The sequence below is a fragment of the Balaenoptera ricei genome, chromosome 5, assembly GCF_028023285.1.
Source record: "Balaenoptera ricei isolate mBalRic1 chromosome 5, mBalRic1.hap2, whole genome shotgun sequence".
Taxonomy (NCBI): Eukaryota; Metazoa; Chordata; class Mammalia; order Artiodactyla; family Balaenopteridae; genus Balaenoptera; species Balaenoptera ricei.
Genome location: NC_082643.1, coordinates 133,120,185 through 133,192,273, shown reverse-complemented (window position 1 = coordinate 133,192,273; position 72,089 = coordinate 133,120,185). Strand labels below are relative to the sequence as shown.

Here is a 72,089-nt window from a genome sequence, read left to right as displayed (position 1 = left end):
GATGTCCCTCATGGCCCAGCTCTGCGGTGTTTTGAGGAATGGTTGTGAACGTGGTGAACGTGTATATTAACACATGCATGTTAAGAATGCTTTAGACGCCAAGAGAAAACCCCCAGAGCCCACAGTGGTAATGCCTGAACCTGGGAAAGCAAAGGCATCAATGCAAGGTGAAAAACACGTGGGGATAGTGCAGAACTGAGCTTCAGCGACAATCATAGAAGACCAAAGAGTCCAGAATATCCAGTAGGGTGTGATGTATGAACCATCTGCAGCAGAACTGCCATCAGAATCAGAACCCTGGAGGAAGGGCCTGAGAAGTTTTAACAAGAACTCCAAATAAATCTTCTGCATACTGGGGTTTCAAACCATTGAATTAGGTTTCCCTGCTCCCTTTATACTTGAGCCAGAAGGGTTTAGGCAAATAGAAAGAAAGGAGCCTTAAGAGAAAGCACACTGTACTCCCTGCAATTAAGATTAATGGGGGGTGGGGGGGGGCTTCCCTGGTGGCGCAGTGGTTGAGAATCTGCCTGCTAATGCAGGGGACACGGGTTCGAGCCCTGGTCTGGGAAGATCCCACATGCCGCGGAGCAACTACGCCCGTGAGCCACAACTACTGAGCCTGTGCTTCTGGAGCCTGTGCCCCGCAACAAGAGAGGCCACGACAGTGAAGAGGCCCGCGCACCGCGATGAAGAGTGGCCCCCACTTGCCGCAACTAGAGAAAGCCCTCGCACAGAAACGAAGACCCAACACAGCCATAAATAAATAAATAAATAAAATTAAAAAAAAAAAAAGATTAATGGGTAGACACACATCTGTTGCTTGGAAAATAAAAGTTGACACTCTATATGCTCAACTGTATGGAGTAAATCTATACAGTTCATATTCATTTATTATCAAGAACGTCTTCTCCACTGCTCCGCAGAGCTGCCATTTAAAGCACTATTTAAACTTGTTTGCAGTGAGAGGTGTTACAACTAAATGTTTATATTGGGTTGGCCAAAAAGTTTGCTCAGGTTTTTCCATAAGATGTTACGGAAACAAACTTTTTGGCCAATGCGATGTATAGCTATATCTATCTATCTATATGTATGTTTTATACAGATTTAGATCCTGTCTCTCAAGATGCAACCTAATGTCAACTCCTCCATGAAGCTGCCAACTCGTTTTCCTCCTTCTGAACTCCAATATCATATTACCTAGACCTTTCATGTGATTTCATCAGCTGTTCCAGAATTGATCCATCAAAATACATTCTGAAAATAAGCAGGACCCAACCGAAAAAAAGCAATATAAGGAAGCTGGACAAAGGTTTGGACACACATGGAACTCCTTTTCTGGTCATTGTTGACAGGTTATATTAGCCTAACAGGAGTGAAATAACCAAAGGTTAGGCAGACATAATTACCTGAGTGAGAGGTATCAGCTTCTAATCAAGGACCTAGAGGAGACAAACTGGAGAGGATGGTGTACAACCACAGTTCACGCCAGTTCTGCCCCAGTCTGGGAAAGGATGGGCCAAAACTAGAAGAATGTTAAAATAAACGTATCTCAAGCGTGTTGAATGGTGAAGAGAGACAAGCAATAATAACTTGTCTCTCTTTACCATTCATTACTGGATATAGGACCAGAATTTCCATAAGCCAGAGATGCAAGGGAGAAGCTCCTGAGAAATAAGCCATGGTGAGTCAGTTTATCAAGATTATAACTTTTGGGCTATTAAGTCGTATAACATTTTCACATTCTTGACTTGAGAAACATGGCATTAGTAATTTCTTTCTAAGTAATTCTTTCTAATTGAGAATACCTCAAAGCTAGATTTCAGTGTTTCAAGACCAAAACTCAAGAGACTTCAGACAAGACAATTTACTCTCTAGAATTTGTTGAGAGGTAAGGACTTAACACTTTTTGTCTCCTCTCATTTACTGTTATGTAAGTCTAACCCTTAAAATTACTATTTAATTATGATTGAACCTCCTTTAGACTATTTCCAAGGTTATTACTGCTCTGCATTTTAGAAAGGACTCAACTATATTTTAAATTAATAATTGAAAAACAATGTTTTATGAAATTAAGCTCTTCAAAAATTCTCTCAGTTATACTGAAACCGAGTCAGAGACGATGAAACAAAGACTCATATACTATTCCTTATAATGCCATATTCAGAATACAAATATAAAAAAAAATGTTTTTTGCAGAAAATATCATGACTATTGAATATATAATTCTATATAAAGATATATATATACATTTATATGTATATGGATATTGAGATCCTTCCATTTCAGAACACTTGAATTAATTTTTAATTTAATACATTGCAATATGGTTCTTTATGACCATTTTATTGGTTTTCTATAAAAGTTATTACCTGTTTTACTATTAATTAAACGTCCAATAAACACTAATAGTATAAATTCAACTATACCTGAACAAATTTGTAAAATTATCTCCATGAGCATGCAGGGGGAGGGAAATTTGATGATTCTATTTGAATGGTAGGCACCCTTTGATAGTTCAGCTGGTAGAGCAGAGGACCGTAGAGTGGACACGTGTGAATGTTAGGAATATATCTCTCCACCCCATTCCCATCCGGGTGACATTTTTCCCAGCAGCAATAGTAACAGATGCATGTATTGTGTTAAACACTTCTGGTCACCAGTAACATATTATCTCTCTTATTTTCAGAACAAAAATTGTTCCTTGCATTTCTACACATACCTGCAAAAGAAAGGATGTCTTTGTGTCAAGCTCTGCTCCATGTTTTGCAAGAAAATATTAGTTGACAATAATTTCTAACTAATTACAACCCCTCAGAAGGCAGGAATAATGATGGCTGTGTGAACCCTGACTAAAAATAGAGTGCCCATCATATTGCCTAGCACAGACTAGATACTCAAAAAGTTGTGATGAATGCATACATGCTTACTTCGATTACTAAGTAATTGAATAAAAAGAGTAGGGGAAGAACTACAATCCTATGTTCCTTTCGATACAAAGTTGACTATTGTTAAATCAGAAATTTATTGACTAGTTTCCTTAAGTCAGTACTTTTGCCAAGTGCCTTTTATGGCTGGATAAAATGGACCACAGAGACAAAGCTGCATCCATTAGCAAACAAAAAATAAAGTCATAAATATTTTCCAAAAGGATGCTGCATGTTGAGTGTCATCTCCTTTGACATATTTGTTACCTTCCTGATTCGATATGTGTTGTGTGTGTTTCATTGAGTTTCAAGGCTTATTAGTGCTTCAAATATGCCTAACAATGGAGAGAAAGATTCCCATGTGTTTTCTAACCGGCTACACTTTGCATACCCATCTTATAAAAGCACACAGATAGTGTTTCATTTTAGATTGAAGGACTGCCATAATGGACACTGCAGCATGCTTCTGAATCAGCAGTAACAGGAACAGTGTTGCCATTAGTGTGACAAGGGCTAAAGCAATTAGATTTAAACTTGATGAAATAGCTGCACCTTCCATTTACTAGATCATGTTGAAACATTTCCTCGTCCCTTTATGTGTTTGTAATGGCAGGTACCCTGTGTGTTAGCCCTAGTGTTCTTCTCTGGGGCCCTGACTTGTAACCATGCATACAAAGAATGCATTGTAGTCTTGAGAGACTGATTATCTCTACTGTCACATCTCTCCATGGTATCATATAATTGTTTCAGCTGCAAGTAAATTCCTGAAATGCTTAGTATTGCACACTGGATGAATGTCTGTTCAACCTTCCAAAACGTTAGTGATTATCCAATGGGAAAAGGAGGTCTCTTTAGAGGCATTACGGTTGCAGTGTGTTCTTTATGCGCTGACCTGAGAAAACACAGATGTTGCCAAAAATAACAAGTCAAATGGTAGCTACTGAAGAATTCATAGGGACTATATAGCAAAGAAAATCTCTCTTCAGTGATTTGGACTGTATATTGTAAAGGAGTAATTGCATATGCCATAAATACATTTTGGTCTGAATAGATAAAAATAAACATTACTTTGACATTTTGGCTGTTGGATATTTAGATGCCAGTCTTTTATTTATATTTTCATTATTTCTTATAGATAATATGCATAAGTAAAGCTACCTCCAGGTGTTAATGGCATAAAATATCAGGAGTGAATTCTTCCTCCTAAAAATGTATGTATGTTTGAATTTGAAATATCTTTATTTGAATTCTCAACAACAGTAAGAGAAATAAACAAACATATTCAAATTAGAATTTTCCTCTTAATTAATCAAATCTTACTTAAACTTTACCAGATGTTTTTAGAGTTATATATAATTATGGCTGAGTGAAAACACAACATTTTATTAGATGGGGCATAAAACTGATGATTTTCTAATTATTGATTTTCTACTTGTGTGATCGCTAGGCTACACTAATATTGGTTTCAGAATAAAGTTGTAATAGGTTTATAATATCAGTATATAAAAGAGTAGCACCTTGTTAAAGAACTGGAAAAAATAACATACTGAAAATTGTTGGTGTTTATTTTTTGGAGCTAGTTACTTCGCCAAATTGATGGGAAGCTGAGTCATTGACAGTTATAAAATTCATTCATTTCATGAAGTAAAAAATTATTATTTTAAATGTAATCATTTGGATATACTTCTGTACCACATAGTGACATCAACACCGAGGGACTACAAATATTTTAGCAAGTATTTCAAGAAATAGGAATATTATGCACTATAGCATTATTTTGACTCTGAATAACTGTTTCCATTTAATGAGAAAATGCAGTGGCACCACTTCTGGAGACTGCCTACTTTTCTTCAATTCTCCTGCTGTTTCTACACTTAAATATTTTCTTTACAGGCACTAATTTGTATGCCAGTGTAGTACTGGATTGACAGGTAAATTACCCTTTATAAACATAAAGAATATTCACAAGATAAACTATTATACTAAAATACATCACAGAGCTTAGATTTTTTTTCTTGACCTTAGTCATGAAAAATATTACTTTTGAATCTGTAATGGAAATGAGCATAAATTATAACATCATTTAAAAGAGATTTCCCCTCTCCAATACAACAGAATACACAAGAAAGCCAAACTCTCAAAAAGAAAATAACTAAGCTCTTATTCTTCCCTTTAGAAACCAGTAGGCACAACCTCAAATTAACTGCAAAATCTTTGTATATGACCCAGGCAACAGAACAGACACCAATTGTTACCTTTGATCTTCCAGAGAGCTCTATTTCTAGATTTGGCTGTGGTGTCTGCCAAATATAATTTGGGGTTTGTACCAGACTTTTGTTGTTGTTGTAGCATATTATTTCATTGTCCTTCCAAAGGAGGTTTATAGCCATGCCTTCCTAAAACAACTATTAGACTGGCAATTTGAAAGCAGTTTATTAGGTTACATGAGCGCTTCACTTTGATCACAAATAAAAAAATTAAAAGAGAGTCTTCAGAAGTTTTTAGATAACTTTTGAGGAATTTACATTACATAAACTATTGAAGTAAAATTCTTATTATATTTCCATAAAGTTATATTTCTATATATATTTATATAAAGTATAGCTATATTTGAATTTCTATAAATATGGGTATATACATTTCAATGGTAATATTTATAATAATATTGTAAACTAGACTTTTTTAGTACATTTTTTAGTGCCTTTATATTTGTTAGCTTACAACAAAACAATGGGATACATAACAATATCATCCCCTACTTTACTATAGAGAAATCTAGGGTCCAACTGAGGCACAAAAACAAGTTTGCGTAAATTTTGACTTTTTGTACGCTACAAATAAGCAACTATTTATATAAATAGGCTGAAATCCAGGACTGTGTCTACCAATGATAAATCATATACCAGATAAGCCATTTATTATATCTCACTTGGAAATTTTCCTCAATTTTCAAATGAGGAGCTTTAAAGAGACAGAGAGAGAGAAACAGAAAGAGAGAGAGAGCGTGATCTGCTCTAAAACCCTTAATTTAAAATTCATGTACATCTACATTAGCTTATTTAATATTTTTACTTAATAATTTAAAATCATTGTTTAAATTTTTGTTTCTATTTCCTAAATGTGATATTGTATAAAAAGAAAGGAATATTGATATTAACCCAGTAAAAAGACACCATATTTATTTAATTCCCACAAATGTATTTCCCAAATGTGCAAGTAAAGATGAATATATGTTTCTCTGTATATACACACACACGCACACAGAGTCATGCTCAAAATGCCATTTGCTTTCAATAGAAAGCATATCACACACATATGTCAGGTACAATGATCCATACCCTCTTTCTAACCAGAAATATGGCCTCTCTCAATCATTTCATCTCTCTGGGAATTTAGTTTTCATCTCTCCAGGAATTTAGTTTTCACCTCTGTTAAAAATGAACAGTAATTAATTTATATTTTTATTATAGCAAAATTACCAAAACACTATTTGCTCTGAAATATCAACTACTATTTACTTATATTAAAAAAAATTTACATCTAGTTAGATTATTCAGAAGAACATTCCTCACATGTTTTTTAAGAAAGTTAAACTTTGCAGAAAAGATAAAATTAGAATGTAAAAGCATTTAAACTTAAATAGTATATGTTATATGCAATGCTAAATAATGAAATTAATACTGTCTTCACAGTAATTAACATTTTTAATAACATGGCCCTTATTCATACTGCTCTGATGATTTGTGTCTCCATAATATTTCTCAGTATTATTGAGAAAGTGCCAATGGTCTAGTACTAATTGTTTTAGTACATTGTTCTGCTTTTTGCATGTGACTGTATTAATACACCCAACCAGCTCCTTCCTCCCATCCTTACAGAAGCATAGTCTGGTAAAGACTTCAAGTGTTGGGCTTCCCTGGTGGCGCAGTGGTTGAGAATCTGCCTGCCAATGCAGGGGACACGGGTTGGAGCCCTGGTCTGGGAAGATCCCACATGCCGCGGAGCAACTAGGCCCGTGAGCCACAATTACTGAGCCTGCGCGTCTGGAGCCTGTACTCCGCAACAAGAGAGGCCGCGATAGTGAGAGGCCTGCGCACCGCGATGAAGAGTGGCCCCCGCTTGCCACAACTAGAGGAAGCCCTCGCACAGAAACGAAGACCCAACACAGCCATAAATAAATAAATAAAAATTAAAAAAAAAAAACTTAAAGTGTTGTTCACTTGGGACCCCTGATAATAATATCCTCCAGGAATAAAGGCAAACTAGAAATTATTTTCAATAATTGGTTGATATCTTTATGGAAAAAAAAATTGGCTTGACCTATAAAGAGAAGTATATAGTGAAATCCAGATAGGTAGTTTATAGATCTAAAATCAGAGTTAAAAAATAAAGCTTTTAGAGGAAAACATAGGTGAATATATTCATTACTCAAGCTTTAACAATGTTCCTTAATCATGATACATAAAGCACTACCTATAAAATAAAATATTAAAAAATTGGGCTATAATAAGAATTTCTGCACCAAAAAAGGAACCATTCAGGTCATAAAAGAGAAGCTATAGAATGAAAGAAGATATTTCAACACATAAAAAACAAAAAGAACTTGTGTCCACAAAATGTTTATCAAAATCCTACAAATTAATAAGCAAAACATATAAATATTAGGTAAATGTGTAAATTAGTAGATAAATAGACAAAAGAATTAAACAGGCACTTCACAAAACATCATATCTAAATGGTCAGTAAGCCTTTGAGAAGATGCTCAAACTATGTCAGAGAAATGAAAATTAAAACCATCATGAGTACACAACCACACACTTGTACACACACACAAGAATAGCAAAGCAAAAATAAAAACATCATAAAAAGAGCAACATAAGAAAACAAAAACAAAAGGCTGCAAGTTTTGCTGAAGATGTAGAGCAAAGGGAACGCATACATCACCAGTGAGAGTGTAACTGGTAGAATCTCTTTGGAAGACTAGTAGTATATATTAAGCTGAACATACTCAAAAACTATGCATATATGTTATATGCATAAGTCCAAATGAACAGTAATTAATTTATATTTTTATTATAGCAAAATTACCAAAACACTATTTGCTCTGAAATATCAACTACTATTTACTTATATTTAAAAAAATTTACATCTAGTTAGATTATTCATCAGCACTAGAATTGATAAATTGTGGAATATTCCCACATTCATTATTATTTATAAATTTAAAATGAATGAACTAGTGTTACATATAAAACATGGAAAAATCTGGGAACAAATAATTTAGATGGTTTAAGACACACAGAAGAGAGTATATAATATATAATTCCATTTAAATAATATTTAAAAATAGGATAAATCTAAAAGTCAGAGCTGCATTTACTTTTTGAAGTGTGGGATTGAGAGAGGGCAAACCATTTCTGTGTGAAATAATACAAGTTTATTGTTTTCAGCTGCAATTATTATGGTAATTTATTACACAATAATAGATAACTGATCCACTACGTATTATGCTGTTAAGCCGTGACTCAGAATGGAACTGTTTTTAGGTCTCTCCCTGGAAAAGTGCAAAGACCCCTTTTACAAAGAGCAACTGTTATAAAATATGTTTACTATATTGAATGCCAGGGATCTTATTCTCTCACATGTCTGTTTACTCCATTTTTGAACAAAATATTATGCTTCTGTTGAAAAGTAGACTCCATAATTTTCACTTATTTCTTCTAATTCTGCATGTTAGCAGTATACAGAAAAAGGTAACTCTCTCCCAATAGGACAACCCCTCACACATGTGAGAAGCAAACTCTTAAGATTTTTTTTAGGTATTTATACCTCTATGACTTCTGCATAAACATACAAAATACAAGTTCAGCATTTCTGCTAGTTTTATCTACTAAAATTTTCCAGAAAGAAGAAATTCTAGTTAATTCCTGCTAAGAAATATCAGACCAAAAGGATTAGTACTGCCCCGGGTTCTAAAGATCAATGGGTTTGTTAAAGAGGGAGGGTGAAGCAGGTCTCCACCATTGAAAATGCTCTTGCTGGTTCCCAGAAACCCAAATCTGCAGGCTGCTCACAAGGCAATATTTATAAATCTTTTATGAAAGGGTCAAGGCTAGGGTACGGCAATAAAAGCTATCATCACTAGAAATAACATAATAGGTCCTGCTGAAGGCTACCCGGGTAGATCCAGCACACATGGTAACAAAGCAGAATCACCTATAGTAGTTACTTAAGAGCCATGAGGATTATTATAGTTGAATTCCATCTTTCTTAATAAATAACCTATAATTAACTACATAATGACTCTTATTGGAGTATATTCAAATAGTCCTCAGAAAAATTCAAAACATGCTCATATTTTTAAGACCTTTTTAATCTCAAAATGCTTACATTCATGATTAAATGTCATATACAGAATTAATTTTCAAAGAAAACCTTGCTATACTGAGACTTGAATAACATTTATAAAGTCATGCAGCCTTGATATCCCATATAGATAATGTAGATAAACTGACAACTTGAAAAGTATCCTAACTCAAAAACCTGGATTGAAAAATAAACTTTTTAAAAAAAAACATACGCAGCTGAACTCATAAGTTTAAAAAAAAAAAAAAAAAGCTTCTTTGGGCCCCCAAGTGGAGAGTAGTAGAGAACATAGTGGTAAGTATAGCTGAACTACAGCTATCTTGGGAGGATTTTCTGATATCAGAACCAAGAGGCTTGCAGTTTAAGTACTTGTCCAAGAACTGGAAACAACAGCTTAGGTCTACCAAAACTGGAGGGCTAAAACTGAGACCCATGCAAAACGAACATGTTAGCCACAAGGATAATAAGAAAAATATGTCCACTTATAAAGGGCTATGACTAGTAACTCTTCTGTTTGTACTAGCACTGGATGGGAAAAAAAATAGCCCATGAAAACTTGAAAACCCTAACTGCCCTAACTTCCCATGTAGCTTTGGAGTTTGAGTTTAAAGTATGAGTATATTAAGGAAACCCCAAACTAAGAAATTAACCTAAAATGGCATCGAGATAGTAGCATCTCAATTCACCTGAAAATGCACCTTTTCTCTGAAGACACAACATCAAAGCAAGCTTCACAGAATTTCTACAGATAGATAGCATCCTGTTTGTAAGGTTCATAATCCTAAATCTTTAAACACAGAAGGAAGCAGCTACAAGTGAAAATCCATAGAAACAACATATAGTACAATTTATCTGCTCAAAGATTTAAGGTATTAAGTAACCAGATATAAAATACAAATAGGTACATATAAATGTTTAAAAGAGTCACGCCCAAGATTTGGGAATAAGTTATAATCAAACAGGTCCAAGTATATCTGATAATGAATCAAATGCACTTTCTAGACTTGACAAATTGAATCATTGGCAGTAAGAATCCAGAGCTAAGTCAGTTAACTAGATACGGATGACAAGATAATTGATGCTGCTCTAGGCAGACGTGAAGAAATTACGCAGGTTCGCAGGATACTTTTACGAGAGGCAGAAATAAGAGGTGATGAAAATAACGGATAAATGAGAGGGTCCTAAATTTGCCTTCCTGGATTTCAAAAAGAAGAAAAAATAGAAAATGAGGGGCAGGCTGTACTTTAAAAATATATATAATAACTGAGAATGACCCAGAATTGATAAAAAGAAGACAAAACAATAAAACATGAATTTTCTTATTTAGGAAGCACAACACATCCCAAACAGAACACATTAAAAAACTCCATACTATGAGAGATTGTACTTTTACAAAGATGACTGCAACAGTCTTGTACTCCAAACGCTTTTCTATAATGCAACTGTATCACCCTCTTACCAAGAGGAGAAATTGAATTCCTTTCCCTTTGAATCTGGGATGGCCTTGGAATTTGTAAACCAACAAATGTGGAGGAGGAGGTGCTGCTTAACTGCCACAGCTTGGTCAGAAGAGGTCATGGGGCTCCTTCCTCTTTTCAGATGCTTACTCTTGGCAAATTTCCTCTCATGAATTTCCCTCTTGGAACTCAGCCCGATGCTGTGAGAAGCTCCGGCTCAAGCCACACGGGGAGGCCACATGTACGGGCTGCACTCAACAGCTCGAGCTCCACCCAGCCTTAACATCACCATAGCCGAGGTATCAGACATTTAAGTGAAGAGACCCCCTTAAGACTCCATGCCCCAGCTGTTCAAGTCTTTCCCGCTGAGGCCCCATCCATTTTGGAGCAGAGAGAAGCTAACCCAGCTGTGCTCTCCCTGGATTCCTGATCCACATAATCCCTGTAAACTTCATAAAATAGTTGTTTTATGCCACTGAATTTAAGATGCTAACTGGAGTGTTTACTAGACACATGGCAGTTTCTAGACTAAAAAATAAACTTAGAGATAGTGGCATCTCAATAAAATTACATCTTAAAAATCAGTCTGATAATTTGCTAGTCATACATCTATTAAATGACTTGTCTCAAGAATAGGCAGAAAACAAGAAAAACGCACAAACCTGATAGAAATAAACGGACAAAATGGACAAAAGCCTTGAAAAAACAATGACAGAAGGTAACTAGATGTCCAACAAGCATAAGATACTCAATCACATTAGTCATTGGGGAATCAAATGAAAACCACATACGAGCGAGGGGCCGCATGCGCAGAGCGAGGAAGCGGGCACCAAGAGGCTGGGCACGCGACGCGAGCACGTGGAGGAGAGCGCGAGGCGGGGCGTGCGGCGTGAGAGGGGACGGGGCGAGCGGCGTGAGAGGGGGCGGGGCGCGCGGCGTGAGAGGGGGCGGGGCGCGCGGCGTGAGACGGGGCGGGGCGCGCGTATCGGCGCCGCGGCCGTGTGACGCGTTTTCAAATCTTCAACGGCCGCAGCCCACTCGTTTGTGCTTTGCCACTTCCTCCTTGGCGCCCTGGGACCGAATTCCGCCCCCCGAAACCCGGCGGGCAAACGCGGCATCTCTACTGCGTGGGTGTGGTGGCCCGCTGAAGGGGAGAGGCTACCGGCCGGTCAACGGGCCTCGAGGAGCCATGTTTCCGCGGCCGCCCGGCGCGACACCCTCTCCGGACCCAGCATGTAGGTGCCGGGCGGCTGCCATGAACTCCAGAGCCATGAGGATCCACAGCAGAGGACATTTCCAGGGTGGAATCCAAGTCAAAAATGAAAAAAAACGACCGTCTTTGAAATCTCTGAAAACTGATAACAAACCAGAAAAATCCAAATATAAGCCACTCTGGGGTAAAGTATTTTACATTGACTTACCTTCTGTCACCATATCTGAAAAACTGCAAAAGGACATTAAGGATCTGGGCGGGCGCGTTGAAGAATTTCTCAGCAAAGATATCAGTTATCTTATTTCAAATAAAAAGGAAGCTAAATTTTAACAAACCTTGGGACGAATTTCTCCTGTACCAAGTCCAGAATCTGCATATACTGCAGAAACCACATCACCTCATCCCAGCCATGATGGAAGTTCATTTAAGGCTCCAGATACAGTGTGTTTGAACAGAGGAAAATTATTAGTTGAAAAAGCTATCAAGGACCATGATTTTATTCCTTCAAACAGTATATTATCAAACGCCTTATCATGGGGAGTAAAAATTCTTCATATTGATGACATTAGATACTGCATTGAACAAAAGAAAAGAGAATTGTATTTACTCAAGACATCAAGTACTTCTGTAAGAGATGGGGGGGAAAGAGTAAGTATTGGCACACAGAAAGCAAGAACAGGTAGACTCAAAAAGGCTTTTGTAAAGGTAGAAGATATAAGCCAGCTTTATAGGCCATTTTATCTTCAGCTGACCAGTATGCCTTTTATAAACTATTCTGTTCAGAAGCCCTCCAGCCCATTTGATGTAGATAAGCCATCTACCACCCAAAAGCAAACTCAGGTTAAACTAAGGATCCAAACAGATGGTGATAAATGTGGTGGAATCCCAGTTCAACTCCAGTTAAAAGAGAAGAAAAAAAAGGGATATTTTGAATGTTGCTTGCAGAAATACGAAGATCTCGATACTCATCTTCTAAGTGAGCAACACAGAAACTTTGCACAGAGTAATCACTATCAAGTTGTTGATGACACTGTATCTAAGTTAGTTTTTGACTTTGTGGACTATGAAAGGGACATGCCTAAAAATAAAAGAATAAAATACAGTGTTGGATCCCTTTCTCCTATTACTGCAAATGTCTTGAAAAAGTCTGAACCTAAAGAAAAGATGGAATTACAACATACTTCTCAGAAAAACTCCAGGGAAAATGTACAGGTGATGGAGCACGGTTTCCTGTATAAAGAAACCCAGGAACCTGAACAAAAGTTTATGTCTACTTCAGAACACATCCCACACCCTTCAAGTGAATTAAGAGGACATGATGATAAAACATCTAATAAATGTTCCATGTTAAATCCAGCTGAAAATGACATAAAAGAAAATTTTATATCTCTAAATTTTGTATCTCTATCTCCACATAAAAATAAACAGGAATGCATTCTTGATGTTCCTGAACATAAATTAATTATAAATGAAAATGACTTAGAAGTAAGGGTGGATCACTGTCCACGTAGGCAACAGGCATCTGTACAAGTTTCTCATTTCAGTACGGATAATAGTGCATCTCAGCCAAAACAAAAGTCAGATACTGTGCTTTTTCCAGCAAAGGATATGAAGGAAAAGGACCTTCATTCAGTATTTCATCATGATTCTGATCTGTTAGCAATAAACAGTTCACAGGAGCACCTAAGAATTCAGGCAAAGGCTCCATCCCAAAGCCCTCCTGAGGAACCCAACCCATGTGACATCAAGAATATGGATAGTTTACCGTCTGGTAAAATCCATCGGAAAGTGAAAATACTATTAGGAAGAAATAAAAAAGGAAATCTGGAACCAAATGTGGAGTTAGATAAGAAAAGAACTGAATTTCTTACTACACAAGAAGAAAACAGAATTTGTAGCTCATCAGTACAATCTCTACTGGACTTATTTCGAGCCAGTGAAGAAAAGTCAGAATTTTTGGGTTTCACAAGCTACACCGAAAACAGTGGTATATGTGATGTTTTAGATATTTGGGAAGAGGAAAATTCAAATCTGTTATCAGTGTTTTACTCTTCCCCTTCAACTTCTACATTTTCTGGTTTTTAGATTTAAAAAAATAAATACCTTTCAGAAGCAAAACAGAAAAAAAAAAAAAACCATATCTGATACAACTCACCATACCAAAATGGCTAAAATGAAAAAAGTGAAAAATACCAAATGTTGCTGACATACAAAGCAATTAGAACCCATATAAACTGTTGGTGAGATTGTAAATTTGTACAACTCTTTTAGGAAATGTTTTTAAGGTATCTACTCAGGCAGAATATGCCTAACCTGTAGCCCCGTAAATTCAGCTCCTAGGTATAATCCTAACAGAATTATGTACGTATGTTCGCCAAATAAACAAAACCAAAACACGTGCTAGAATATTCATAACTGCTCTTCTGAATTCAAATGTCATCAAAAGCATAAAGGAGAGATATTTTAATATAGTCACACAATGCAATACTGTATAGCAGTGAGAATGAACAAACTATACACATGAATCAATATGTATAAATGTCATAAACACAACATTGAGCAAAAGATATCAAATATAAAATAGTACATACTGTATAATCCCATTTAGGTAAATCTAAAAGCAAGAAAAAATAATGAAACTTAGTAGAATAATGAATAATATGTACCAGTTAGAGGAAAAACGTTAATAATTTTGAAGGAACCTGAGCAGGGGCTCTGGGGTGTTGGTAATGCGCTGTTGACTCATGGGTGGGAATTGGTTGCACTGTCAATTTGTGGAATTCATTAAGCTGTAAACTTGTAATATCTTTCTGTATACTTAACATACTTCAATAAATTAATAATATACTTAAATATTCAAAGAATATTTAATATATTTCAGTAAAAGTTTTTTTAATAAAAGCAATTGGTGACATGAAGTAGGTTTTCTACAAAGGAATCAAAACAGCAGAAGGAAGTTATAATACAGTTAAACAATATCTTTAAATAATTAAAAGAAAATAGGTGTCAATTGGAATTTTATGCCCAAATAAATTAATCAGAAATGCAGGTAAAATAAAATACTTTACAAAAAACAAAATGGAGGAATTTATTCACAATAGAAATTTCTGAAAGTTTCTCCACTATGCAGAAATTTTTGAAACATGCAAATAACTAGTTCCCAGAAATTCTGAATCAGTATATCTGAGCAGTGCCAGGATACATGGGTTTTTAAAAACCATTTCCTGCATTGCAAAATGCAGTCAAAGTTAAGATTGATTAGGATTAGAAAAATTCCAGATTTAAACTCTAAGATCAAGGAAATAATAGTGTTTCTATCCAAGTTGTCAGCTACTAAAATCATCATTTATACTCCCAAGTGTTCATTTCTTCTCTTCAATTAGGTTGTAAATTTCTTAAAGCACATCTTTTTTGTTTGTTTTTCTTTTAACTTCCTGGTCTGGAGCACAGTGGTCTTTCAACTCAGAAAGAGATTCTGGAATTGAGCTTAAATGCTTGTTAGATGGTGCATTTAATTTAATTGTTTTATTTCTGGCCAAGAATTTTTCTCATTTTAGTTGACAAACAATATCTCTAGAAGTTCCCCAGACCCAAAAAATAATAACAATAATTAATTAATTTAAAATATACATATATACACACGTATAAAATATATATACAGTCGTCCCTCAGTATCCATGGGGAATTGGTTCCAGGACCTTCCAGAGATACCAAAATCCACAGATGCTTAAGTCCCTTATATAAAATGGCATAGTATTTGCATATAATCTACACATATTCGCCCATATACTTTAAATCATCTCTTGGTTACTTATAATACCTAATACAATGTAAATGTTATAAAAAATAGTTGCAAATACAATGTAAATTCTATGTAAACAGTTGCTGGTGCATGGCGAATTAATTTCACTTTGGGGAACTTTCTGGAATTTTTTTCCTGAATATTTCTGGTCCATGGTTGGTTGAATACCAGGACGAGGAACCCACGGATAGCGAGGACCAACTGTGTACACACATATAAACAGAAACCTGATAGAAACAAATGGACAAAATGTATATATGTATGTGTTTATATACATGTATCAATGCAAGAGTAATGACTTCATGCAGTTGTTCAAATCTGTCTCTCCAGTGAAATAGACTTGTTTAGCCAGTCACAAATTGCAAGTAAATCTTATGAATCAATTCACTCTTTGTAACTGGTATAGTGTTTCTCTTTTCTATGCAATCAAGTTAAATATGAGGTAGCCACCTCATAACATAGTGATTTAAACTTTTACACCAGCACAAAGAGCATATGTTTAAATCCTGGCTATGACAGTTATCTTGGACCATAACTATATTTTGCCTTAATTGCCTTAATTTTCTCTCTTATAAATGTGGGAAGTATTAATACTATGATAATTATATGAATTAATTTACATAAATGAAAGTGCCTTTTACCAATAATCAATAACTGTTAGTGATTAATATCATAAAAGATTCTTTGATTTTAAATCATCTAGTCTTTCAAATATCACTGTTTCTGGGAATGTAAATTGATACCTCCACTATGGAGAACAAACAGTATGGAGGTTCCTTAAAAAACTAAAAATAGAACTACCATATAACTCAGCAATCCCACTACTGGGCATATACCCTGACAAAACCATAATTCAAAAAGATTCATGTACCACAATGTTCATTGCAGCACTGTTTACAATAGCCAGGACATGGAAGCAACCTAAATGTCCATCAACAGATAAATGGATAAAGAAGATGTGGCACATATATACAATGGAATATTACTCAGCCATAAAAAGAGATGAAATTGAGATATTTGTAGTGAAGTGGATGGACCTAGAGTCTGTCATACAGAGTGAAGTAAGTCAGAAAGAGAAAAACAAATGCCATATGCTAACACATGTATATGGAATCTAAAAAAAATGGTTCTGAGTAGGGGGAAGGGGAAGCTGGGATGAAGTGAGAGAGTGGCATGGACATATATACACTACCAAAGGTAAAATAGTTAGCTAGTGGGAAGCAGCTGCATAGCACAGGGAGATCAGCTCGGTGCTTTGTGACCACCTAGAGGGGTGGGATAAGGAGGGTGGGAGGGAGGCTCAAGAGGGAGGGGATATGGGTATATATGTATACATTCACTTTAGTATACAGCAGAAACTAACACAACATTGTAAAGCAATTATACTCCAATAAAGATGTAAAAATAAATAAAATAAAATGCTCTAGGGCTTTCTAACCAATAAAAAAAAATCAGTATGTTTGAATTTGTTCATAATTTCTTTCATTTTAATTTGAGTCTTTACAGGTTTCAAGTATATGCTTTTATTTTCCCATTTGAAAATATAATTTAAATTATTCTGCTTTAAAAATGTTAAAAACAATGTGTTAACATAAAAAATAAAATAATTAATAACTATATAAATGTAATCATGACTAATTTTGCAATTAAGTTTAGATTTATTTTTAATAATTTTGTGGAATTAGTTTCTACCACTTTCATATACTTCAATTATGAAAAATGTATATGTGAAATAAGTTTTTGAAAATATCATTCTATAATTTTCTTTTAAATCTAAAATTTTTGAACCTCTTCCAAATGAGGCCAAAAACTGACCTTCAGAAATAATGTAGAAAACAGTTATTTTAAATGAAAGATAATGCCTACAAACTCACTCATTTCTGACCATTAAAAGGTTTTGATCACTTCTTAGGTTTGATGATGAAGGTGAAATACACTAATTAGGCTTTTAACTGTTACTTGCTTAATCTTTTTCTTATCTGGATTTCTAGGGAATGTGTTTGACCTAAAGATGTGATTTAGAATAAATTTCAGTGAGTACAAGATGGAATTTTAAAAAGGTAATGAGGGCTTCCCTGGTGGCGCAGTGGTTAAGAATCTGCCTGCCAATGCAGGGAACACGTTCGAGCCCTGGGCTGGGAAGATCCCACATGCCACGGAGCAACTAAGCCCGTGAGCCACAATTACTGAGCCTGCGCGTCTGGAGCCTGTGCTCCACAACGGGAGAGGCCGCGACAGTAAGAGGACCGCGCACCGCGATGAAGAGTGGCCCCCGCTATTACTGGACTGAATGTCAATACTATGACATAGTATGAGTGTGTTTCATGTTTGGTAATTGCAATCATTGTTGCTTTTGTTGTGGTCATCCATGTACAATGCTTGGTGTCAGTCGATTTATCTCTTGTAAAAATAAAATACAGTGTGTGTGTGTGTGAAAAAAAAATAAAAAAAAAATAAAGTAAAACGTGTGGACTTCAAAAAAAAAAAAAAAAAAAAAAAGAGTGGCCCCCGCTCGCCGCAACTAGAGAAAGCCCTTGCACAGAAACGAAGACCCAACACAGCCAAAAATAAATAAATAAATTTAAAAAAAAAAAGAAAAAGTAATGAATTTAACTTCTGATAAATTAGATATTTTACATAATTTCTTATAATATAAATTTGGGATATCCAAAGAATTATGTCAAGGTAATATATATATATATATGAAATAGCAATTTCCATAAAATTTCCATATGAATTTCATAATTTAAAAAGTCACTAATTCCAATAATGAAACTATACAAAATATTTAAAACATCTGAAATAAAAACTATTTAAAAACATTTCATTTGAAGCATTTTTGCTATGCAACATTTAACTGTGAACTATTAAAATTTATAAAATATTTCACAATTAGAGAAAAGAAGAGAATCTCAATTTTCTTGAGCTTTATTTTAATAAATATTATGATAAAAGTTTGTATTTTCCACAAGGGGGATATAAAATACTTTTTAAAGCTTTTTGGACTTTTTTATTAAAAAGCTTCTAATAGATCTTTTATCCAATTGAAAGATTTTAAGTGTCTTAGATCCAAAAAAAAAAAAAAAAGAAGAAGAGGAGGTGGAAGAAATGGGTGAAGGAGGTATTTTTAAAAAATCTAATTCACAAGAGATTAACAACCCCGTCAAATATTAATAAACATCAATAAATAATTCTAGGAACAATGAAAAAGTTTTAAATCACAGCAAAACACAATTGTGGGAGCTGGTATATTAGCCAGGGTTCTCCACAGAAATAGAACAAAAAGGAGCTATGTATATACAGAGAGACAGAGAGGAATTTATTATAGGAATTGACTCATGCAATTATGGAGGCTGAGACCGTCCATGATTTACCACCTGCAAACTGTAGAACCAGGAAAGCCAGTGTTGTAATTCAGTCTGAGTCAGAAGGCCTGAGAATCAGGAGTGCCAGTGTTCAAGGTCAGGACAAGATGGATGTCCAGTTCAACCAGAGAGAAAATTTGCCCTTATTCCATCTTTTTGTTCTCTTCAGGCCCTAGAAAAATTGGATGATGTTAACCTGCATTGGTAAGGGTGCTATTGTTTACTCAGGCTACCAACTCAAATGCTAATCTCCTCTGGAAACACCTTTACAGACATACCCAGAAATAATATTTTACCAACTACCTGGGCATCCCTTAGCCCAGTCAAGTTAACATGAAATTAACCATCACCTCCAGCACATAATCTCAACCTTTAAACTGTGTGTTTTAGAATTCACAGAGGCTGGGAGAAGAATGACTTTGGCCCAATATGTAAGTATTACTTTAAAAAATATAGTTTGAAGAGAAATTCAAGCCACCTGAAACATTATACCAATTTATTTGCCATAGAACACGATACATGGGCCTGACTTGCATCTCTATAATGCGAAAATGAAAATTTAAATTACTAAGAGTCTCATGAAAACAACTCTTGAAACTTAATACTCCAGGGTCATTAAAAGAAAAACTGGGGGTTTCCCTGGTGGTGCAGTGGTTAAGAATCCGCCTGCCAATGCAGGGGCCACAGGTTCGAGCCCTGGTCCGGGAAGATCCCAAATGCCGTGGAGCAACTAAGCCCGTGTGCCACAACTACTGAGGCTGTGCTCTAGAGCCCGCGAGCCACAACTACTGAAGCCCGCGCACCTAGAGCCCATGCTCCACAACAAAACCACAATGAGAAGCCCGTGCACCGCAACAAAGAGTAGCCCCTGCTCGCTGCAACTAAAGAAAGCCCACGCGCAGCAACAAAGACCCAACACAGCCAAAAATAAATAAATAAATAAATTTATTTTTAAAAAAAAGAAAAGAAAAACTGGGTCTTTACTAGGGAAAGAAAGAATTTATTAACTACTAATTTTTTTCATTTGATATTATCATTTATAATAAATTAATAATTTAGCATTCTAATTTTAATATGACTTTCACAAAAATTACTTTACCAAGGCAGCATAATTATGGATGTAGTACTAGATATGAATTTAAAAGAACTATTCTTAGAGTCTTTTCTCCCATTTTACAGGTCTGTGGCATTGGGCAAGATACTTAAGCTCTCTGATCTTTAGTTTCTTCACATGTAAAATGGGGTAAGAAAATAACATATATTTCATAAGGTTAATTTAGGTAGATTTACTTAGGCCAGGAAATAGATATTTGTTAAGTGAGAATTCTGTAAACTCTGAATATATTAAAACTGAAAAACGTAAAAACCATTGGATTAACAAGATTCCACACATATAAAAGATAAAAGCAGCATGGTCTGCTGTTAGATATATTACTCTAATTCCTACTGAATTAATATGAAGTATACATAACATAGAAATATAATCAATTTATTTACTCAATCAACCTACATATGCCATAAATTAATTATTATATTATAGCTGATTCAACTTTTAAATCTAGTTAAGGATGTGACCATGGTCATTACCACAGTGGCCATTAAGTACAGTTCTCTATCAAAATGGGAAAAATTATTTTGGTTTAAATTAGTAAATATCTGAACATTTCCAGGATTGACTGAGCAAAATTTCATAATCATTCACTATATCACTTAAATGATGCACTAGAGTCCTTAATTAAACCCAGATATTTCTTTGTTTTTCACCCCAACCAGTGCATTCTATTATCTGTATAATCTAGATATGAGAAGTGAAGAGAAGCTGAAATATTGATTCCAGTGAGCTAAGAAGGCCAATGTAAAACTAGTGAAAATTTTTTAAACATTTTTTTCTTGTATAGTTTTGTGTATAGTGACCAATAAATTATACTGTATATCTAATTAAACTGCAAACTATGAACAAATTAAAATATATATGTTTGTAATGAATTGCTTTTGTTCTTCACACAGTTTATGACTTTAATGTTAATATACAAGACTTGTAAACTTTCATTCATGTTCATGGCCAAGATATTAAAATACATATAAAGTTATGGATTTCAATACTTTAGTCGTATATTCGCAGCCCCAAAGACCTAGATGTATATGAAACGTAACAGCAGGAAACAGGTTGAAAGCATTTGTTTTTAAAATACTCTACACTAAAAGATATATATTTATGGAGACTCATTGAGATACAATCTAATGATCTAATTTCCAAGGAAATTTCCTTTTAAGGAAGGCACATTTTATTATGAATTTCTTTAGCAATTTAGTAAGCAAATTTCCTTGACTATTGCCCAATGATATTATTTTATATTAAATTTCTTTACATGTCAAAATAGTTTATTGAAAGTTTCTGATTTGTAAGTACATTAAAATGTGCATATATTAACACAGATTTAGGCATATTATGGGCTTCTAAATTATTATGTGGAGTTATATAAAGATCAAATATTCAATATTTGATATTAAATATAACATAATTGTGTTCAATATTCTACATAGACTAGGCTAAAAGTAAATATGAAATTCAGCATTGCATTATGTATCTTAAAAACTATAATGGAACCATGTTTGCATTCTCAAGAAAAGTCCATTTTAAGTGTTGGGAATTTATAATATATACTCTCTCTTCCCTGTTTCATAGTAATTTTAGTACTTCCATAGTTGATTCAGTAGTCAACATGAGCTTATCAAAAACAAGTTTCACCAAATTGCATTCACTTTGTTTTCAGATGGGGTTTCTAGTTTATAATCAGAAGGAAGTCTTTTCTATAGTAGATCTTGTTTTCTAGAAATAAAATACAAACTGGCTAGCTATTTGTCAGAATTCTGTAGGGATTCTGGGAGTAGATAGAAGACTTGATTGATTCCTCTGTGTGGCCTCTTTCAACTCATAATATCTGATCACATTTTTTCAGCTCTATACACTAGTATTATTCGGTTCTAGGACAAGAGCTGCAGTGGCTGTGTCACTTGTTCAGTGATATGACTTCAACTTAAGTGCCTAGCACTATAGTCCTCCTGTTTTCCCACTAATGTCCTAATATGGTTTTGTATCCCACTTGTTTACTTGACACAGATTAATAATATGCACTGAACTTTGAACTTAACTCTAGAATCAAGCCAACATAAACTTGTCATATATAGAGAGAAGCAAAATATGTGATAAAATCTTCACTGAGAGCACAGCTGACCCTTCCTATCTTGTCTTGCCCTTGGTCCTCAGTATTCTGTATACTGTCTTCTCCAGACATACACAGGGTGTTCAATTATTTCCATGGTCTATAAAATATTTATCTTCTGTCTAAATCTTATTAAACATCTATTGTCATGTTCCCATGTACATTTATGGATCATTTTACCTTCAAAACTTATGCTCCTTATGACAGCAAAAGTCACTGTTCATTAAGGTATAAACTTTGGGATCGCTGTCTCCATGCTCTTAACTCCTAACACAGTTATTAATTTCTATCAATTTTACCTCCCAAATTTCTCCCAATGTTATTGAATTTTCTCAGTGTCTGTTGTTGCTGTATTACTCTGGCCACCACCTCACCTATCTTACAGAAACAACCTCAAATTGGTCTCCCTAGACTTGGTAGTTACGTTAAACCCACCATTCAATCCATCCTTCACCCAGTTGCCAAACTTATTTTACCAATCTCTTACTTAAACCCTTTAATTATTCTGATTTAACTCCAAACGTCTTGCTTTACAAGTTGCTCATCGTCAAGAACCAGTTTTGGATGGAATAAAGGAGGGATGAAGGGCAGTAGGAAGCGAGGGAAGGAGGAAGGGGGAAAAAAAAGAATGACTAAAGTAAAAAGAAAATAAGAAAGTAACATTTTAATCAAATAAGAAGTGCTTAGCTGAGTTATCAACCTATGCTCCATTTGTAAGAATCAATTCATTTCTAGTAACAATAGTGTTACATTTAATTAAAAGACGTATTTTCATCTTCCTTAATATTGCATGCTAGGAATGACCATCAGTGCCATTTTTCAATATGTGAAAGTTATAGTCAGGTTTTTACTTTTTCTTCTTTTCTATTTTTAGTTCTTAAAATCATGATGTGCTACTCATTGGAAGAAAAAACTCATTGGGAGAAAAAAAAAATACCCCAGGTGATAAAATTACAATTGTAATAGAAAAATAGAAAACAAGCTACTTGATATATTTTTCTTAGTAACACTACAACTTATAACATTTTAAAATTTTGTTATTTTAAGTGCTATCATCAGGTATTTAATTGAACAGAGCTGACAAAATATTAAAATGTAATATATCTGCTCATTTGTTCAATATTTTTACTAACTCAATGAGATTCATATCCAGGCTACGAATTTACTGCATGATTCATTATTTCAGAACACTATTTAATTTGAAAATCTCAGAGATAAGGTGTTGATAGTCTGTATAAACACATAAGTTAAAATATCTTGCTAATATGAAATTCAGAAGTTAGACTCAGAACATAAGACACAAAGGATGGAAAAGCTAGTTAGAAAATATTCAGAAAGGCTGTGATTTACAAAAGGAGAGAGAGAAAAATTCCTGCAATATCCTTATTTCAACTTGTTTTCAAATGCAGATCCCAGGTCAGTATTTGAGGTGAACAATCTTTTATTCACATGATAAATATTGAATCAGTATTTGATATCAGAGCTTAGTAATTCTTTGTGACAAAACTGTGAATTTAATTTGAAAAAAATATATAGTATATCAGTCTCTCAGCAATAAAGATGTTAGCTAAATGGTCATTTAAAAGTCATCATGGGCACTGTGGGAATATCAATATAAATTCCAGAAGGATGAGATGTAATTGTGAAAACTTTTTTATTCAACTACAAGTGGGATAACACTAATTTGATATGTTCTTAAGCAAAAAGGGAATTTCACAAAACTATTTCCCCCCTTCTTCTCTCCTTCCCTCCCCCCCTTCTTCCATCATTCTGTTCATCTTTCTCTCCTGCATCCCTCGCCCCCTTCCCCATCCCCTTCTGCTCTTACTACCTCCTTTGTCTGTCATTTCTAGATGTTCCTTCTTTTTATGCAGACTAGCTTCATCAACATGGCATGAACCAGGACTATCAATAACTCTAGTTCCTCATATCACTGCTACCAGGAAGGAAGTACAGGTCACTATCCTGGGAAAGGGTGCTGATTTGCCCAGTTTGAGTCAGATGTTCAGGCCTGGGCTAAGCAACTGTGCTTGGGGGTGGGAATAACGACTACTTTAGCTTCCAAGCTTTCCTCTACTTAAGTCCAAGACAGCAGAGAATTCTAAGGTAAAATCTCCCATCTAAACCACATGTTTGAGAGAATTTTCCAGATTCAGAGGGTGATGTTTTTTGACACAAAAACTATAGATGGGTTTTCACAAGATGTTCTGGATTATATGGGAACTGAAGGAGGTGAAGATACACTGATGACATTTTTTCTGAGGGATATTTTCTAAAGGTATATAACAATGTCAATATATCAAGGGAAGAACCAAGGCTATTTCTCTGTGAAGGGATCTAAAATCAACTAGAATTAGTCAATACATCCATTTAAAGCTTTTTATAAAAGCTACTTCCTTCTTGTTCTCTTTGTACTGTCCTGACAGCAAGCTATTATACTTTGGCAAATTTACTTTCTGGCATTCATAGGGGAGTTACACACAATCGAAGAGCGGAAGGCCATGTTCATCCCTGTTCTAGGGGAAACTGAAAGCAAATAAACAGGCTTTCCAGGGCATAATGCCTCACAAACCCACTTCTGGTCTGGGAGTAAGCCCAGAGTAGAGGAATGGATATTTGGGCTGCCGTTTTGTCCACTTCCATCTCAAAAGTTTGCTTACTCTTCATGATTCATGATAATATCAATATTCTCATGGTGCCTTAATTTTAGATCCAAAGATTCACTTCCTTTTTTTATTTCCATTGAATTTTCTAGTATTATCAATACTGAAAACATTTTGAGCTTCTATAATTTTCTAGATATTATGCTTAAATTTTCTCATTGAAGTTTTCTTAATCATGACAATGGATCTGTTAGTCAGCTCTTTTTATTCTCATTTTTGAAGTAAGAAAACAAGGAAGACAGGTTGAAGAAATTCTCCAGGGTCACATAACCAGGAAACGTGTGTAAGTTTCAGCCACAGCTATGACTGACACTGTCGTCCATCATTCTTTTTGTTTTTTAATAGATCTTTATTGGAGTATAATTGCTTCACAATACTGTGTTAGTTTCTGTTGTACAACGTGAATCAGTCATATGCATACATGTATCCCCATATCTCCTCCCTCTTGCGTCTCCCTCCCACCCTCCCTATCCTACCCCTCTAGGTGGTCACAAAGCATCGAGCTGATCTCCCTGTGCTATGCAGCTGCTTCCCACTAGCTAGCTATTTTACACTTGGTAGTGTATATATGTCCATGCCACTCTCTCGCTTCGTCCCAGCTTCCCCCTCCTCCGCCGTGTCCTCAAGTCCATTCTCTATGTCTACGTCTTTATTCCTGCCTTGCCACTAGGTTCATCAGTACCATTATTATTATTATTATTTTTACATTCCATATGTATGTGTTAGCATATGGTATTTGTTTTTCTCTTTCTGACTTCATTCTGTATGACAGACTCTAAGTCCACCCACCTCACTACAAATAACTCAGTTTCGTTTCTTTTTATGGCTGAGTAATATTGCATTGTATATATGTGCCACATCTTCTTTATCCATTCATCTGTCGATGGACATTTAGGTTGCTTCCATGTCCTGGCTATTGTAAATAGTGCTGCAATGAACATTGTGGTACATGTCTCTTTTTGAATTATGGTTTTCTCAGGGTATATGCCCAGTAGTGGGATTTCTGGGTCATATAGTAGTTCTATTTTTGGTTTTTTAACGAAACTCCATACTGCTCTCCATAGTGGTTGTATCAGTTTACATTCCCACCAACAGTGCAGGAGGGTTCACACCCTTTCCAGCATTTATTGTTCCTAGATTTTTTGATGATGGCCATTCTGACTGGTGTGAAGTGATACCTCATTATAGTTATGATTTGCATTTCTCTAATAATTAGTGATGTTGAGCATCTTTTCATGTGCCTCTTGGCCATCTGTATGTCTTCCTTGGTGAAATGTCTATTTAGGTCTTCCACCCATTTTTGGATTGAATTGTTTGTTTTTTTGATCTTGAGCTCCATGAGCTGTTTGTATATTTTGGAGATTAATCCTTTGTCAGTTGTTTCATTTGCAAATATTTTCTCCCATTCTGAGGGTTGTCTTTTCGTCTTGTTTATGGTTTCCTTTGCTGTGCAAAAGCTTTGAAGTTTAATTTGGTCCCATTTGTTTATTTTTGTTTTCATTTCCATTACTCTAGGAGGTGGGTCAAAAAAGATCTCGCTGTGGTTTATGTCAGAGTGTTTTAACTATGTCTTCCTCTAAGAGTTTTATAGTGTCTCCTCTTACATTTAGGTCTTTAATCCATTTGGAGTTTATTTTTGTGTATGGTGTTAGGCAGTGTTCTAATTTCATTCTTTTACATGTAGCTGTCCAGTTTTCCCAGCACCACTTATTGTCATCTACTACAGCATTCAAATACTTCTCAAATACATTGCTATTGTCCACTGTACTAATTCCAGTTTTATTACCTGATGCTTAGATATTCCCAATAGTCTTCCCCAGGTCTCTCCTTACTTCAGTCTTTCCTTCAGATCCCTGCCATATCAGTGTTCTTCCACATCATTGCAAAATGGCACTCATCCTCAAAAACCTTCAGGACCAAATGATATAACTTACATACCATTTTCTTATACATTCCTGATGAAGGCTAAGTATCCAATGTAATCTTTAATAGAATGAATACTGGTTATCAACTGCAACACAATCTAATCCAAATAACCCCCAATTCTACTCTATCTTTAACTAAATGGGCACTTATTTATGGCCCCCGTTGAATATCAATCAACATCTTTGTGCTGCCTGATCTGTGTCAGTCAGAAATCCTTGGCTCTATTTTTCAGCTCCTATCAACTCACTTGACACTCCAGGTGCCATCTGAGAGTTTTAAATTTATCCTTTCTATGACTGTTTGGCCATGTACTTGAGACTTGAGGTTAGGTACGGTCTTCGACTTTTTGTATACCAAAGAACACCTAACAATTGCTTTGGCTATAGATCGTCAAAAACAAAAGACAAAAAACTTACTTTCTCTTAGTTGCTTGTGATCTTATTTAATTAATTATAGGTAATGTCATAGTGGGATTAAAATATTCTCAAGTAATCATTTTAGTTTTCTAGCTAAGGTTTTACCACCTACCTGCTCAGTGATTTTTTTTTAATTGCAAGGAATGTGAGAGATGAATTCAACTTGGGGAAGGAGAAGGCTATGATGACATAGAGATTGTCTCCACCAGATGTAAAGGAAAAGTAAAATAGAGCACGCCTGTTCCTGGAAGGACAGAAAGAGAATGGGGGGATAGTTGTAGGGAATTCATATTATCAGGCAAATATGTTCCTGTTCCTATCCTCCATGACAGAGTCCTAGAAAGTGAGATGTTACATAGTTTGGAATAGAAAGGTAAGAGACTGTACCCTTATTAACTTCTGGAATTTTGTGTGAGTTGTCCACTAAGCAAGCATTCCCAAATTAAGCCAGAAGGTCTAAAACAAACTAAAAATGATGGCATGACATGGCAGGCTGAGAGAGAACCAGAGTAGTACTCCAGAAGTTTTTACAAGTTCTATTCATCAGGAAAATGAACCTCAAATTTCCAGCATACCTCAAGGCTGAGCTGAGATCCATAGGTGTGTCATGAAAGGAGAGAGATGACCTTACCCTAAAGGGTGATAATCGATGGACATCCTAACACAGGTCCCAGGTGGAGGACCTGGCTGAAACTCAAGAAGAGTCTGCCAAGTCTGTGTGATTAAAACTGAGTTTGGCAGGGAAAAGCACTGGGCACTCACCCAACAAGAGAATGGAAAATTTCATCTGTGGTCATCTTGACAGATACAAGTACAAGCAATTTGGAGACCACTCAAGCCAACAATCTTGCAGCTGAGTCCAACTGAAGGTCAAAGAAAAAAGTTCTATATTATGTTATGGAGTCTCCTCCTCCATCCAGGGGTTACAGAAACTTTCACACTCAAATGCCTTCTGGAATAGGGAGAGGGAGAAGGAGGTGGCTATAAAGAGACTGGTTAAAATAGAGAAAAACTGCCTCAAATAATAACAGATCAGGATACCTTAACCAGAAAGCTTAAGAATCCCTTCACTCCAACAATGAAGGAAAGGGATTCTTGAGAGTAGGTTTAGAAAATGTATAACAAATAATAAGTAATTTTTTCCTTCCCATTTAAGTAAAGAGTATCAAATTTTGGATCCTGATGCCGTTTAAAACATGCCTATAAGGGATAAGTATTTAAGCATTTTTGTCAAATTTTCTAAGCCAAAATTGGAGGAAAAAATGTGAATACACTCTTTGGCAGAGACTGGTATATTCTACCCCAATATCTATTCTCTCCTACTGCTTTAGAAATAAAAACCTCTAAGTATTTTAGCTAAGCACATAGTCATTCAAAATGAATACTGTAATTCCTGGTAACCACCTTACCAGGAGATATGATTAAATTCTGGACAGTGAAATATGTGAATTGTTGAGTGACATCTTCTGGAAAAAAATCCTTTACCCTCAGTGAAAACCCCTAACTCTCAGTATACCAGGAAACACATCACCAGTTACCACCTGACTCCAAAGGTCCTTTTGAATTTTTATAAAATCATTTTATGAATAATGTAGATTAATAATGAAGGGATAGTAAAAAAAATTCTTTATTAGAAATTTTAATAAAAAATAAGTATAATACACATTGTAAATCAACTATACTTGAATAAAATAAATTTTTTAAAACTTAAAAAAAATAAGTATAGTAAACCTCTTTGTATAAGGTATATTTTGGAGCACAAATGTCATGAAGGCTGAAAGAACACTGCCATTATTCCTTGCAGCAAAAGAGGATGGTCCAATTCTTTTAGAAATGTATTGTATGATGAAGTCCTTTCTGCTGAATGACTACCTGGATGAGGATATCATATATATTTTATTTACTAAGAAATATATATTTTACAAATTGATCCTTGAGTTTGAGGAAATTAAACTAGGACATTGTAGTCTGAAAACTCATAGTGTGAGACTGCATTTATAGGGTCAATTTCACTGTCATTGTTAGAGTCTAGGATAGTGCTGTCTAATAAAATCATGTGAGCCAAATGTGTGATTTTAAAATTTCTTAGAGTCACATTGAAAATGTAAAAAGAAAATGGGTGAAACTAATTTTTTAATTAATTTTTATTGGAGTATAGTTGGTTTCCAATGTTGTGTTAGTTTCTGCTGTACAGAAAAGTGAATCAGTTATACATATACTGATTCCATTAATTCCACTGATTCCACTAATCAGTTATCCACTCTTTTTAGATTCTTTTCCCATATAGGTCATTACAGAGTATTGAGTAGAGTTCCCTGTGCTTATTAGTTATCTATTTTATACATAGTAGTGTGTATATGTCAATCCCAATCTTCCAATTTATCCCTCTCCCAAAGCTATTTTTAGTAACATATTTTATTTAATTTAATACATCCAAAATATTAATATTATCATTCCAACATGAAATAAATATAAATTATGAGATATTTTGCTTTCTCTTTTCTCAAAGTTTTCAAAACATGGTGTGTAGTTTATGCTTAATAAACATTCTAATTTGAGCACATTTCAGGGGCTCACTAGCCACATGTGGCTATTAGTGGCTACCATATTGGACAGTGTAGTTCTAGACAATTATATGTCTTCCTGTATTTATATTCTAATAGTTACAAAGTATCTAACTTCACCAGTTTTCTTCTCTTTGCCATTATGGGTGGAAAATGAGAAACTCCGAATTCTCAGTTGTGTCCAATGAAAGCTAAAAGCAGACTATCAATTAGTTTCCTTTGTACCTTCTTGAAATCATAATGCAATATCTGGAGCAACTGAATAACCTGGTGACATTAGCATCTCTTCATATGAGTATTTTTTTGGCATGGTTTAGAATAACTGATGAGTGATGAAATAATTTCTAAGATGATGACAGCAAAAAGTTTCAAGACATCAAAAAATAATTTAAGAACCCATAATGTATTTGAGATTTATAAGAGGATCCAATGAACCCATAAAAGTAACTGTGAGATACAATGAATTTCATTTTAATACTAAAAAAAAGAAAATTTTAAGATAATTTTCTCTGGTCTTCAGAAGACTCCTGAGAAAATCATAACATATTAAACATGAAAAATAATTAGACATGTTCAAAAATAGAAACAAAAACTAAAATTGAGTACATTGCACATTAATAGTATACTGAGGTTTAAAGACATATGGTGGACCAACTTGCCACTTTGTCTTTGTCCATCCATTATTCAGCTTCCTAGAATGTGATGTAATTTCAGACAATACAGCAGTCATCTTGGCCCAGAAGCACAAAGTACTCACACTCAGAAATATCACAACTGTTAGGTGAAAGAATCTGTTTACTAAACCAGGAGCTACCTCCTGACTTTTTAACATGAGAGATGTATTTGGCAGTTGCCCTCAATAGGGCCTTCTTACAGAATTGTGTACCAATAGGATTATACCCGTGTTTTTAATACTAACCCACCACTCAAAGAGACTTTCGCATAGGACAATAATAAAGTCAATCCTGAATTACACTGAAAAAAACTCTTATTTATTAAAAATATCCTTCATCCAAGTTCAATTTTTTTCTCCTTTCCTCCCTGTGCTTGTTTAATTAATCCAGACAATTCAAACACCAATCAAGGTTTTTTTCATTTTTAAGGCTACACTGATGTTGAAGTGATGAGAACTAGTGAATAATAATTATCATATAAAGCACAATTTATTGTAAAAATATGGACAGATTTTTGAATAGGTGAAATTTCTATCAGTATGTTTATTGCCATCTCCAAAATAGTGCTAGCTCATTCAAATAGGACTACTGTTGTTACAATATGATGCTTACCTTTTGATTTTTTTTTATGCTTTCTTAAGTCTGGGCACTGTATTATCTATATTTGTTTCACAGTTGAGTATGAATAAAACATCAGAAACTAAGTTATATGTTCAGGTAATATAACATTGGCTTGACATCTTTGTAAATATCATCAAATCTAGCAGAAAAACACATTTTCTTCATTTCCTAACTAGAAGGTGGTTTCTTTTGAAATGAATAGGTCAAGAAGCAAATTGTATGCCTTTTAAAATATGGATATAGGAAACTACAAAGAAGAAAGAGAGCATGTAGGTCAGGTTAATGATCCTTTGCTTATCACAACCTGACCAAAATCTATAAATGTTAAAATATTTTTATGTTATTTCCTAAAGTATTTCAAGTATTTGAAAGCTTGGCACAGAAATGCTATTTTATACTACTTTTTTCTAAACACTCTGCCCTATTTTCCTTTTGGTGTTAACATATCTAAGGAAATACGTAAACATTGGGTTTACGACTGCAGGGGCTTATAGGAAAAGAATTATGATGACTAAGTCCAGAAAAAAAAAAAGATTTTTGGGGTGAAATGAAAGATGAAATGAATTTTTCTTAAAAAGAAACAATAACCAGAAGCATTGTGCTTTTTTTTTTTAATCAAACACATTTTGTCTTAGTAACTTTTTAGCACTAAATGAGATTAAAGGTGAAATTCATAAATAAGTTAGGATTTTGAGTTTTCATGTTTTCATGTTGTGATTATTCATTTCTAGTACCTGAAAAATACATGAACCAATACCATTCTTTCATCTTAAAACTAGATCTACTTCTGAACAGAATCTACGCTTTGAATTAATTTATTGGAAATTAAGAGGCATAGCAACAAACACAGGAGACAACAACTGCATTCTGAGTTCTACTCTGACCTTTATCTTTCAAAACAGTAACTCTCCAAAATTTCTGAAAGGTTAACTAATCTCTTAAAAGGTCACCTGTCTTTAAACTAGCTACAGTATATAAATGCTTTTCTGCTATCCTGGAGCAATTCATCAATAACTCATTAAAATAGCACTGTTTCTGTCTTGAAGTTTTTACTTTCTTGCAAGGCTATTTCCTCTTGGTCAATATAACATTTAATGTATGTCATAATTTATGAAAATATGATTATATAAGACTATTACAGTGCTGTTCAATTAATTAAAACTATTTATTGAGTACCTAGTATATGCCAGGCACAGATCTAGGTGCTAAGGAAAGAAGGCAAAGAGAAAGTCATAAATCAAAAGAAGCGTTTGTTATGATGTGTGTTTATGTATAGTAAGTATGGTCATATCAGCATATGGTATTTAAGCCAATATGATGGCTCATAAACCCTTTGAAAGATAATATACTTACTTTAATACTGATAAAACTGATGTAAACATTTTCAAAACTATTTTTTCTAACTCGTTTGGGACTCTATCCTTAATGTTAAATATCAATTAAAGCAAAATTTTGTCCTTGGAGGTACAATTGGGTATTTTAATGTGATCAAAAGGCATTAAAAGTATAATAGGTTGTATAAGGTACCTATGATAGGTAAAAAGGGTTCCTATTTGCAGACAAGGATAGGATTCCAAAGTAATGACACAGAATTTGCTTCTATATTCTGCAAATTGATCCAAAAGATATGTTGTTGATATTCTGAAGAGAAAAAGAAATCGTTTTTGTAGAATCTTTATTGTTTAAAAATGAATCTCACTAAATCCCACTAATATGTATTACCTACTCATTCATTAAGGCCCCAAATGTCATTCTACTCAGAAGGGCAATGATACGCTTTACGAAGAAAGATTTTTCTTACAAAGAAACAGCAATTTGTCCATCCTTTGGATGAACAATTGTAGTTGATAATAAAAGTGCAAAAGCAATTTAAAACCCATCTTGCTTAACAGTATTCTGGTTTCTGGCATTTATTAAATTCATGTTTTTCAAACTGTGGATTTGACATATATTACCTAGTTTTTCCTAAGCATAAAAGGTTATAAAACAGAAAATGCATCAATAAATATCAGATGTATAAATCACATGTAGTGGAGCCAAGAAGTGCTATATGAAACTTGTGTTTTGATTATGTTTATTTATGTGTCTCTATGTAGTCATAGGTGTTAGGCTGCAATGTCAATTGCATTTCCTATAAAGTTTTTGTTTTGAAAGACACTAAATTAGAACATTATGTGAAACAGTCTGAAAGTATCAATAAGAAATAATGGCTGATTTTCATAACTGTATTTTAATTTCATGTCTCTTACTTTTCCTGAAAATAAGCTGAAAGCTTTAGCATTCACTAAATTGGATATATAAAAGTTCATGTTGATTTGAAAAGAGAACTCAGAGTTGTGATTGAAGTTGTAGGAATACGAGAAAAACAAATGAAAGTTATTTAAAGGCACTTACCTGTATGGGCATTCAAAACGTAAAAGTTCATTCATTCCAACACACAACTTAGATACATTACTATGAAATTAACTTAAGTAAACAGTATACTCAGAATATCATTTACAATTACAGCTATGTTAGCTATCTAACAAGATTGTTTTAAATGAAATTTTACATGTCAAATCTATGCTTTTAGAATATTATATGCACTTGGACTTCCAATTCAGTGCAGGAAATTGAGGCAATAGTCTTTGACGATGGTGTTTGCTATTATTGCCTTTTAAGTATCTAAATGAAATCCTGTGATATTTACTTAATTCCTTAAATTTGAATCCTCATTCTTGCTGAGGGTACCTTTGTGTCTCTATTGAAAGTTAAACGGGTTCTACTCTACTCGTATCTTAGTGCACATTTGTTGAAAAGTCAGAGTCCATTCGTTACTCCCGACACCTGCCACACGCTGAACTGCAGTCCAAGAGAGCAAGGATGTACTTGTGTATATAAAGTATTCAGACAGTTTAAAGGACTGTGATAAAATAAATATCTTTGTATCCCCCATAGAGGTTAAGAAAGTGAAGATTTTTTCAGAATTGCCCTCCCTCACCAGCAACAAACAAGAGGTAATAACTAATGTGAATGTTGGGTTAATTAGCTTCTCCCTTTACAGAAAAATGAGTCACGTATGCTCTCCGATACAGATGAGGTTCCATTATGATTATGTTTAGCTTTATATAAATGGAAATATTCTGGGTAAAGTCTCGTATTGTCAATCACAATATATATATATATATATATACTATTGTGTATACAGTAGATGATATGATTTCCTGTCCAAATACTCTACTTTGTTTTTCTGGTTTTTTGTTTTTTATTAATTAATTTATTTTATTTATTTATTTTTGGCTGCATTGGGTCTTTGTTGTTGCGCGCGGGCTTTCTCTAGTTGCGGCGAGCGGGGGCTAGTCTTCGTTGCCGTGCGTGGGCTTCTCATTGCAGTGGCTTCTCTTGTTGTGGAGCACAGGCTCTAGGTGTGCAGGCTTCAGTAGTTGTGGCACATGGGCTCAGTAGTTGTGGCACACAGACTTAGTTGCTCTGCAGCATGTGGGATCTTCCCAGACCAGGGATCGAACCTGTGTCCCCTGAATTGGCTCACGGATTCTTAACCACTGTGCCACCAGGGAAGCCCCCAAATACTCTACTTTGATGGCACGTTTATTTCTCTGTTGCTATTAGTTTTGACTGCTAACAGTCAACAGACCCTCCTATCCATTCCCACTTCTCTAAAGAATCTTTCTTGTCGTGACAGCAAAATCAGTGACTGGAAGGACATGCTCCCCTCCCTTTGGGGTGACCGCAGATTATGACTGACAGAAAGGATGCAAAGCTGGCCCACTTATGTAAATAGGAGGAAACACTGCAATGTGATTTATGCTCCAGAGCCCTAATCCTGTGGATCAGGTCAAGATTATGCCTCATCTAAAACTACAACTTTCTTCAACATTTCACTGCTACATTTATTCCCTTAAAGTCAATTTTTTTCCCAGATACACAGTACATCAAAAAGTCACTTTTACCCAAATCCGTGTCTCACATTCCACTTCATGGGAACCTAACCAAAAGCAGTTGGGATCAGAAGGATCCCAGGAGACTTGTCCTCCAGCCAAGATGGAGTAACAAGAAATAGATCTACTCTCCTACCTGAAATGGCTAAAAACTTGACAAAATATATGAAACGTCAGTGTTCAAGACATTAGACATTAGGCAATGAATGACATTAATCCCTGAGAGATGAGAAACAAGATGAACTCTACAATTGTCCTTGCAATTGTATTTTGAAGGCCATGGTAGGAGAGGTATCCAGGTGAAGCCCCGTAGTCGCCCTGAGAAAAGGAGATGAAGCTGGGAATCCAGACAGACCAAGGAGGCTAAAGTCCACAGGAAGAAAGAATATCAGAGAAGGGAGAATGAGGAGCTTTTATATCTGCAGAGAGAAGCTCTTAAGTCTACAGATGAGTACTCTTTAGCACGTGCCTTTGAGGAAAATACCCAAGGTGGGGTCAAAGATTAATGGAAACATTATCTGTGTATTACATAGGGCTGAGAATAGTTTCTATTCTTACCAGCCTCTTGAAGACATAGCAACAGAAATTACCAAAAATGAAAAACAAAGGAAAAACAAAGAAACAAATGAACAGATAATCAATAAGGGTCAGGATATCTTCAAGTGACCTAATAGCCATATAATGGCCTTCCCCAGTGGGGAGGAGAAAGAGGTGGGAGAGAAAAATGTTTGAAGAAATGATGGCCAAAATTTTCCAAATTAGATAAAACTAGAAAGCCACAGATCCAAGGATCTCAATACACTCCAAAATGAAACACAAAGAAACCTACACCAAGGCACATCAAAATCAAATTGCTTAAAAACAGTTATAAAGAGCAAATCTTCAAATCAACCAAAGGGAAAAAAAGCTACATTTTTCTCAGAGAAAACTATAAGAATGATAGTATATTTTTTGTCAGAAATAAGGCATGCTAGAAGATAGGGAGTTGTAAGTTTAAAAAACAAAAAGGGCAAAAAGTATTTATCAAACATTCAAAGGCTGAAAGAATATATTGGCAAAGACCACCATAACTCCTTCAAGAAATGTTAATAGAAGTCCTCTGGGTAGAAGATAAATCAGACCATGGATTTCTCACATTTCTGTCCCTCCTGTGAATGAGGTGCTGGCACTGTCTGCCCATGGTCCTTAATAATCTTTTCAAAGATATTATATAGTGAACAACTTTGGAAGATAGAGTTCGTCTTTCTTTTTTGAGTGAAACCCTAGAAGATAAAGATAATGTCTCCCTCTGGAGCAAATGACAGGCATGTCTGCTGCCCGATATAATAAAAACTGGATCCCTCTGGAGCAAAGGGAAGGCATGCTTACCGCCTATTGTAAATGATTCACGTACCCTAAGCTCAGACTTCCTCTGCTATAATGCAACTCAGTTTTTGGATGGCCCTCTTCACATTAACCTGTAGGAATTAGGGCCTGAGGAACTCATACAAACAGCTATTGCTGTTAGTAATCAACTGTCTTCTGTCTCTGACCCAAGACTCTTGTCAGCAACCCTGAAACTGTGGCAGGCTAACATCTTAGCTTGAAAATAGGGCAAAATCAGACTCTTCACAGTTCCTGATGATTATACACATGCATTGGTCATTTTTTAGTTCCTTAATATATAATGAGAATGTGTATACTTAGCAGTTGACCAAACATTCTCATTGGTTCCTTGACCTGTAGAGTAAGAGCTATTGTAGTGGAAATGACCAATTGGAGGTCCATAAACAGAGCATCTCCCACCCTGGCCACAATGATAAACCTCTGCCTTCTAAATACATCCCATATATGATCATCTGTCAATATTTCCACTAATAATATCGTGATCCAGCCATGCTCACAAGCCTAGATTCCTATAACAGAATCCTAATGCTGGTGTCATTGATTCTACTCTTGTCCCCCAAATCAGGTAAGAGTAAGTTCAGAAAACAAAACTACTGTAAGGAGGAAAGAATTTAATATGATGAACTATTTGGTTACATATTATTATTGGAAAGGCAGAAGGAGCAGGTTATGCCTCTCATATACACTCACAAAATGGTACAAAACCATCCCGTGACTGGAGCTACTACCACTGAGGTCATGAGTGTAGCTATGCTTTTCAAGGTCTGAAATTATTACTGCCTTAGGGAAATCTCTGACACCAGCAAACTGGGGAACAGGAACTGAAGCTTGGATTCAGGGATTTGGTGTCAGATCAAGAAGTTTTCTCTCCTGCTATTTTTCTTTAAACCCAGAGGACCTCAGGATTAGAGCTCTTTTCAAAAATCCCACAACTTTGTTGGATCTACCAAATCCAGGAACCATAGGAGTTAGTTAGTTAGTTAGTTAGTTAGTCCACATCACTTCCTCCTTCCACATAAAGTGTTTAATTGACAGAACCTTCTTTATATCCAGAACCTTACTTAAAAAAGAGTCTGTAAAAAATAAACTTAGCTTTCCAACCCTGGCACATAGACAGCAGATACAGCACAGTTTTGAGAGAGTCCATTCCAATTCCTACTACAATACCCCTACAATACTCTTTCTACCCAACCACCTGAGTGATATCATTCCACCAAATAATACCCAAAGCCTTACCATTGCATGCAAATTAAAACCTATAATTCTTATTGTGGTTTAAAGTTTGCTTCATGATCTGGTCCCATTCTTCCTTCCTCTCCTACTTCCCCCCTTTTCTACATTACACTTCACCCATACTGACCTTCTTTCTTCTCTGTCCACTCTAGATTCTTTCTCCTTATGCTGTAATCTCCTTGGAATTTTCCACTCCATGTTTTGTGTACTGAACGAATTGAATTGGGTTTTAGCTCCAATGACACCCCCTACAAGAAGCTTTTCTTTTACACTCCAATCTAAAGTACTATCTCCTTTTGCCATGCCAGTCACTATTCAGAATGTCATTCTGTATTATTTTCATGATAGCAATTTTGTCATAGGAATGACAGCACTTGATTGTAGAAAACCAACAAAAACAATGAAAGAAGTTATCTTAATATAAAGACTTTTAAAAAATTTTCTGTACAAAAGAAGCTATACAGACAGAGCAGAGAACAGATCAGTACATTGTATTTAGATAACCTTCCTAAGCCCTTAAACTCCAGCACATTCTATGAGTGTTTACCTTCACTCACTTGGAAATGAAGGCAATTTGACTGGAGGAGAAGAAATAAGCTTCAGGCATGCTTGAAGTTCTTTCCTGCAATCCACATCACCAACACCTTTGAGTCAATATTTTTACAGAACCACCTTGCCAGTTTTATCATTGTTTATCTTTCTAAAATGTTACTTATATTTTGTATACCTATCTCTTCTACTAGGATACATTATGTGTGCTACTCAGGAAGGGGCAGGTATTATATTTAATTAAACAAATCTAAATATTCCACATTTCTTTGGGAATTGAAGGATCTATCTCCCTCGTTTTTCCTGTAGTAAAGTACAGTCAATTGACTCACACAGGTTGCTGTGTGTTTATTGTAGCCATCCTCATAGTACTAGTACCACTTCAGCATCATTATGGCCCTAAGGCCAATCACAAACTCGTCTCTGTTTATTGTGTTGTTCTTCTGCCCCTACTTTCAGTGCCGGTGGTAACCCTTTCAGCTAGACCTGTTTCACCAACTTCTGATACACACACATAAGAAATTTGCAATTTCTTGTGAAAATAAAGCAATCCAGATATGCTTTGGTTCTCTTGGCCAAAAATAGAATTAGCTAAAAACCAAGAACATATATATGTATATCTAGTATTTATATATACATATATACATATATATTAATATAGTATGTTATATATATCTTCAGGATTTAGGGCTATAAACAAAGAGTTCTTTAACTTAACACAAAAAGCACTAGCCATAACAGCAAAAATTGCTAAATTTGACCTCAAGAAAACTAGGAAAAAAAGTGCATTAAAGATTGGGAGAAGATATTTGCAAACCACATATCTGACAAAAGACTTGTATCTAGACCGTAGAAAGGACTCTCAAAACTCAACAGTAAAAACAAACAAACAAAAAAAAGTCAATTAGAAAATGGGCAGAAGACATGAGGAGAAATTTCACTGAAGAGGATATATGGATGCCAAAAAGTGCATGAAAAAGATATTCACTTTCATTAGGCGTTAAGAAAATGGAAATCAAAACCACAAGGATGTATCACTACACATCTATTAAAATGGCTAAAATTTTTAATATATGATAATAACGAATGCCAGCATGGATACAATGAAACTGTGTCAATCACACTTTGCTGTTTGGAATATAAAATGATATAGACATTCTGAAAAAGAGTTTGCCAGTTTCTTAAAAAAACTTAAAATACAACTACCATACAGCCCAGAAATTACACTCTTGGGAATTTTAGCCCAGAAAAAAATAAAAATTTGTGTTCACATAAAAACCTGTACATGTATGTTTATAGCAACTGTATTCACATTGTCAGAAAACAGACAACCCAGATGCTCTCCAATGGGTGAATGGCTAAACAAACTGGTACTTCCATACCATAGAATAGCACTCAGAAATCATCAAAAAATGAACTATTGATACTTACAACTATTGATACATCTCCACAGAATGATTCTGGGTGAAAAAAGCCAGTCCCCAAAGGCTACATACTATATGAATCTGTTAGTATAACACTCTTGAAATGACAAACTATAGAAATGGAGAACATTTCCTATAAATAAGTAAGAAAATATCAGTCACATCCGACAAGGAGGTACAGACTTGAAGAAAATTAAAATCAGACAGTTTGCAAACGAAAGAGCTTTAAAAATCTCTAACTTTGTGTAAGGTAAAACAAAGCATAAAGCATTTTGTTGGTATATAGCAATTATGAACAATTTGTGTCAATCACTATAATTTGGATTGATAGTAATAATAATCAAAGTATTAATATTAAGAGGTAAGATTTTCCCCCTGTTGTATAATACATAAAAATGTTGATTACATAAAATGTTATACAATAAAGGAAGTGCATTTTTCCTGCAGTATTAGTGAAGCAGTATCTGAAAATTTATTTTCCCACTGAAGTACTTTCTAAGTAAATAGAAGATTTTCAAAATGAAATTATCTTAACACCATGTTATAGTAGAAAACCTAAGATATGCTAGTAAATTAGTTTCATAAAGTAGTCTGTTCATTCAGAAACTTAGATCCCTGCCTAGTAAAAATATAGTTACTTCAGAAAGCACATTTACTTATGCAAGTTACTACCACATGTAATGAAGCTCACTGTAACAGTAATATGCTAAATGGTACCCATTAATGTCTCGTTATGTAGAAGCTTATTTTAGAAGAGCTTCTAATCTCTTTTAGGACTCAGGAATAGGACACAGAAAATTTCATTTTCAGTACTGACCTAAAGTTGCCAAACTTAAGATAAGTCCTCATTATCAGCACAATCAATTTTTTAAAAGAAATGAACTAATTGTCAGCTTTGGGACCAAATCTTAACAGAGACAAACTATTAAATATTTTTACATACTCAGCAGTAATCTATAAACCCTCAAATAGAAATTCATTCCTCACTACTGCCATTAATTATTCCAAAATTTTAAAAATTTACATAAAATACATTTGAAGAGTGCTATAAATCAAATATTGAATTAAATGACAGAGTTTATATTCACTTTTCAAAAGAAAAGGCACAGGTAATGACCTATTATGAAAAGGCGCACGTAATGACCTATTATGAAAGACATTAGTCTTTTTTTTTCCAAGTCAAGGATTGAACTGGAACATGGAATCATCTTCCATTATCTCCATCATATAATATTTCTTGAATACTCAACTTCAATACAGTAGAAGAAGTAACAATTTCCCAGAGGTAATTTTAAAAATGGATTTATTTAGTATATTCAATATTCATTTGAAGGAAAGTTATTAAGTACCTCTGTATTAATCAGGATTCATTTGGTTGCAAATAATAGAACATCATCACAAATTAATCATTATGAAAAGATTATTTACCTCACCTGGACTCTAAAATTCAAATAAATAAAATCAAATTTCTTTCTCTCTCTTTTGTTTACCTTTGCTTGTCTTTGGTTTTCTTCAACTCTTGGTTTAATTTTTTTCTTCTGAAAATAGGCTGCTTTGATTTTCTGGAAGGGTGGACTTTCAGCAGCTCCAGTCTTAACATCCTTATGATATGAAATCTAAAAAGAAGAGAAAAATATTACCTACTAACAGTTCAGAAAATTCTGAGCAATGGGACACTTTTCCTACCTTTGGACCAAAAGCCTGTATCCCAGGTTTAGGTTCAATGAATGATAATCTGACCAGAACCACAGGTAGTGGGAGAGAAGTTCTCTAAAGGAGATGCGGTGGCGTTTTTTAGAAGAAAAGGTATGGAAAAACATGCTAAGCAGAAAAAACAAATGACCAAACAAACAAGCAAATAAATAACAAAGTTAAGTGCTCATTATCAGCACAATCAATTCTTTTAAAAGAAATGAACTAATTGTCAGCCTTGGGACCAAATCTTAACAGAGACAAATTATTAAAATACTTTTATGTACTTGGAAGTGATCTTATAAACTCTCAAATAGAAATTCGTTCCTCACTACTGCCATTAATTATTCTGAAATTTTAAATATTTACATAAAATACATTTGAAGAGTGCTATAAATCAAATATTGAATCAAATGACAGAGTTTATATTCACTCTTCAAAAGAAACAACAATTTTGCCACTCCGTAAAATTAGTTCAGTTGTCTATATAGAGTTGCATTTGGTTAGCTACATCATTTATATTTGTGTATTTGTTTGCATGTAGCAGTGGTTTTCAAGCAAAATTGTTGTCAGCATGAGCTGAGCACTTTCAATAGGAGAGGCACTCCAGATCTGGAAATCAAGAATATCAAAAGGATAATACATATTTTAGAGCATGAACATCAAAGTGTCTTCTCTAGGATTTAAGGAAACATTTTCCAAAATCTAAATTTCACAAGAGAGTGTTCTGCACACTAAAAACAGCATGAATAAGACTGAGAATTTCTGCTCACATAGTGCTTATCTATACTGTTGGTTGGATACAGAGACCAAGCAGGTAAACAAAATAAATAAGATGGGTTTTGACTGTGATGTGTTATGAACAAAAATTTTTAAAGAAATGATCTAGAAAGGAACTTGTGAATAGTATGTTGGAATTTTACTGAAGTAAAGAAAGGCTTCCCAGAGGTGAATTTTTAACTAAGACTTGATTGACGAAAAGAAGTCAGTCATGGAAGGACTCATGGAAAGAGCAGAGGGGGCAGCAAGGGAAAGCTTGAGGTTTTAAAAGCCACTGTAGTTGGTGCTCTGTGAATGAAAGGAGAGTGTTAGAAAATGCAGTCAGATAGGAGGTAAACAAAGGCTATATTATATGGACCCTTTATACTATTTAACAAACTGATTTTAATTTGGATGCAAGGAGAAACCAATGGAAGTTTTAAGTGGGGCTAGAAAAAAGGAGGTTTGGAAGGTAGTGATATGGTTCTAATTAAATTTCTAGAAGGCTAGTCTAGTGGCTGTATGAGGGCTACATTTAGTGAACAACAATGGAAGTAGGAGAAAAGTTAGTAGACTACTGTAGAAGTCTAGGAGTGAATTAGGGTGGCGAAGAAGTCAACCAAAAGAATATACTTTGAATATAGAGCTGATAGATTGACTGTGGTATTGGATTTGAGATATGAAGAAAAATTAATAAGGAATGACTTGCAGGTATTTAACCTGGGAAACTGTGTGGACAATGGTTTCATTAACTGAGATGAGAAAGACTAAGATAGCAATAGGGGTTGGGAAAAATTTTCAAGACCTTGGTTTTGGACATATAAATTTGAGCTGCATATTAAACATCTGAGTGAAAATTCTGAGTAGGAAGCTTGATAGACAAATCTGTAGCTGTAGGGAAACTTGGAGGGATGTATTATCTCTGCTGTGCATCTACAACCTAACAGTGCCCGACCCGTTGTATATACTCAATGAATATTTGCTGAGTAAAATAAATGAATGAAGAATCTACTGCCCTTACTCTTACTTTTTACTCTTCCTGTAGTCTTCTAATTAGTTCATCATTTATTCAGTATCTCCCAAGCTTATTCCACATGGGGAAGAATGATGACATAAATAGGAAATCTGAACATTTCACATACTGAAAAGAAAACTCCTTAAATAGATTCTTAAATTGAAATATTTCGTATAAATTGAAATAGCACTAATTCTTACCTACAATATGAAAATCTCTGGAATGACTAAGGAAATTTAAGTTCCTAATACTATACCTGATACGTCTTTGATAGCTATTTATCATGATAGGCTCTGCCTATGAAGAACATATGTATTCTTTTTGTGTTCATTCATCTATTCATTGATTTTTGAAAAACACTTATTGCATCTTTACCCTGCTGCATGCACTTTACTAGGCATTCAAGGGATTCCATGGGAGGATAATCCCGCTGCCTGTGCTGGAGTCTAGCCATACTATAGAAATCACAACCAGCGCTTTACATTCAATAAAGTCGCAATCATACAAAGTTTAATGGAAACATGAGGTAGGATGTTCTAGAGACTTCCTGGTTTGTTATATTTTACATGAAAGTAGTAACAGAGACTGAAAAAGGATAGTCCAGGCAAAAGAAACAGTGTGCTATCTAATTGGCATATTATAGAAAAAACTGTGGCAATACTTAAAGATACACTGAAAAGGTCAGCAGCAAGGATAAGAGAAGAGGGTAAGAAATCAAAGACAGAGAAAAGGATAAAGAAGCCATTTGAATAATCTAAGTGAACTCCCTGATCTAAGGCAGTGACACTTTGAATAAAGAGGGGCTTCCAAATTTCAGACTTTGACATTTGGGGACAGATAACACCATTCACCTGGACGTGCTGAGGGAAAAATGGAAGAGAGATTGGGACATCCACATGGGGATGTCTAGTAGGATGGGCGGATCTGGAGAAAGGTTGAAATTTAACGCATAGAGCATAGTTATATCAATGACAGTTTAAGATATGAATGTAGCTATGAAAAGCCAGCAAGAGTAAAGAGAGACTAACAGCAGAGGCAGAACCCAAGAAAAGAAAGTATACAGATAGAAGAGAAAGAGTATATATAAGAAACTGAGTGGTCATAGACAGAGATACACATATGGAAGTAACCGGATGCAGTGTCATGAAAGCCAAGAGAGGAGAGTATTTTGAGGAGAGGAGGATCAATAATGCCAGATGACACAACTGTAAGTTAAAAAGCATAACATTTAAATACATTTTGATATAGTGATGCAAGATGAAGGAGAAGAATCCAGCAATTCTTCTGCCATTGTGAGCAATGGTCAGGATTTTGCTAGGAGAGCATGCAGATTTTTGAACAATGTAATTCAAGAGAAACTCTTTGGGGAAGGTTTTAACGATAGTCAAAATAATTGAAAATTTGACACAGCAACAGAAGAGTAGAGAAATTAGAGATCTTCAGTCCACAGAAAAGATGATTTAATATAGTTCTCCAAGCCATCCTTACTTATATGAAGGACTCTTACATGGAATGTCTCCTCTGGAACACACCACTGGGAGTTAAGAAGTTAAGACCAGAATAATATTTCACTGGGAAATGCTGTATTCTAATTTGGAAGAATAGAACAAGTCTGTGACTAATGAACAGAAATACATATTTGAATTTATTTGAAATGGGAAGGGGTAGGGAGAAGTTATAAAGATACACATTATGGTACTGAAGGGAATGGCAATGTCTAATTGAGGAAAATAATGCCTTACTGAAGTATTCTGGAGGTTTCATAGTCAGAAAAATAAATATGCATGATTTTGTTTGCAGACTACCTGACTATATCTTTTTATGGAGACTAAACAGGTTTTGCTTCTAGTTATAAGAGAGTAATACTATGTTACTGTTGTATCTCCTCTAAATTTCAATTGTTGGTGCAGTTTTGTGCTTCTAGAATGAGTATGGTAAGCACAGTAAAATCTTGCTTTTTATCTTCCATTGCTTCTGAACCTGGAAGTAAGCATTAGAATAATTATTTAATATTTATTAGGTACTTTGACTTATATACTCTGGGAGCATATGAAGATTGAAACTATAGCTGAGTAACAAAAGGAAGTATAAGCCTGTTGAATTACTTTTTTAATCCAGGAAAATAACATAAATCTAAATTATCCTGGTAATTCCAAGCTTTATTAGGCAATTCTTTTTGTGATCCCATTAGTATGAAAATGGCAAAAAATAGTCTGCTTGGCTGTGTATAAAAACTATCTAGACCTTAAGTGGTAGAATAGAATATTTTAGGAATATGATTGACCTTTCATGACTAATGGTTTGTGATTTATTATTTTACCTCCCTTCCATAAAAATGGAATTTAGGAGAGTGACAGATAGTTAAAAGGAATTGAGGGTCTTTTTCCTGGCCAGATTTATGATGGACTTTACTATGCTTCCAAGGAGGAAAAGGGTATCTTCAAGGATGGTCATCTTAGGCATAAATTTAGCCATTATTGATTACATTGTCCTCTAGTTGAAATAACTAATCTTTCAGCTGATGGCAAATGGAAGTAAAATGTTCTGATTATTTCACTTTGAATTTTAAGAGGCACAGAGTCAAATTTAAACTTAGCCAGCTAAAAATAAAATAATAGAAAAAGGTGCTGCCAGCTAATGAAACAAAAATAGAAATGTTTTCATTACTTCAAAAATAATGAAAATATATTTTAGTAAGGAAGAAATCAACACTCCATTTCCCAGCATTATTTTGGAAATAGATCATAGAATGATAATGTAAGAAGACCAGATAGGAAACACAACAAACAAAAATTAAACTTTCAAAATAATTCAGTATAAGGTACATGGGAACCTCAGAAATAACTCTGTGCTTTATAAACATTTATTAATTACACAAAAAATTACCATTTTTCATTAGTGTTAGATGGAAAAAAATTAAACCCAAAACCATACATATTTTTTTTTCTTTTTTCTTTTTTTTAAATATTTTGGTCTTAAAGAAGTGAAACAGAAAATAGAAACCATTGAGTGGTTTCGTAGATCTTGTAAAGATAAATAAATCACAAAAAACTTTCTGAATAACACATAGTATGTAACTGAATATAAATCAACTGTAGCATATTATCAACTTTTCCACAAATAGCTTTTCATTATGACTATAAGAAAAATTACTGCTAATATTTTCCTCACTGGGCCTTGTGCTTTGTATTTAAAAAGAATTCAAAAGAACAATTACAAAGAAAAAATATGCCTTACTTGATGTGAGGTGTAACACTAGTTTCAATTTAGCATATCGCTTTAGAAAATTATAGAGTCAATCATTTGTTTTCAGGTCATATGACAAAAACTGCACACCACCTAAAATAGGGCTAATATATCATATACTCAATGTAACATTTGGTTAAATAGACCATTTACTCAAATCTCAGTGCCCAATTTAAAAAATCAGAATCTATAATTTCTTAATCAAATACTACTAAACAAAGTTATTTGTGAATTTTTCACAGCTGTGAAATATCAAATATGATCACAGCTCCACAGTTAAAAATAAACAGAATTTATGAAATTATTTTGATAATTGAGACCAACATACCAATATATTTTTCTTATGACTTCTTTTGCAAAAACAAAACAAAACAACATATGTAAGGAGGAATTATGAAATTGAGGCAGTTGACAATTAAAATAGGCCTTTGTGTTTTCAAATAATATGATTAACCTTAGAGAAATCTATGCTAAAAATGAAGACTACCAGTCATAAGATTTTGACCTATTACCATATGTTCCTATGAATACAGTTTATGCTATTTATAAAAAAGGAAATCACAGAGCTTTTCAATATATTTATATAAACTTTACCCTAAATTTACTCATGGAAAAAAAAAGCTTACTATTAGTCTAGAACTCTGCAAGGTGCTTAGAATAAAGAAATGCATAAAAAGTAGGTCCTCAACTTGAGTAACTGAGGATCCCATGCAGGAGATAGATGTTATAATCTTAGACTTTGTATCTCTGAATCCATCATCTACCATACCCCATCTTTCTCACTCCTATCAGGCACAGTAACCTACCTTTATTCCTCAGATACAAATACACAAAAGGCTTTCCCACTGGAGTTTCCCTGTGCCTGGGATGCTTGACATGACCAACTATTTCTCAACCTTAAGGTCTGTGGCACTAATAATTGCCTACTCAGCATGCCTATTTCCTATCTTTTTGCTTAATATTTTGTATAGAGGAAGAGATCATGTTTATTTCAAGCTAAATATAACAACAATAGTCTACAGTTTCTTAAACTCCTTTACTATTAGTGCATACATATTTCCCAGTTGTTGGCAATATAATGTAAGCAAAAATTTGTTGTACACTTTTCTGGGAAACACATTGTTTCCCAAAAAATAAAGAACAGATGTAACTATTCCTCACCTCTTTCTGCTTTGTACAGAGGTGGGATGAATGGAGATGCATCAGGTGACCATGAGGCAACAAGCTTAAAAGAGAAAGCTAAGAAGCTAAGGATAACTAAGTCATGGTAGCAACAGCCTACTTCTAGAATTCTTGAATAAGAAAAAAAAACTATATTTAAATGTCATTACTAACTGGTACAAAGCCCCAGCTAAATTTCTATGCTCAAACATAAGATTTATTCTTTAAAATTCCTTCTGCAACCAGTTATGTTAGAGTGCCTAAACCTTTTTTGTTTATTTCCAAGCATGTATATTAACATGTGATTTTCTTATTTATTTATTCGTTCACTTGTTTATTGTCTGGCTCCAATTCTGGGTGGAATGTCATCTCCATGAGGAAAGGGAGTTTGTCCTTTTGTACACCTTGCACCTTTTGTACATTTAAATCTATCAGGGAGAACACAGAGCAAGTGATCACTGCCTGAATACAGGAGACAGAGGAGAAATTTTCAAAGTGTGTATGGAGGAAAAGTATTCCATCTGAATATGGGATAAGACAAGGAGACATGAAGAGATGGCAAACAATTCTCCCTGAGTAGAGCACAGTATCCGGTGGGAGGTAGTATAAGATGAGGCTGAAAGGAATGCTTTCACATTGGAAGGAGTTTATACTTCACCTGTTATAACATGCGGAACCTCTGATTAAATTAATAAAGCAAATAATGTGATGGTTATGTACTTCTGAAAGATAAGTTTCAGGCCTGGTATATTAGAAGGGAAAGAGATGAGTTTGGTAACCAGTAAAAAAAAAAATTATTGCAGTGAGTTATGCAAAAAAGTGAAGGAAACTTCAATCAGGTTAAATTGATTGGGATGGAAGAGGATAGACATATTAAAGAGATTTGGGTCTAGAATCTATTTTAGTCATAAATTACAAGAAAAAGTTAATTTTATACAGGTATTTCAGAACAAGGAAAACTTTTGGTATAACAGTAAACTTGATTTTATTCATCTTGATTAAAGTGCCTACAGAACAGTAAGGTACCATAGGTAATAATGATTACCAGGCAATAGTTAATCCTGGATTAGGAGCTAAGATAAAGTGTCAGAAGAAGATGCAAAAATTGAAGATACAAAAATATAGTTATTAGTTAAAAATATGAAGGTGGATAGATACCTTTCAGACAGAAAATGTAGAGGAAGATAAAAAGAAGATCTAGGAGGGAACTTCGGGAAAACCCAATACTGAATAAAACAGGATTAAAAAAACATGAGATGTAGAAGTTATAAAGACCTAAGAAAATCAGAAAAGAAAAAATCTTCATAATACACTTAAAAGAATGCATTAGCATCTGGTGAGAAAATATTTTAAATGCCACCAAAATATCAAGATAGAAAACAAAATCAAAGTGCATGCTGGATTTAGTAATTAAGATGTATTTATTCTTAGAGCAACAGAAAAGTTTCTGTTAAGTATAAATGTTTTTCTACTGATCTGAGTATACATAAACAATTTACTGCTTTTGTCAAAAGAAGAGCAGCAGGAAAAGAGGAAGGGTCCACATTAGTTGGCCATCTATCCACTCTGGTAAATGTGATAGTACAGCCAAATGCAATTTAATTTAGGAGATCAGAAAATGTACTGTTTCTGGCACACACAGCTTCTGGAGTATATTATATCAATGCCTACAACACAAACTTAAATCAACAGCAGAGCTGAATATGACTACCTAGTGCAAAATAAATAGGAGACAACTTGTCAGTCATATAGCTCCATCAGGAACAATCCGCTTATTCTTTACATTTTCAGTCATTTAAAAAATAAAAAATGACAACTAATGGTGAATGTTGCTGAGCTGGGAGCAGTGGCATGCATCATCCTTTTAATATGAGAGAAAATATCCCTCTATTTAATGGGGGGTATTTCTAATTTAGAGTAACATGGTAACAGCTGATTTTGTACCTCCACATTCTATGCTCTTTTTTTGTGCACAAATGATTTGGCTCCGTCATGGCCATTTCTGACTTCTCTTGACTACTACCTATTTGGGCATCAGATGCAGTTTATCCCCACAACAAAATTCTCCAACATTCTGAGAAGAGCCTTCTTATTTGAGTGTGTCTATTGAATAATTTGTTCTTTCCAGTTTCTTTAACTTTTGGCTATAATTTAAACAGCATATAGAAAATTGCACCTGTCATAATCATAGAGTTGCTGACAAATTAAGCACACCTGAATAACCAGCACCCAGATCAAGAAATGGAATTACCCTAGCACTCCAGAATCCCTCCTGGTCCCCTTTCAGGTATTACAGAACAAAAGATAACCATGAACCTGAACTCTAACACAATATATTACTTGGCCTCTTTCGTTACTCTATAAATGTCTGATGACCAATGTACTTGGCACTTTTTCATATGCTTACTGATTGGTTATCTGGATTTCTTCTTCTATTAAGTGTCTGCTGAAACCTTTTGCCCGTATTTCCACTGGATTTATGTCTTTTTACTATTAGTTTGTAAGAGTTCTTTATTTATTTTGGATAAAAATCCTTTATTTGGATCCATGTACTGTGAAATCATCTTCCTTCTATAGGTTGCTTTTTCACCCTATGTATAGTGTCTTGTGAAGGCAGAAGTTATTATTTTTAATGCAGCACAAATTACTATTTCCACTTACCATTAGTTATGTCTAAGAAATCCTATCTACTCCAAAGTCACAAAGATACTGCATGATATTTTCTTCTAAATTATGCAATCTACAATTGACTTTTGTGTGTGATGTGAGGCAGGAGTGTATCCAGTTGACTCTACTTGTTTCAGTTTTTCCTTATGCAACATAAATGGATAGATTTTTAAAGCTGTGTATTATACAACTCATTATTTTTAAGTACCAATCTTAAACCCTTGGAACTTTCTTACAATTTTAACAAGCAAAATAATGTTGCTATAAAAGAAGACCCCTGCCATACTGAAACCTACTACAGAGAGTTAATTACAATAGAACACAGAAGATCACAAATTAAATCTGCACCCTCATTGTAAAGATCTAGGAAAGGGATACTCACACAGAAAACACTGAGCTTTGAAGGAAAGGAGTGAACAGAGACACAGAGGCTAGAAGACAGAGTAGAGAGATTTATAAAAGAGATGTATTTAGTGGAGGTTTTCAAAAGAAATCAGTCACACTATGTAATACTAAACATTCTGCTCTGTTTCCCCACCTAAACATCTTTAGTAAATCTCTAACAATGTCCACTAAATAAAGAATATTAATTTGAAAATTCATCAAGTTATTAATCAGTGTGGCAGCTCTGTTTCTCTTTCAAATCCTTGTACATATTAGAAGTGATGTCACTTAAGGTGGCCTTGTAATATATATCCCATCATGTTGTTTGCCAAGGATGTGTAGTCTGATACAATGTCTGAAAACTTAAAGAAATTTGGTGAATATGAAATGACAAATATAATATGAGGAGCAGATTTGCATAAGAGAATTTTAGCAGGCTCTCTTGTTGAACACATAATTTGGTCTACAACTCATTAGATGCCCCAGGATATTTTTATAGTAAATAATAAAAGATATCAAGTTGTACTGTTTCATGTGTATGAGCGAAATAACGTTGATGGTTTAAATTATTTGTAATACACAAACACATGAAAGAGAACTACATTCTCAAAAAAAAAAAGTCTCTGAACAACCACAGTTAACTATTAAAGGAATCAACAAATTTATCATTATTAGAGGTTTCTTTTAGATTTTAAGTATGTAGATCAATTACCACTGATGCTTAACTTGCTTCGATGGGAAAATGAAGTCAGCATTCGTTACCTATATAATTTAATAATAAACTTCATTATGCTTCTCATATTTTGCTCCATTTTAGACTTGATTTCAAACTCAAAGGATGGTTTGTCTACTATGGAGCTCACGGCAAAACTCAAACCAGAGAATATGCTCAAGAAACATATATTCCCAGCTTTTAGGAAATAATAGGTAATGAGCACACTATCCCTCTCTATACAGAGGAGAGGTTCTTCTTTAGTGGCCTTATGCTAACAGGTATCTTGTAAACACAAAAAGATGTGTTTGCTTGTTGATATAGAAGTCAATAGTTTAGAGCGCTTTTTGCTTACTAAAGTTTTTCCTATCCAAAGTAACAGTGGCTTCTTCATCATGGCTGTTTCCTGACTACGGCAGTGTAGTGTTGATATACCTACTGTACATAGACAAGACAATAGTTCCCTTAGAAACTTGGTCCTGCCGCATAGCTTTGAAAAGGGTTCCTAAAATCTCAATCAGAGATCTCTCTTTTCTTAACCCTGTCCAGGATTGTGTGAGAGATTTAATAATCTGTAATAAATTCCTTTCTGCTTAACATAGCTGGAGGGAATTTTTTTCTCTGTAATGGTAATTTGACCAATAATGTGTGTTGTGAGAATGAAATATAATGGAAATTGTTTAATACAGTGATTGGGAGATAATCAATGTTCAATAAATGTTAGTATCACAGTTATTGAGAATTCCTCAAATATGTATGAGGTATGAGAACTAAATTATTGCCAGTCATATCAGTAAACAAAGGATGTCAGAACCATCAGCCATCACATTGCAGATGCCCTGATAGTGAACCCTGAGGGAACTCAGGAAGGAAACAAGGAATGCCCACCGTCTAGCAGGCATCAGACTACAGTCACCCCTGATGGTGCAGCCTGAGGAAACTCAGGATGAGAAAACACAGGATACTGGTCCCAGATAGCTGAGGTGCACATCAAAAGAATGATTTCAGTGAGCCCAGACTCCTGCATCTTCCCATACCTAGAAAAGTGCTAACTTCCTTGAGATATCTGGTTTTCTTTTATTAATAGTAATCTTTTGATGTTCTGACTACCTGATTCTGTTGCAAATACTCCTCTATATCCTGGCCTCCTCCTTTCCTGTTTGGAGCAGTCTCTCAGAGTTAAGATAGTATCTCCAAGGCCTGAAGTCCTAAGAATGTCCGTCGACTAAAACATAACTCTCAACTTTTAGGTTGTGCTTTTTTTTTTCAGTCAACGGGTATAAACTAAGCAACTATATGAAGAACCTAGGGGCAGGACAGGAATAAAGATGTAGACCTAGAGAATGGACTTGAGGACACGGGGAGAGGGAAGGGTAAGCTGGGATGAAGTGAGAGAGTGGCATGGACATATATACACTACCACATGTAAAATAGATAGCTAGTGGGAAGCAGCAGCATAGCACAGGGAGATCAGCTCGGTGCTTTGTGACCACCTAGAGGGCTGGGATAGGGAGGGTGGGAGGGAGACGCAAGAAGGAGGGGATATGGGGATATATGTATACGTATAGCTGATTCATTTTGTTATAAAGCAGAAACTAACACATCATTGTAAAGCAATTATACTCCAATAAAGATGTTAAAAAATAAAAAAGGCAACTATAGATGAAACACTTCTGAGCAAAGTTAAACGGCAAGTAAATTCCTAGGAATTTTAGATTACCTCTGGCTATCTTTCACAATTTCTCCTTATGATCTATTGCAATTTACTCTAATCTGGGGATGGTGACCTCATCCTTACCTTCCTAGCTGAAGATTCTGATGCCCTTCTGCCTCAGTTGCAGTTCAGGGACTGTATCAAACTCCTCTGCACGGTCTCCCTTCCCGTGGAGAAGAACATGGTGGCTGCGCATGCGCGGCCTTGGGGGGGCGGAGCTCTGCTGCGGGCGGAGCTCTGGGCGATAAGAAGCTGCTGCGACCTGGAGTTCCGGAGAGCCTGCGGGCGCAACTTGAAGGGGGCGTCCCCGGCTTGGAGCTTGATCTCAGCCTCTCTCACAATGGGGGCACGGTCATCGGGTTGCTCTGGTGGAAAGTGCTGCTAGCCCCAGAGGGCCGGAAGCCCGCGCCTGCACCGGCAACACCACGTCCGCAAGCTGGTGGAGGACGCGGAACACCAGCCCAGAGACAACGTGCAGCTCATCCTCACGCAGCCAGTGGAGGAACCTGGAGTCTGGAGGTGACCTGGTCTCAGTGAAAAGAACCTGTGGGCCATAATTGACTACTTCCTCAAGGACCAGCTGTATATGCATCTCCTGAAAACGAGAAGCCGCTTCAAGAGGAGAACTTGCTGAGACGAGAAGGAAGACCAGAGAAGATCCAGACCAAGGCAGGTGAGGCGACAGTGAAATTTCTGAAACGATGTCACCTGGACGAGGGAATGAACAGTGTCAAATGGGAGCTAAACCCTGAAATAGTTGCTGGCCACTTCCTCAGAAATCTTGGTGTTGTGGTCACCCCACATGCGTTAAAGTTACCAGAAGAGCCCATCGCACAGAGGGGCGAATGCTGGTGTGAGGTGACGGTTGTGGACAAAATGTCAATCAGTTGATCTAAGAAAGAATTGGACAATTTCATTCAAGCCAAATTTGAGGATTATAACCTGGGAAGAGCATCTCAGAACGTTCTGAGAACTAACTATTCTGTCAGTTAGAAATCAAGGCACAGTTATATAAGTTTTTTGAGACAGAGGGCTGAACATCAAATGATGTATTCACAGTTTACATAATGCAGATCTAAGTGGCATCCTGGTGGGTCATGTGACCCTTTATAAGATCAAGAAGGAATGTTATCTTTTAAGGAGTTGTCTTGTTGGTGCTAGAAGAATGTTGCTCTCTTTGGTTGAGCAGGTATTCCTGACCATGGGGGAGGTTCGGTCAATTCATAATACAGATACACGATGCACAGTGGAGGGTGAAGGGAGGCCAAAGGGCAGAGAAGAAATTTTATGTTTATAATTTTCTTGTGTTGCCGTAAAATATGAATTCTATTTCACACTGTAAATGGGCTTGGCACTGTGAGGGTACCTGTGTCTGTGGTGAACTTTGAGAGGCCCAAGACCAAAAGATGTAAGTTCTGTTTAGCCCAGTAAGCTGCCAAGGGAATGGCCCCCACCAGCTCGCAGACTATCTGAACCTATTCTCCCTTCAAAACAGCAAAGCAGAATTAGAGGAGCAGTGGAGCAAAGATGGACCAGCACCACGGTATCACTCCCAGCTCTGACCAAATACGGAATTTTAGAGACCATCGGAAGACAGCAGACTAGACTGTATGTACCTATTGAATTGTCCATATTTGCCATCTTCATCTTCAACAGTTATCACATCTGGCCTTGTTGGGGCAGTCCTACTCCAGAAATACCAGGCTGTAATTTTGATAAATTGAGTATTAATAGACCAGAAGAGTCTAGATCCTATTTAGCCTCTTCCTCCATTAGAATTCATTGGAGTAAATGGTAGAGCTAGCTCATTCTCATCATCCAAACTGAATGTTTGTACCTCAAGAAAAAATGAAGAGGTGTGTTCTTTAAAAAAAAAAAAAAAAAGCTCATTTATGATCACTGGCTTTTAAACAGAGTATTGAACATATGATATACTTGATGATTGAATGAAGGATAAAACTTCTCTTTGGATGTACTCCAAGCTTACTTATCTAAGTATTGATTTCAAGGCAAAGGATGTTATTCTGCGCCATCTGATATAAAGAGAGAGTAAAATCTTCAGACCAGATGAAGACAATTCAGTCTTAGTCGGTTAACATCATAGTAGTTTTCAAAATTATGGAAAACTTGTGTGCAAGAGAAACATAGAATATGAGGTTCTGAGCCGTCAGAACTGTCTTACTCACCATTGCATCCAATGATCTTAGCTCAGGGCCTGGTATGGTGACTCGCTTAAAAATCACCATCCTTGTCATCAACATCCTAGAAACAGTAAAAACTCTACCAATTATTGTCACTTTATAGTTTGTGCATTTAACAGGGCTTGGAGAAAGGTATAAAAAACCCAAATTTACCCATGGGGCCTCTGAGGCTGAGAGATTATCCAAGGTTACAAAGTTAGAAAGTGGCAAAGCCAAACATTAAACACAGGCTAGTTTAAGAAATCTCAAGTTGTGAATAGCAGAAAGCCCCTTTAGTGTGAAATATTGTTTTTACTATGGCATTCTAGAGATGTTGCTAGTATTTGCCTTTCCCAACTATCATTTTAATCAACAACACAATGGGGATTTACTGATCCTTAGGCTTCTACAACTAAAGCTATCGTGTCTGTTCAAGTTTCTCCTCTGTTTTAAGGAAAAAAGACATCCCATAGGAATTTCCTACTTGAAGCCAATTTTCTCTCTGTGATTTAAATTAAATAATTAAATAATTGTATTTAGGAAAAAAAAAAAAAGACACTGTAGTAAGAAGTGGAGGAATGCCAGGAAAAAAAAAAACACACAAATATTTAATATATTTTTATTTTAAAATATAACATAAAAAATAGTGAACTTTTTTGATAACTGTTACATGTATGTACAATTTTCTCTATAGGATATGTGAATTATTCAGAGAATTCACAACATTTCATTAAGGGCAATTAAGTCACACTATGAAGACTTAACTTGAAAAGTTATCCAAATATCCCTTCTGTTCTCAAATCAATTTGTCTCTGCTTCTATAGAATTCCAGGAGAAAGATTACATTACTTCTCTGATTAATGCAGAACATCAATCTAAATTGAGTAGCTTCATTCATAAAGCCTTTCAATTTATATTTATTTATACTAAGTACACTAATTTATTAAACTAAGTATACTAAATGCTGGGCATGTTGCTAAACTCCTGGGATGAAAAAAAGTGAATTATTTATAGTTTCTGATATTGATAACACTGCTGTCAAACTAAACCCTGAAAATAGAAAAATCCTTCCCAAGTAATTTAGCTGAACTTGGACGAAGAACTCAAAATGCCTTCTATTTCAATATTCTGAAAAGTTTAGGCTTTAATTTGATGACAATATATAGATAAGATGGGAACTGGTATATTCAGCAAAAAAAAACAAAACAAAACACTATTCCTATAGCAATTTAAAATTCCTCTATGGTTGTTATATTAAATTGTTCATTTGTCAACCTATTGCTTTAATACGTAGGCATTATTACGTCAACAAAATAAAGTGAAGTGGTCTCCACCACAACATTTATAAAGAACATACAGATTATTACTGACAAATTATAATAGAGATAATCTACTTATACATAACTTAGCTTCATTTGTCTTCTCTAATCTCTACTTAAACTCATCTCTATGAATAAGTCTTCTCGAATAAACTTTACACAGACTCCATAAACTCTTACCTCATAAGCATATCTTGTCCTCCTCATTCTTAAGCATTTTGTATATGATTCTCAGATATCTCTGGGTTATAAACACCAGGAAGGCAAAAGTCATTCTGTGATTCATTTTCAAACCACTTCTAGGAGAAGTGGAGGAGGATCAAGTAAGATCCCGCATGCCACGCATGGCACAGCCAAAAAAAGGAAAGAAAGAAAGAAGTGTAGACATCTATTTATAGAAGTCAAAGATGTCAGAGAAAAATCAGCAGTTTGTGCCATTGAGGAGTAAAGGATGAACAGGTGTTCTCCAAACAAAAAAGTGACTCAGGATGTTCCACACAAAATGAATACCAAGTGCAAGGTGCAGAGGGGTTGAGAGAGGGTTGTTCAAGGGGAAATACAATTCAGCGTTCCTAGACTGAAAAATCTGAGGCAGACTTGGGAAAAAGGAAGGTTAAATTCATTGGTCAGAGTATGAACTGAAGTTGCTTGTATTTTATCCAGTAAAACAGTGGTGTTTAAATATTCTTTAGCTGTGAAAGTATTTTAAAATATCATTTGGCATCTTAGCTATAAAACAGATACACGTGGAACACCAGTAGTTGAAATGGTGAGCCAAATATCCAAAAAGCTTGTTGTCTAGCCTTCTATCACAGCCCCCTTGCCCAATGCACGTGGCTATATCCTCTAAGTTTAAGGAAATGATTTTGAGATAGTGGCTTTACGTTCATGCAAATAATGCCTTCAGTAAGAGGAGGCCTTGGCTCATGAGTTGGAAGTGAAGCCTGAAAGCCTCTTAAAGAGCGAACAGAAGAGCTAGAAGCCAAGGATACTCAGAGATTGAATTATGCACGGTGCTAGCTTTAGAAAGTACCTGTGGCAGAAAGCACCTGTAGCACCCAGGACAAGTTCTGTAGGGTCCAAGGTAAGACTTTAATTTTCAGATATATTGAGTTTTAGGGTTTGTCCTTAGAACCATGAGGATTTGAGGTAAAGGTCCACCTTGGTGGTTGAGTTGGGGTAAACTGAGACAAAGTGAGAGACTACACATACAAATGAATCTAGATGTGGAAGGATATAGTTTTAAGTTAGGAAAGTTTGAACATGTATATATACTGAGGGAAAAAACACTGGAGAGGAAGGCAAAGAGATGATTGATGGAGCAAGTTGTCCAAGGAGGCAGACAGGAAGAAACAGGGTTAAAAACATTGGTGACTAGATCAGCCTTGGAATTAAAGAATTTGTTTTCTCATTTGGATCTTTGACCAGACCAATGAATAGACCTCTCTGTTACCTGAGCCATCGGGGTCCTTTTCTCTTAAAGCAGCATGGGTTGACATGCTATGGCTTGTAATCACAACAGTCCTGATTAATACAAACAGTGATGTAAATTTTCCTTTTAAGATGAAAGGATGGGTGCCAATAACGTTGAGATTATGAGGCTCTTAGAAGAAGTTATAAGGTCTTTTATGATGCCTAAACTATATCTCTGAACTTGGAAGCAAGATCATCCACTGAAAGGTGTGAGTGGGGCAGGCCTGGATTTCAGGCTTGAGGACAGTAGTTATAATTTTTTTTTTTTTTTTAATAAATTTATTTATTTATTTATTTTTGGCTGCGTTGGGTCTTCGTTGCTGCACGAGGGCTTTCTCTAGTTTCAGCGAGCGGGGGCTATTCTTCGCTGCGATACGCAGGCTTCTCATTGGGTTGGCCTCTCCTTGTTGCGGAGCACGGGCTCTAGGCGCATGGGCTCCACCAGCTGTGACACGTGGGCTCAGTAGTTGTGGCGCACGGGCCTAGCTGCTCCACGGCATGCGGGATCCTCCCGGACCAGGGATCGAACCCGTGTCCCCTGCATTGGCAGGCGGATTCCCAACCACTGTGCCACCAGGAAAGTCCCAGTAGTTATAATTTAACATTTGAAAAGGAAAGGAGTGGAAACTAAAATGTAATAAGATTGCAGAGCAATATTTAGTCTATGTGATAAATGATTTGATGAAATTTAACGAACTATGGAAGACAATGTCAGTCAGATTTTTCGAATTTACTGAAAAACATTTCTCAGAAAAAACATCTCTTCTTAAATCTAGTTTTATGTTCACTTTTATATCCCTTGTCTCTTGAATTGGGAATGTATGCATACTTAATCTGCATGAACTATTTGAACTTGAAAAAATAGTTGCGTGATCTGCTATTACTGATAATTGTATACATCAAATATTAATCAGGTAAATCATGTTAGAAAGGTTTCTTATTAGAAAGGGAAAAAAAATCATTCCCCCTAATGCTTACGTTAATTCCCTTCCCTCCCTCAAGGTGTGTTTTCAGTCCCTTTTTAATTAAGAATAAATAATGAATATAATTTATCAGTGTCTTAAAGAGATCCTATTGGCCTTGATTACATGCAAATCAATTACTAATAATCTGTTTTTAAACAAAGAGCATTGCTTTTCACATCATTTCTGAAGGATAATAGATATACTTTTAGATCATTTGGTGAAATGTCTATAGATTATATGTGTGTGTGTGTGTGTGTGTGTGTGTGTGTATATATATATATATATATATATATATATATACCATGTAAAGACACATAAATATAGGTGTCTCCATATTTATATATTTGTGTATGTATACACACACACATCCACTCAACATATTTTCTATGTAAATATAGTATGTGGATATCTATATTCTAAACACAACTTTGTAAAAACATGTTTTTTTTTAAATTTCACTTTCTAATCTCATAATTCAGGAGAGTTCAAACATGTTAATGTGTGAAATAAAAATAAATTCTATACCTGTATTCATTGTACTTCCGTGTAAAAGAAAGTATACCCCTAAACAATTTTCTAGAACAGTCATACCAATAAAAAGTGTTTTATCCATATATGAAGAAAGAGAAATAAAAAGCACTTAGTTTTATTTTCATAGGTGCTATTCAAAAGATATGGTTGAAGAAACTTACTCTTCAACAGCCGCCAACTTACAAATAATTCCTTACTTAAGATGAACTTTTAAAACATGGCACTTTTTTTATAGACATAATGTCATAAATGCGTTCCCAGTTTCCCTGTATACCACATAAAGACAATTTATTCTACAAGTGGTTGAAATGGTGTATGTTGATAATAGAAAATAATTTTATGAAAGTCAATATTGTTACAAATAGAACACTCAGCTAAAGCTTCTCTATATGAATATTCAAGGCATAGTTGGACAAACTTCAAATATGGCATTCATCCATTGACATAACTAATACAAATCTGCACTATCATCTGATGTGAGGAGGAGATGGGTACACCAGTGAAGATAAGCACTATTTTTCTGAAAAAGTAAAACGTGTGTGAAAAACGGGTTTTTAAATGTGCTTCACCATTGTCATAATTATCATCATTTTGGATTCTCTTCTACCGTTAAATGCTCTTAAACTGATAAACCATTTGTATTATCTTCGTGTAGACTTAACAATCCATCTCCTTCTTTTCAATATTCTTCTCTAAAAAGTCTTCCAATAGAAAATTTCCAATTTCCAAATAGAAATTCCAATTCTTCCAAATAGAAATTTCCAAATAGAATTTCCAATTCTTCCAAATAGAAATTTCCAATTTCCAATTTCCAATAGAAAAATTCAAAAAATCATTAAGTCCATGTTAAGTGGTCTGATTAATTTTAACTTCTAGAAGATAAATCATTGCTACAAGTATGAGAACCAAGAAATATGTTTTTCAAATGTTATTGAAAGTTACTATTTAGAGAGGGACTCATTTAATGCTCCACAGTTGGTGTTTGCCCCATCACCAATGACCTAGTGAGTGATTTGGCCAAAGTTAGAACCCACATACATGGATTTCAAAGCGCTTGTCACCATTTTAATTATTACTCATCTGTCAGGCATGCAATTCTTTTAAGGTATTGCCCAAGGGTTTGCTTTTCTTATTCCTAGCAGTATACAAATGAGATCTTAGAGCTCTGTTGGCAAACTTCCGGAACAAGAAGTATATAGAATCTGTAGCACAAGATGCCTTGTAATGATTCTTCTCACTTCTTCTATAATCCATCTAAACATACATAACATACTACAATAAAAAGTAATATGGATCTTATACTTATTGTATGTTATGTTCAATAATATAAATTTCATATTAATTAAAGCATGGAATGTGCCAACAATCCTGTGTGGAAAGTTAAATCATTAGCTGCAAAGTACAAAGAAGAAAGTCACGGCGCAGATTAGTTAAGTGGTTTTTCAAAAAATCACACAGATTTGAAGTATTATAAAATGGATTTTAACCCAGACCATCTAATTTCATAACCTGAGTTTGACATGTGTATAAAATGCACTGCCTGTGGATTTCTTCTACTAGTTTGCTATACGACTTTAATTCACACTCCTCAGGGCTTAATTTTCCTCATCTGCAAAATATGTAACATGGTAAATCAACATTTCCCAAAGTACGTGCCTCAAAACTCTCCTTTTGAAATGCTAATTTTGTAGAAAAAAAAAGATATTCATAGTCAATTGTTAGGAATACTAGGCTGAATGTCCATTTGAAAATCAAGATTCCTATACTTCTCCCTTTTCCCCCACCCTCAATCTAAGTAAGGGTTCATGGAACGTAATTTAGTAATTTTAGATAAGTGGATCTCAAATCCTATTTTTCTCCAATGTACTCTACTGTACGCTATTCTATATTATTTTATTTATTTTCAATATTGTGACCATCCAATCCCTATCTCATTTTACACACGCACACATATACACCCACACATACTCAATGTAGTGTGAGATATACTATTACAACTTGAAGATGTAAGAAAAAGCACACAACCTACAAGTTAAATCTTAAAGTCTTTTCATCATTTCTGATACTCGGACCATAAGCTTTGTTTAAACCACAAGGCTTTGTGGTTTAAATGTGAGAGGAATTTATAGTTTCTCTTTAAAATTCAGTATGTAATAGATCTATTTTGTACATTTCTAATGAAACATTATTTGCTTAATTGCTTCATTTTATTTTATCTTTTCCCCATACTATTTAAGGTTGTTAACAGCAGGGGTCCTTCAGGCAGCCATTATCTCCCAGCTCCAACACTCCGTAGCCTTATAATTAAGAAATAGTCAAGTACATACGCTTTTCATCGTTTCATCATCTGTAAATGGGTTAAAAATATCATCTTTTTCATGTAAGTGTTGTGATAACAAGCACAGTACTTGTCACGGATGGAACACTCAGTGAGCATTAGCTTTCACTGTAACTTCAGAACTATCTTAGTTTTGATTTTAAGGAGAGTCCTCTGTGCTTATCTTGGTTTGTGCTACAGTTGGGAATTGTATAAAAATTCATGGTAGAGATTTTTTTATCATCTTTGTCAAGAAAAGTTTTCTTGCAACACCTGCCAGTTTAACTAAGAAGCTACTATTCCCCATCACTAGTAGCTAGAAACATTTTAGTAGACTGTTCAGAATGCTGCTGGCAGGGTGTTGTTTGTTTTTTATTTCTACCCAGAACTTCCACTGAACAGGGAAATGCATGTGAATGTATGGGCTGAGTATGTCTCCGTCCCCAGATCATAAAAGATTCTCCCTATGAAATGGAGGCTGTTTTGTCTGACATCATTTCCAACTCTACTTCGATTCATGACCCTTTTTAGCTATGAGAACTGATTTGAGTCTCCAAATTAACTGCAAAACTTTACCAAGGTCACATCATTTTAAGTAGTAGAACTAGAATAACATCCATTTTGGAATAATTTCAGAGACGTCATGCTGTCCTTTATGCATGGTCTATATATTTCCTACAGCATCAAAGTTAACGGAGAGCAATACTAACGTAATGAATACATTGAGTTATTTGTTTAAAGCCTGTGATTTTTTTCAAATCCATGCTGATTATTTCAGAAAAGAAGCATTTTAGATTTTTTTAATTGCAGTGTCAGAGCTAATTAACAATTATGTTTTTCTCAACGACTACTTGTTTTATCATCGTTTCCTTTCATATATACTTTGCAAATTAATAAGTCGTTCGCTTTGCAAAGTGCCAAACATGGCAAAATTTCCTAGACTAGGCTGAATATGTAAGTATTACATGCATCACCTACTCAATTCAGCTTGAATCAGTATTAGTTTCAAAGTGTATATTTTGTTAAAAAAAAAGTTTTATCCCCCTCTTGTTCTGATTTCAATTATACTTAATATCTGCACATTCAAAAACACCAGAATTTTAGGGCATTTTTATCTTCAATTTTAAGACATATTCCTTTCTACTTGACAAACCCAGATGAGGTGGATATTCCATTCTTTTGTTTGCATTATAATTTCAGGAGAGGATATACACTTTAAGTAGGAAAAAAAAAATCTTTATTCATGGTGGATACAAAAGGACAATTCTAAGAGTTACTTTTACTTAACTCATAGCAGTCAGGATATTAAATGTTCACAGGACATACTCTTTCAGCATAAAGTTAGGTTTTTCTTAGAATCTGTTTTTAAATAAAGACAGTGTTGGTTTCAAGATTTTAAACATTCAAAAATCCACTGTGTTTCTTTTATCTTCTTGCTGGTGATAAGACAGAATGTGGGTGCTTTAAATCCTCTTGATGCGTCTGTCACTAGCACAATAAACTCTCCTCCTGTGCTGAAGAGCCCCTTGTCTGTCGCTGGGATCCCTCTGAAGGTGAAGATTGCCATGTGAGTTTTCTATCGACTTCCTAAAATGTAACCTCCTCATCTAGGCTGCCATCTCTAGCGTGACAGATTGGGTAGATTCCATCATCGGATCACACTGTGTTTTACCATTGGCGGCCAGGTGTCATCTTTGGAGAAGAGAGTTAAGCTTTTGTCAGAGAGTATTTCTCTTGTTTCACTTAACATCGACTCACCTTTTGGTATTGAAAGCATAAAATATACAAACTGAGAAGGCTATCCCCAGGCAGAGTTTTCATCCTACTCAAGGCAGTCGCAGGAGTTATAAAGATCCTTCAATAATCTGTCAAAAACTGACATCACTGTATAAAGAGCTGTTCATTTCTATACCTCATTTTGGATTGATGTACGTGCACTTTTATATCCTTCGGTTCGATATAACATTTGGCCTTTCATGTTCTCAGTTTCAGCTACAGGGAATTCAAAGCTATTTCAAAGCATAATTATACCAATCTGCATATAAAAGGCTATATGTCCTACGGAGGGTTGGATGGAAAAGTAAACTCTTTCAAAGAAGAAAATTAGAAGTATTTCCCACAGCTAAAATTCACTACAGTTAATACATTTTTTATCTGATAAGAAGTTTTTTTTTTTTTTTTTTTTAAGCCAATAGAAGATTAATCCAGAAAATGATGGGGACTTTTTTGTGAGGTAGGGAGGAGAAGAGGAATGGACACCTGAAAACTGAGGAGGAAAGCAAAGAAATGGTACAAATACATTATACAAATCATTTGTGAAAATGGTCACATCGCGCAAGAAAAATCAATACTTACAATCCTGTAGCAGACAATAGGAGTCTCACTTGTATATTATATTAGTTATCTATTGCTGCACAACAATATACCCCAAAACATATTATTATATCATAATTGGTGTGGTTCAAAATCCTTGGTGCAGCTTACCTGGATGGCTCTGGCTATGGTCTCTCTTGAGATCCACAGTCAAACTCTTGGCAGGAGCCATGGTCGCCTTTGAAGATGCAACTTGAGGGAGAGGGTCTGCTTCAAGCTCACTCACATGATGGCTGATAGGCCTCATTCCCTTGCCACCTGTGTCTTACCTCAGATCTGCCTCTGTGACATCTCCACAAGCAATCCAAAAGAGAATGAGAAAGGAAACAAGAAGGTCCCCAAGACGGAAACGATCGCCTTTTTATAACTAATGTCAGAAGTGACATCTCCTCACTCTACCACATTCTATTTCTTAGAAGTGGGTTACTCTATCCCACCCACCTTCAAGGGAAGAGGGCTACTCAAGCATGTGAATACCAGGAGGTAGAAATCATTATGGACCATCCCAGAGGCTGCCTACCCCACATAGATACACTCATATTAAGTTGCTTTGGGTACTTTTTTACATTACAAAAGACTTTTCAAAATACAAGTCCTGTAAATGTGGTTTTAAACTGAAAGTAATTGCTATTACACAAATTTTGCAGTTTTATTTTGTTCCAATTATTTGCTCTCCAATTATAATCTTGCTAGTTATAGAAAGTTTCATAACTTGAAAATGATGAGTACAGTTACTCAAATCTTTAAGATAATTGTTTTTATCTTTTTTTACCATGAAAAAATTGAGATTAAAAAAACCTCACAAACATAATTGTGTAAATTCTGGAGCTAACAAAATACTTAGCACCGAAGTTATGTAACATATGGTTATCCTAGTCCCAAACAGTAAAATGTATCTGTATGTGCCAGCTCTTAATTACCAGCTCATTAACACTCAGGTGTCAATTGCTGGTGGCAAAGGCAATACCCAAATGGCCTAGTTTCTGTCATGCACAGTGTAATTAAATTGACCTCAAGTACTGAAGCTTGCAAGTTGCCTGATACTATTTGGACACTAATTTCAGGCACTATTCAAAGTAGAGTAATATGGTAAATAAACCAATGTAATGAAAGAAAAGCTCTATTGGGGTTTAAAGTGTATTTTCATATGTAATTATAATCTTTTAGACAATTGTATAAATAATCACCATTCTAATCTATATCAAATATAACAATGCATATCACATATTTGATATTAACCTTATTGAACTAAAATTCCACTCAATCTCAAGATAAGGATAAATTTGTTACCCATCAAAGTGAAAAATAAATTACTATAATAGTTGCATTTGGGGAAAATGGAATTACATATGATATTTTGTGATCTCATTTATTGATTTGTACTGAGAGAAATGAATTATTTATATTTGTATTTAGATTATCAATTTCCAAATATGACTCAACATCAAACATATAAGTGATATAGCCTTAACAACAACAAAAAATATACTAGCAAGAATCCCACAAACTCCCACGAATCTAATTAATCTTCATGACATTCTCTGCATACTTTGCTCATGAGCCCAAAGCTCATTTTCAAGCTTCCAGTTAAAGATAGAGAGAAAGTGAATCCATGCACTAACCTTCACTCTTTCCAAAACTTCACTAAAATAAAAAGAAAAATTTAAAGGTAAAACCTACAAAAACAAATAAAAGACAAATAAACAAGTGAAGAAAACAACTGTGACAACATTTGGAAGTTCGGAAGTAGATCAATAAATTATAATTGACTTTGTGGTTTTGAAAATATTTAATCTGTAGCTGGAAGTTTAGAGTATGAAGAAGAAATCTGATTTATCCCACAGAAAATTCCAAAGGCTCAGGAATTGAGAGAACAAATTACTTATGAAGTGGGCGTGAATATAAAAATAAAAAGAAGGATAAAAAATGTCATTAAGAAGCAATTAGGGGCTTCCCTGGTGGCGCAGTGGTTGAGAATCTGCCTGCCAATGCAGGGGACACGGGTTTGAGCCCTGGTCTGGGAAGATCCCCCATGCCACGGAGCAACTGGGCCCGTGAGCCACAATTACTGAGCCTGCGTGTCTGGAGCCTGTGCCCCGCAACAAGAGAGGCCGCGATAGTGAGAGGCCCGCACGCACCGCAATGAAGAGTGGCCCCCACTTACCACAACTAGAGAAAGTCCTCGCACAGAAACGAAGACCCAACACAGCCATAAATAAATAAATTAATTAATTTAAAAAAAAAAAAGAAGCAATTAGACTTCCAAGTTGCCCTCATGGACAGTGCACATATAGGTGATCAATTATCCCCTCTGGTTAGAAGACTGGAGATTTATTCTTTAAGGAGGTTAAAAGAGAGATTCCTAGATTGGAAGGCAACAGGCACTGTTTAATGTGAGATCATCATACCAAAAAAACTTTGGATCTTGCATCTTTTCTCAGTTAGCTTTCAGAATGCAAATGCCCAAGCTTATACCTCCAGGCAGAAACCCCCAAGACATTTATCTTGGTACTTAAACCAAGAAAAAATATAGCTAACATATTGATATTGGTGATTCCTTAATTATATGGTCCAGCCAGATCACCCTACAAATAAAGATATGCCACAAGCCCTCCAAAGAAGCACAGAGCTGTCAGCTTTTCTGAGTACTGTTCTTAATTCTGAGAAGACAGCCAAGTATCACAGGGCATTTGCAAAAAATCTCTACCATATTCCTGGAAACACTATTCAGGGAAAATAAAATGTAATATGAACCATCATCAACACCTTGAGATGAATAAGAGAAAATATTTCATACATGAGAAAGTTCAAAATAGCTTAAAAGGGAAATATTCAGAACACAAAAGGAACTCTTAGATTTAAAATAATAATACAATAATTAAATAACAAGCTCAATAGAATGTTGGGAGAGAAACCTGAGAAAATCTCACAGAAAGTAGATTTTAAAAATACAGAAAATATGGAAGAAAAAGTGAAGAAAATTTGTAGGTGAGTGGAGGAGTTTCAACTTACAAATAAAGAATTGAAAGAGATGAAGAAAATAGGGTAAAAAATGATGAAAGGAATAATTCAGAAAAATTTCCAAAAACTGAAAGACTTCAGTTTAAAAATCAAGCTACTAGGTAGCTGCAATGTGGTTGAAAATGATGATGTCTTGATTACTATAGCTTTGTAGTATAGTCTGAAGTCAAGGAGCCTGATTCCTCCAGCTCCATTTTTCTTTCTCAAGATTGCTTTGGCTGTTCGAGGTCTTTCGTGTTTCCATACAAATTGTGAAATTTTTTGTTCTAGTTCTGTGAAAAGTGCCATTGGTAGTTTGATACGGATTGCATTGAATCTGTAGACTGCATTGGGTGGTATAGTCATTTTCACAATGTTGATTCTTCCAATTCAAGAACATGGTATATCTCTCCATCTGTTTGTATCATCTTTAATTTCTTTCATCAGTGTCTTATAGTTTCCTGCATACAGGTCTTTTGTCTCCTTAGGTAGGTTTATTCCTAGGTATTTTATTCTTTTTGTTGCAATGGTAAATGGGAGTGTTTCCTTAATTTCTCTTTCAGAATTTTCATCATTAGTGTATAGGAATGCAAGAGATTTCTGTGCATTAATTTTGTTATCTGAAACCCTACCAAATTCATTGATTAGATCTAGTAGTTTTCTGGTAGCATCTTTAGGATTCGCTATGTATAGTATCATGTCATCTGCAAACAGTGACAGTTTTACTTCTTCTTTTCTGATTTGGATTCCTTTTATTTCTTTTTCTTCTCTGATTGTTGTGGCTAAAACTTCCAAAGCTATGTTGAATAATAGTGGTGACAGTGGGCAACCTTGTCTTTTTCCTGATCTTAGAGGAAATGATTTCAAATTTTCACCATTGAGAACGATGTTGGCTGTGGGTTTGTCATATATGGCCTTTATTATGTTGAGGTAAGTTCCCTCTATGCCTACTTTCTGGAGAGTTTTTATCATAAATGGGTGTTGAATTTTGCCAAAAGCTTTATCTGTATCTATTGAGTTGATCATATGTTTTTTATCCTTCAATTTGTTAATATGGTGTATCACATTGATTGATTTGCATATATTGAAGAATACTTGCATTCCTGGGATAAACCCCACTTATAGTGTGTGATCCCTTTAATGTGCTGTTGGATTCGGTTTGCTAGTAATTTGTTGACGACTTTTGCATCTATGTTCATCAGTGATATTGGCCTGTAGTCTTCTTTTTTTGCCTGGTTTTGGTATCAGGGTGATGGTGGCCTCGTAGAATGAGTTTGAGAGTGTTCTTCCCTCTGCTATATTTTGGAAGAGTTTGAGAAGGATAAGTGTTAGTGCTTCTCTAAATGTGTGATAGATTTCTCCTATGAAGCCATCTGGTCCCTGGCATTATTTTGTTGGAAGATTTTTAATCACAGTTTCAATTTCAGTGCTTGTGATTGGTCTGTTTATATTTTCTATTTCTTCCTGGTTCAGTCTTGGAAGGTTGTGCTTTTCTAAGAATTTGTCCACTTCTTCCAGGTTGTCCATTTTATTGGCATATAGTCACTTGTAGTAATCTCTTATGATCCTTTGTGTTTCCACAGTATCAGTTGTTACTTCTCCTTTTTCATTTCTATTTCTGTTGATTTGAGTCTTCTCCCTTTTTCTCTTGATAAGTCTGGTTAATGGTTTCTCAATTTTGTTTATCTTCTCAAAGAAATAGCTTTTAGTTTTATTCATCTTTGCTATCATTTCCTTCATTATTTTCATTTATTTCCGATTTGATCTTTATGATTTCTTTCGTTCTGCTAACTTTGGGGGTTTTTTTGTTCTTCTTTCTCTAACTGCTTTAGGTGTAAGGTTAGGTTGTTTATTTGAGGTTTTTCTCGTTTCTTGAGGTAGGATTGTATTGCTATAAACTTCCCTCTTAGAACTGTTTTTGCTGCATCCCATAGGTTTTGGGTTGTCATATTTTCATTGTCATTTTTTTCTAGGCATTTTTTTTTTTTTTTAATTTTTATTTATTTATTTATTTATGGCTGTGTTGGGTCTTCGTTTCTGTGTGAGGGCTTTCTCTAGTTGTGGCAAGTGGGGGCCACTCTTCATCGCGGTGCGCAGGCCTCTCATTATCGCGGCCTCTCTTGTTGCGGAGCACAGGCTCCAGACGCGCAGGCTCAGTAATTGTGGCTCACGGGCCTAATTGCTCCGTGGCATGTGGGATCTTCCCAGACCAGGGCTCGAACCCGTGTCCCCTGCATTGGCAGGCAGATTCTCAACCACTGCGCCACCAGGGAAGCCCTCTAGGCATTTTTAATTTCCTCTTTGATTTCTTCAGTGATCTCTTGGTTATTTAGTAGCATATTGTTTAGCCTCCATGTGTTTGTATATTTTACAGTTTTTTTCCTGTAATTAATATCTAGTCTCATAGCGTTGTGGTCAGAAAAGATACTTGATACAATTTCAATTTTCTTAAATTTACCAAGGCTTGATTTGTGACCCAAGATATGATCTATCTTGGAGAATGTTCCATAAACACTTGAGAAGAAAGTGTGTTCTGTTGTTTTTTGATGGAATGTCCTGTAAGTATCAATTAAGTCCATCTTGTTTAATGTATTATTTAAAGCTTGTGTTTCCTTATTTATTTTCATTTTGGATGATCTATCCATTGGTGAAAGTGGTGTGTTAAATTCCCCTACTATGATTGTGTTACTGTCGATTTCCCTTTTTATGGCTGGTAGCATTTGCCTTATGTATTGAGGTGGTCCTATATTGGGTGCAAAAATATTTACAATTGTTATATCTTCTTCTTGGATTGATCCCTTGATCATTATGTAGCGTCTTTCTTTGTCTATTGTAATAGTCTTTATTTTAAAGTCTGTTCTGTCTGATATGAGAATTGCTACTCCAGCTTTCTTTTGATTTCCATTTGCATGGAATATCTTTTTCCATCCCTTCACTTTCAGTCTGTATGTGTCCCTCGGTCTGAAGTGTGTCTCTTGTAGACAGCATATATATGGGTCTTGTTTTTGTATCCATTCAGCCAGACTATGTCTTTTGGTTGGAGCATTTAATCCGTTTACATTTAAGGTAATTATGTATATGTGTGTTCCTATTACCATTTTCTTAATTGTTTTGAGTTTGTTTCTGTAGGTCTTTTCCTTCTCTTGTGTTTCCTGCCTAGAGAAGTTCCTTTAGCATTTGTTGTAAAGCTGGTTTGGTGGTGCTGAATTCTCTTAGCTTTTGCTTGTCTGTAAAGGTTTTAATTTCTCCATCAAATCTGAATGAGATCTTTGCTGGGTAGAGTAATCTTGGTTGTAGGTTCTTCCCTTTCATCACTTTACATATGTCCTGCCACTCCCTTCTGGCTTGCAGACTTTCTGCTGAAAGATCAGCTGTTAAGCTTATGGGGATTCCCTTGTATGTTATTTGTTGTTTTTCCCTTGCTGCCTTTAATATTTTTTCTTTGTATTTAATTTTTGATAGTTTGATTAATATGTGTCTTGGCGTGTTTCTCCTTGGATTTATCCTTTATGGGACTCTCTGCGCTTCCTGGACTTGATTCACTATTTCCTTTCCCATGTTAGGGAAGTTTTCAACTATAACCTCTTCGAATATTTTTTCAGACACTTTCTTTTCCTCTTCTTCTTCTGGAACCCCTATAATTCGAATGTTGGTGCATTTAATGTTGTCCCAGAGGTCTCTGAGACTGTCCTCAATTCTTTTCATTCTTTTTTCTTTATGCTGCTCTGTGGTAGTTATTTCCACTATTTTATCTTCCAGGTCACTTATCCGTTCTTCTGCCTCAGTTATTCTGCTATTGGTTCCTTCTAGAGAATTTTTAATTTCATTTATTGTGTTGTTCATCACTGTTTGTTTGCTCTTTAGTTCTTCTAGGTCCTTGTTAAACGTTTCTTGTATTTTCTCCATTCTATTTGCAAGATTTTGGATCATCTTTACTATCATTACTCTGAATTCTTTTTCAGGTAGAGTGCCTATTTCCTCTTCATTTGTTTGGTCTGGTGGGTTTTTACCTTGCTCGTTCATCTGTTGTGTGCTTCTCTGTCTTTTCATTTTGTTTAACTTACTGTGTTTGGGATCTCCTTTTCACAGGCTGCAGGTTCATAGTTCCTGTTGTTTTTGGTGTCTGCCCCCAGTGGGTAAGGTTGGTTCAGTGGCTTGTGTAGGCTTCCTGGTAGAAGGGTCTGGTGCCTGTGTTCTGGTGGGTAGGGCTGGATCTTGTCTTTCTGGTGGGCAGAGCCATGTCCAGTGGTGGGTTTGGGGGTGTCTGTGAACGTAGTATGAATTTAGGCAGCCTCTCTGCTAATGGGTGGGGTTGTATTCCTGTCTTGCTAGTTGTTTGGCATGGGGTGTCCACCACTGGAAGCGCTGGCTGTTGGGTGGAGCTGGGTCTTAGCGTTGAGATGGAGATCTCTGGGAGAGCTCTTGCCAATTGATATTACTTGGGGCCAGGAGGTCTCTGATGGTCCAGTATCCTGATCTTGGTTCTCCCACCTCACAGGCTCTGGCCTGACACCAGGCTGGAGCACCAAGACCCTTTCAGCCACATTTCTCAGAAGAAAAGGGAGAAAAAAGAAGGAAAATAAATAAATTAATAAAGAAAAAAAGAAAAAAATTATTAAAAAGATAATAATAATAAAAAGAACAGAACAATCAAACCAATAAAGAAATCCACCAATGATAACAAGAGCTAAACACTAGACTAAGATAAATATGAATATCAGAAACAAATCAGTCGCTGACTGCAAACTCCAAGTCTACAGTTGTTCCCAAAGTCCACCGACACAATTTTGGGATGATTTGTTGTCTATTCAGGTATTCCACAGATGCAGGGTACAT

The 72,089-nt window shown here is 35.2% G+C and overlaps 1 protein-coding gene and 1 pseudogene across 1 annotated transcript; both read left to right on the top strand.

Annotated features, from left to right (window-relative positions):
- Positions 1-12,002: 12,002 nt before the first annotated feature.
- LOC132366665 (protein DBF4 homolog A-like) lies at positions 12,003-14,045 on the top strand. Its single transcript, XM_059924267.1, is given in 1 exon segment — positions 12,003-14,045. A coding segment is annotated over 1 exon segment (2,043 nt).
- Positions 14,046-19,108: 5,063 nt separating this feature from the next.
- Positions 19,109-54,568, top strand: LOC132366290 (large ribosomal subunit protein bL9m-like; annotated as a pseudogene).
- Positions 54,569-72,089: the final 17,521 nt, after the last annotated feature.